This window comes from Phoca vitulina, unplaced genomic scaffold (assembly GCF_004348235.1).
Source record: "Phoca vitulina isolate PV1807 unplaced genomic scaffold, GSC_HSeal_1.0 scaffold36, whole genome shotgun sequence".
Classification (NCBI taxonomy): Eukaryota; Metazoa; Chordata; class Mammalia; order Carnivora; family Phocidae; genus Phoca; species Phoca vitulina.
The window spans coordinates 13481203-13551152 of NW_022589739.1; the positions used below are offsets into that span (position 1 = coordinate 13481203).

Genomic DNA, 69950 nt, shown 5'->3' on the forward strand with positions numbered 1-69950 from the left:
GGCGAGCCCTCTTGCACTGTTGGTGCAAGCCACTCTGGAATACAGTATGGAGGTTCCTCAAAAAGTTAAAAATAGAACTACCCTACAATCTAGCAATCACACTGCTGGATATTTATCCAAAGGGTACAATAACACTAATTCAACACCCCAATGTTTATAGCAGCATTATCAACAATAGCCAAATTATGGAAAGAGCCCAAATGTCCATCAACTGATGAGTGGATAAAGAAGATGTAATATAGGGCGCCTGGGTGGCTCAGTTGGTTGAGCGACTGCCTTCGGCTCAGGTCATGATCCTGGAGTCCCTGGATCGAGTCCCGCATCGGGCTCCCTGCTCAGCGGGGAGTCTGCTTCTCCCTCTGACCCTCCCCCCTCTCATGTACTCGCTCTCTCTCATTCTCTCTCTCTCAAATAAATAAATAAAATCTTTAAAAAAAAAAAAAAAAAGAAGATGTAATATACACACACAATGGAATATTACTCAACCATAAAAAGAAATGAAATCTTGCCATTTGCAACAACGTGGATGGATCTAGAGAGCATAATGCTAAGTGAAATAAGTCAGTCAAAGAAAGACAAATAGCATGATTTCACTCATATGTGGAATTTAAGAAACAAAACAAATGAGCAAAGGGGGTAAAAAACAGAGTAAGAGAGACAAACCAAGAAACAGACTCTTAACTATAGAGAACAAACTGATGGTTGCCGGGGTGGGGGGGGGGGGGGGAGATGGGTGAAACAGGTGATGGGGATTAAGGAAGGCGCTTGTCATGATGAGCACCCGGTGATGTGCGGAAGTGTTGAACCACTATATTCTACACCTGAAACTAATAGTACGCTGTTGGTTAACAAATTTGAATAAAAACTTAAAAAAATAAAGCGCACAATTCACCATTTAAAAAATTCATATCATGGGAATGAGATGGAAAAGTACACTTGCCTGGAGAAAAAGAAAACCATTTCCTGCCAGTAACACATTCAGACTGTAAAAAAACTAAAACAAACAAACAAAAACACTGGTTACTTCCATGTTTAGACATTGTCTACTGATTTGCTCTGTGAAAGATGAGGATTTAGTTTTCTTCCCTCATCCTCCCATTGCAATTTCTGGGTAAAACAATATTCAGTGCTTACATTTTTGTGACCTTGAAAGTATTGTTTGCAGTAACATAGCATTCTATGATTACATTTTCTTTCTTGCATAACTTTTTTGTTTTTCCTAGAATTAATAATTGTGTATCACTGTATACCCTTAAGAGGGACATATGCTAAGGACAAAGAAAATTACAAGGAAATCTTAAACAGTATTTGTAATCATATCATGAGTGGCTATTGAGCACTTGAAATATGACTCATCTGAATTGAGTTGTGTTGCAGGTATAAAACCACACTGGGTTTCAAAGACTTGGGTACAAAAAAGGGTGGTAAAATATTAATTTTTTATATTGGTTGCATATTAAAATGGTAATATTTTGGATATAACGAGTTAAATAAAATATATTGCTGAAAATAATTTCATTCATTTCTGATTACTTCTAATGTGGTTCCTTGAATATTTTAAATTATACCTGTAGCTTGCATTGTATTTCTATCGAAATCTAGGCAGTGATTGTCAATAGCTGCCGGTGGATAGAACAGTCTCCTGAGACCTGGACGCACTGACCAATATAACATCACAAAAAAGAGAGAGAACTAGATGTGATGTCTCGTTGATGTGGTGCAAAAGGAAGTACACACCACCAACTATGAATTTTTGCCAAAAGATTCAACCTGAGTCAGATTAGATCCCTGGATTTAACTACTACTTTTCAGGAGATGCAGGGTACATAGGAACGTGTTAAATGACAACGTGGACAATTGGCTAGGTTCAGAATCTGAGAACTTTTACAGGATAAATGACCCAGTTTCTTCACAAATACGTGGGGGAAAAAATGGCAAAGGAGTAGACAGAGAAATGGAAGTCAAAGCCAAGGTCCGATCTCCCCTCACTGCTACAAAAGTAGAAGGCCCCAACTTCCTAAATGTTCAGAAGCCATTTATCCTGGAGGGTAACAGGGAGAGGAAATCTGAAACAGGGAAAATGCTGGACAACATTTGGGTTTTCTCCACTGTTATAAGCTGCACTGTGTTTCCCCCTCAAACTCAGGTGGTAAAGTCCTAACACCCAGTACCTCAGAATGTGACGTTATTTCGGGAAAGGGTCTTTAAAGAGGTAACTGAGTTAAAGTGAGGTTACTGGGGTTGGCCCTAATCCAGTGTGATTGTAAGAAGAGAAAATTTGAACATAGACACATCCGGAGTAAGGTGATATGAAGATGCAGAGAAAACAGCCATCTACAGGCCGAGGAAAGCCAAGATCCATCTCTCACAGCCCCCAGAAGGAACCAATATTGCCGTCACCGTGATTTTGGACTTCTAGCCTCCAAAACTGTGAGAAAATAAATTTCTGTTGTTTAACCCCCTGGTCTGCAGTCCTTGTTATGGCAGCCCTAGCAGACTAACCCATCCAACTGTCAGTCAGGCAGGCACTCATGAGAATCATCCCCTCTGTTATCGGGGGAAAGGGAGCTGTGTTTTCTTTGCCCATATATCCCCAGATGGGAACGCCTGGTGGAAACTACTTCCCAGAGCCTGAGTTTCTCCTTTCTGGGTTGACAAGTTGTCACCATGGTGGGGGCCCTGGCCCTAAGCACACTAATCAGCCTAAATTCTCCTCTTTACCGCCCCCCATGCTGTATTTCCTCTTCAACCAGTGCTTCACGGACTTCTGTTTTCACCCCCAAAATGTTTATGATCTTTGTATCAAAGGACATCATCTCTTGTAGCAGTTGCATGACTCAGCTGGTTTTCTTCCTCTTTAGTGTCATCTCTAAATACCATGTGTTGACATTAATGGCCTATAATTGCTTTGTGGCTGTCTATAATCCATCATTGTCATAAGGCCACCACGTCTTTTTTTTTTTTTTTTTTAAAGATTTTATTTATTTATTTGACAGAGAGAGACACAGCGAGAGAGGGAACACAAGCAGGGGGAGTGGGAGAGGGAGAAGCAGGCTTCCCGCTGAGCAGGGAGCCCGATGCGGGGCTTGATCCCAGGACCCTGGGATCATGACCTGAGCCGAAGGCAGACGCTTAACGACTGAGCCACCCAGGCGCCCCAAGGCCACCACGTCTTATCAGGTGTATTTGGTGTTGCAGTTTGGTGTGTGTGTGTGTGAGAGAGAGAGAGAGAGAGAGAGAGAGAGAGTATGGGATTTGCTGGAACCACCGCCCATAGACAGCACATGCTTAGGCCAACCTTCTGCAACTGCAATGGCACCAACCATTATCTATGTGATAACTTCTTGGTCCTCCAAACGTCTTGCACCAGCATCTCTGTCAATGAGGAGATCATTTTCATTGTAGTGAGCACTAATATCCAGGACCCAGTCTTCATTTCTTTCATTTTCCTTCAATCTGCCCAAGGCAAATCAAAACCCTTTAGCACCTGCTGCTCTCACATCAATGCCATTTCTCTTTCCTTTTTTTCCTATTTATTTATTTATTTGACAGAGAGAGACACAGCGAGAGAGGGAACACAAGCAGGGGGAGTGGGAGAGGGGGAAGCGGGCTTCCCACTGAGCAGGGAGCCCGATGTGGGGCTTGATCCCAGGACCCCGGGATCATGACCTGAGCCAAAGGCAGATGCCTAACGACTAAGCCCCCCAGGCACCCCTAATTTCTCTTTTCTTTGGGTGAGCAGCATTTATGTGTCTTAAACATTCTTCTCTGGGGTCTGTGAATCAGGGTCTATGAACTGGTGTATTTTCTATTCCAATGTGGGTCCATGCTGAACCCCCTCTGTAGAGCCTAAGGGAAAAGGAAAATCCTGGTTTAAGTCCAGGAAAGCAGTGATAATGTAAGGAGATCTAAATGTTTATTTCATTGGCATTTTCTCATAATGGGCTTTTGTTCCTGACTATGTTCATTCTACATATGGAGGGATGTTTAGTCTTTTCTTAAAATAGACTCTTTTCATCACTTCCCTCATAGGTAATCTTGGCTCGTTCTTTGCATTCTCATCCCCTGCACACCATGTAGACAGGTTTGACTAAGTGTAGCTGCTTATACACTAGACACTTTTTCCTTCTCTTTGGCACCCCTTTGTCTCCTGCTCTCTTCCCAATTCTGCACATATACTACGAGTCCGTAGTGACCTGGAGAAAAGTTGCTTACCTAAACCCAGAAGTGCCAAATATTTTGGAAGGGCTCTCTTTCTTGTCAGTTCTGTTACTGGAAGAGGCAGCAGGATTCCAAAGAAATGCTTCTCTTTCAACCTGTGTAAACAGCTCAAAGTGGACGCAAACCATCTTGATCTTGGTTTATTATTCGTAGTCAACCTTGCTTTGCTATTCTGGCCTTTCTTGTCTGCTTCTAAGAGTGGCAACGTCTCGGGGCTTCTGCCAGCCGTATCTGCAAGTGGTGGCAGGTAGAGGTATTTCCGCTTAAAACCACGCTCCCTGGTGAGTAAGGACATTTGGGGCCCCCTCCACAAAAGAGAAGGAAGTCAGGGCTTTTTCCTTTGAGATGTGAATCACATCCCCCTATTCTCAAACTTTGGAGACAAAAAATAAACTGTAAAGGACAATTATGTTGTTTCTTATCTAATAATTTTCGTTTTTAAACATTTCTTTGTATGAGAGAGAGTGCCCACGCACAGAGGAAAGGGGCAGAGGTGGGGCGCCTGGGTGGCTCATTCGGTTAAGTGTCTGCCTTCAGCTCAGGTCATGATCCCAGGGTCCTGGGATTGAGGGCTCCCTGCTCAGCGGGGAGTCTGCTTCTCCCTCTGCCCCTCCCCCTGCTCATGTTCTCTCTCCCTCAAATAAATAAATAAATAAATAAATAAATAAATAAATAAATAAAATCTTTAAAAAAATAATTGTAAAAACAACTCTTCTGCTTCTTAATTTTACAGTGAGGTTCAGCATGGAAAAATCAGCTGAATGCTGACAATAATAAACTGTCACCCTAGAAAATGTGTGTGGGTCTACCTAAACTTTGTCTCACTAATAAAACCATAGTCATCATTAGGACAAAGGTTGTTTCCTATACTTCCTTCATTCTTCAATGCTTCTCCCCTTCTTAGTTTATATGGCAAGAAATATCAAGTTGAATATCAACTTGAAATATCAAGAAGTATCAGTTGAATTGGAATGTCTTGTTCTATTGCTTAAATAAAGCACTGCAATAGTTAAAGAAAGGTTTTGATTATTTACTCTGGGCTAGGCACAGTGCTAAGAGTTTTACCTACATTACCTCAAACCATACAGGAGCACAGAATTATTATCCCCCTTTTTATGAGGGACTGGCTCTCTGAGAGGTGAAGGCTTTGTTCTGCCTTTTCTGCCTGTTATCAGGACCTTGGGCTCCAGTTCCAGTTCCTTTCCTTACAGATTGGATGACCTTGGACAAGACCATGGGTCTTTCTCCCTTTCCTCCTCTGAAAAATGGGAGTGATCATGTGTTCTATATAAGGCCTAAGAAGATTAATGTGTACATTCATGCAAACAACTTAGAAAATGGTAAATCCCTTAAGGGGCGCCTGGCTGGCTCAGTCGCTGGAGCATGCGACTCATGACCTCAGGGTTGTGAGTTCAAGCCCCACGTTGGGTGCAGAGATTACGTTAAAAAAAAGAAAATGGTAAATCCCTACATAAATTTTTGTTTATATTCATTTTCAATTTTTCTCAGTAATGAGATCAAGCCCCAACATTTGGCGCTACTTTATTAAATGTGACATCTTGATTTAAGAAAGTGAGATGTATTGGGGCACCTGGGTGGCTCAGTCAGTTGTGTCCGACTCTTGGTTTAGGCTCAGTTGTGATCTCAGGGTCCTGAGCTCTGTGCTCAGCTCAACAGGGAGTCTGCTTGGGATTCTCTCCCTCCCTCTGCCTCTGCCCCTCCCTGTGCTTGCACTCCCTCTCTCAAAATAAGTAAATAAATCTGTTTTAAAAAGTGATATGTTTCGGGGCGCCTGGGTGGCTCAGTCGTTAAGTGTTTGCCTTCGGCACAGGTCATGATCCCAGGACCCTGGGAGCCCGCATCGGGCTCCTTGCTCCGCGGGAAGCCTGCTTCTCCTTCTCCCACTGCCCCTGCTTCTCCTTCTCCTACTCCCCCTGCTTGTGGTCCCTCTCTCGCTGTGTCTCTCTGTCAAATAAATAAAATCTTAAAAAATAAATAAATAAATAAATAAAAATAAAAAGTGATATGTTTCTTCTTTATTTAATTTTTAACTAAATAACACATTCACTAGGTACAAACAAAAAAAATATTGAAAGGTAAACAGTGAAAAGTCTCTCATTGATTCTATTAAGTAACCACTGGTCATGGTTTTTTTTATCTTTCCAGATAATTATATGCATTTACAAGTCCTAAAAACTGTGCTTTCTTTCTTCTTCTAACACAAAAGACTACATACTTATACACATATTTCTAGCTTACTTCTGCAGATTTCTTGAAGGTCTTTTTCCACACTAATAACGTAAATAGCTTACCTCGTTTGGCTTACAGCCATAATTTATCTAACCAGTTCCCTGAGAATAGACAGGTAGGTCATTCCCAACCTTTGGATACCCATTTGTTGATTTCTTAAAGACCTGAAATGAATGAAAGTATCAACTCTTTCTTCATTGTGAAGTTTAAATTATGGAACCAAACAATAATGTCCGGCTGCACTTCAGATTCAACAAGTCTGATTTAAGAGGGACAGGGATCTGTTGGCACCAAGTGAAAGATTTGCCTCCTGATCTCAAGGTTCCACTCTCCCGTCATTTGGCTTCTTGGTCCGTGTTGATTTGTCACCCCTGAGTCCCCCCCGCAGCAGCAGGGCTGTAGAGACCAACGAAGCTCTAGAGGCAGTTTGAGCCACAGACCTCTGTGGATTGCCACCTCTTTTGTCAAAGGTACTATGTTCCTTTTATTTATTATTATTAATTTTTAAGATTTTATTTTTAAGTGGGGCTCGAACTTACAACATGGGGCTCAAACTTACAACCCTGAGACCAAGAGTCTTGTGCTCTACCGACTGAGCCAGCCAGGAGCCTCTGTCCCTTTCAAAGCACGTAAACTTCTGAATCAGGAGCAGCTCTGATGGGCATGAAACTGGTAGGAAGGAGCTGAGCTGAAACGAGAAAGGCCTAAATCTCGCCTCAGAAATCTTGAGTTCCAGTTCTGAGCAATACTTCCTAGATGTGAAACCTAACTCAAGTCACATATGTAGTGCCTCTGAGCCTCAGTTTCCTCAACTGTAAAATGGGAATAATCAGAATAGCTACTCAGACTCCGTGTACAAATGAAGCAGGATAATGAATGTAAAACACTTAGCGCAATCCTGGCTCAGAGCACACAAGAAATAAATAGTAGCATGTTTTATTAGTAGAGCTTGGCAGGATAATCAGGACCCACTGAGAAGACAAGGAAAGGAATAACATTCCAAGAGGGGGAGCGGCATGTATAAATAGCAGAATTTATGAAGTATGAACCCTCAGAGCCAGCTGGGGGAGGGAGGCAGGGCAGGGACTGCTAACCCAATTTTGTATCACTGAGGAGACTGAGACCCAGAAAAGGGCAATGATTCACTCACATCCACCATCACTGTACACGGGGAGGCAGGTGAGGGATTCAGAGCCCCGAGGAAGAGCAGGGCAGAAATTCCTGGATCATGAATCTGTGAATCAACACTTGGACAGGCAGCTGGAATAGTGTGGAGATGTGAAAGGGGCTACTTCCATGGCTGCCCATGGTTTCTGGACTGACAAGGAAAACAGAAGCAAACGTGGGGCTCCTGGGCCTCAGGAAAGGGGTTGGGGAGTCCTGGGGCCATGGCTGGGGCTGAAATAGCAGCCCTGGCCTCAAGAGCGGCTGCAAGCGCATCAAGTCTGGCGGCTGACAGGGGCAGGGGAGTCTCAGGAGTCGTTGGAAATGCCAGACATAGCTCATCCTACTCCAGCTCCAGCTGCCAGCTTTTGAGGCCATGGGCCAAGGCTGAGAGGGGGAGGAGAAGGGAGAGGAAGAGGAGGAGGTAAGTTTGCTGCCAGACACAGTTTAATGGAGATTTCTTAACCTCTCCTGGGGCCAGCAGGGGATGGGGCCTGGCTCCTGGGCCAGCTCTGAGCCTGCAACCTTCTCCCACCTTCTCTCAAGCCTGTCTTCCCTCGGCCTCAGTGACACCACACTGGTCTCCTGCTCATCTTACTGCTCTGGCTGCTCCCTCCTCAGTCTCATCCTTGGGCATCTCCTCTTCCCTCCTTTAACTGATGGCTCCATCCTAAATGTTCTTTTCTGTTCTTCCCTCCCCCCTTAAGCAACCTCACCCATCCTATGGCCTAGAGAACCAAACATTAAGCTGGTAAGTCCCAAATCAGTGTCTCCAGTCCACTGCCAGCCCTGGGTGATGGGCCTTGATTTTATTAAAGAGCCACCAAGTTGCTCTGCCTTGATGTGGGGGCAGGGATCAAACCATTTGGCTAAGCTAATTGGAGTAAGCATTTCCAGCAGCTGGAGCAGTCTCCACTGAAATCGGGTGAGGCTCTGCGTACTCAGGAGGGCCTAGGGACAGTGGATGGACCAGACAAGGGAGGCTGAGAGCTGAGGGAAGGACGCTGGGCAACAGTCAGGGCCACCAAGCCGGCCTCCACTCCCCCAACTCCAGCACAGATTCCCCTCCTCTGCCCACCTTGGAGAACCAGGGCTCGGCCTATTGGGAGTAAATGAGACAACTCTCTTCCTGCCCATGACCCTCAGTACCCACTATTCCTCACACCCCTGCAGCTTCCCATTGAAGGTGCCTGGGACTCTGCCCAGGGGGCTTTCTCTGGTTGTTTGGAGCACACTTGGCCAGAAGTGCCAGACAGTTTGGGGACCAGCCTTTAACCAATAACAGCTGGAGTTGGTAGGTAAATGCTCCAGATTCCCTCCCTCAGGTGGGACGTCTCTGAGGCCGGTTCTGTGCTGCCTCCTAGTGGTTCCCAGTGAGATTGACCCCCGGTGATAATCTCACTGACCACCCTGAATCAGCCTCCTTCTCCCTGTCACACTTCCCCACACCCTACTCATGCTTCCTGGGATCACCTCAGAAATTAAGTACTTTTGCACTTAAATCCTCGACTCAGGATCAGTTCCAGGGGAACCCAAACCAGGATACCCCCTCTGTCTCCCTCACATTCATATCCCATCTGCCTAAGTCCTGCTGATTCTACCTCCTAAAAGCCCCACAACCCATCTTCTAATCAGCTCCTCACTTATCACCCCTCCTCCATCCCCACCGCCTGGACTACTGGCCCAGACTTCCCACTGGTCCCCTGCCTCCTCTTCTGCCCCTTGGTCAGCAGCCAGGACATGCAATCTTTCTAAGACAGAGCTCTGATTATATCCCTCCCCTGCTTAAGCCCTTCCATGGCTCCCATCGCCCTCAGGATAAACCAAGCTTCCCAGCCTGGCATTCGAGTCCCTGCAAGACTTGGTCTCCGCCCCCTCTTCAGCCTTGTCCTGTCTACTCCTCCTCGCCACAGCAGGACTGAGCCTCACAAGACCCCCAGAATTCACAATATTCTCTGTCATCTCCAGGGCTCTGCATGCTGCCCCCTCTCCTAGGCACACCTTCCCCGGATTTTACCCAGACAATTCAAGCTGTTCTCGAAACTCAGCCTAGGACACACTTGCACTCTGATACCCCCTGTGCCCCTGCCCCCAGGCTGGGTCGGGGCACCTTGGCATCCTATGCCTCAGTGCCTGTCTCTGTGTCCCAATGCCCAGCACGTCCTGCTTTATCCTCTCTCCACATTGGACACTTCTCGAAGGCACTAGCCACAGACAATTTGTCTTTGGATCCAGTGTCCTGCACATGGTGAGCACATAGCAAGGGTCAGAGAATAAATACATGATAAGGATGAGTCTAAATCCTCAAAGAAATCTATATTCATTCCTTCATTTAGATATTTACAGAGCACTGTGCCAAGCGTGGGGGGACATAGGACTGGTGAGCAACAGACATGGTTCTGCCCTGAAAGACTTCTCTGCTGAGAGGGGAAAGATGTGGAGAGAGACAACATTAGGAGGGAATGATTGGGTGCATCAGAGGCCAACGCTGGGGCCCTGGTAGCCCAGAGGAGGCGCTGGGCCCTGTCTGGTGGGGAAGGGGACAGGGAAGGCTACTGACACGAGGTATGCTCCTCTCTGTGCTGGCCCTGCTCACCCTCTGTCTGGGCAGAGCGTGCAGGGGAGTCGGGGAGTCAGGAAAGAAACAGAATCTATCAGTGTGTCCCTTACAATTGCACTTCCTCCTTCCCCTCAAAGGTGACCTCTAGCCTGTTCATCATTCCCACTCATATCTCCATGCACTTTCTACATGACTTTTACATTATTTTGAATGTTTTAAAACTTTATGTTCATAGTACCATTCTGTGTGCATCCTTCTGTATACTTTTCTCAGTCACGTTATGCTTGTGAGATTTAGCTTTGTTGCTATGTGTTGCTCTGGTTCCCGAATCTTCTCTGCTGTATAATACTCCATTATATGACTACACAGTCATCCCTTATTATCAGGACATAGCTCATCTCTAATAGCAAATTCATGAATAGTGAAAGCTCATAGTACAGAATTTTAGCTGGGAAAACTAATATGTTCCCAGCTCATCCAAAAACTTCAACTGATTTCCCCCAAATATCACTAAAATTCTTTAAAGGTATTAATAATCAGCAAAGATTTCTGCACAATATAAAGCTATACTGTCCAATGTGGTATCTACTAGCCACACGAGGCTATTTACATTTAAATGTAAATTAATTAAAAGATAAAAATTCAGGTCCTCAGTTGCACTAGACACATTTCAAGTGCTCAATAGCCACGTGGGACTAGAGGCTACCACACTGAATGGCACATGTGGGATATTTCCATCACTGAGGAAAGTTCTAAAGCATTTTAAACACTGAATACTCCATTATCTAACACTGAATGAGCTTTTTTTCCTGTTTTCTCACACATAGAACAGTTCCTGTGTGTGATGAAGGAGGATGTAGGCCTGGCCTGGCCTCTCCATGAGCTTTATTACTTCCACATTTTCTTCCAATGTATGGGCTTCTCTAAGCCTCTCAGGCTTACCTACTTTCTTCTCAGACTTTCCACTTCCTTAGAAGACATTTTCACTTAATGAGAGGAAGATGGTGACAATTGTGTATCAAATAAGTTTAAGGGACATGAGCATGGGGCACGATCCTGTCCTCTTGGGAGAACAGCTGAGTTAGGACTGCAGCCCACTCCCCCCCTCTTACCCAGACTCATGCTGGTGAGTACCTGCAACTTCATTTTATCAGGTTTTCTACAAGTAAAATTTTTGCGAGCCATTATAACAAACATTGGGAGAGTGAGAGTTCAGATAGCAAGGGATACCTGAATAAAAATGTATCTTTCCATTCTCCTGTTAATGGATATTTAGATTCTTTCCAGTGTTTTGCTTTAGATACAATGCTGTGCTGTACATTTTAAGCATCTGCAGGTTTCTCCTGCTTAAATATGTTGAGTAGTATGACTCAGTATTAGACCATGTGCATCTTCAACTAGTAGATATTGGCAAATTGTCCTTGGACTTGGTTGTGTTCATTCGAGTCTTACCAGCAGTGCAACAAGTTCCCGTCTCCACGCTCTTAGCAAAGTTGGTATTCTCAAACTCTTCAATTTTTGCTAATTTGATGTCTGTGAAATGGCATTTTACTGCGGTTTTAATTGAAATTTCCCTGGGTGATAGCGAGGTTGTGAGTCCACATATTTTCCTATGTATATTGGCCATACTTGCTTTCTCTTCTTTAAAATGCCTATTTGTGGGACGCCTGGGTGGCTCAGTTGGTTAAGCATCTGCCTTCGGCTCGGGTCATGATCCAGGGTCCTGGGATCGAGTCCCACATCCAGCTCCTTGCTCAGCAGAGTACCTGCTTCTACCTCCGCCTGTTGCTCCCCCTGCTTGTGCTCGTTCTCTCTGTGACAAATAAATAAAAATCTTTTAAAAAATAAAATAAAAATAAAATGCCTATTTGTGGGGCACCTTAAGTGGCTCAGTCGGTTAAGCATCTGCCTTCGGCTCGGGTCATGATCTCAGGGTCCTGGGATCAAGCTTGGCTTGGGGCTCCCTGCTCACTGGAGAGCCTGCTTCTCTCTCTCCTCCCCGCTCATGTGCTCTCTCTCGCTATCTCTGTCTCTCTCTCAAATAAATAAATAAAAATATTTTAAAAAATAAAATGCTTATTTGTGTGTTTTGCTCATTTTTCCATTAGGTTGTTCGGCTTTTTCTTATTGATATGTAGGTGTTATTTGTATATGCTGAATAATAACCCTTTGTTATACATGTTGCAATTATCTTCTGTCAGCTGTGGTCTGTCTTTTCACTAGTGTGTGTGTGTGTGTGTGTGTGTACGTCTGGATTAACGGAACTTTAAAAATTTTATTAGACTTGAGTTCACCAATTTTTTCCTACATGATTTTTTCTTTCTTGTTGTTTTTCTTTAAGAAACCCTTCCTTAATCCTGGCTCACAGCAAGAATTCAGCAAATGTTCGTTGAATACAAGCTGCAAAGGAAGCTGAAAGGGGGGGCTGGCTTCTGAGGGCTACAGGTGTTGGGGTGAGGTGACCGGGGCTGATGTGTCACAGAGATTAGGATATGAGGGAGAGTACAATAGAGAAGAGGATGCTTTGGTCATCGGGGGACATCAAAGATATCCAAGGAGCAACGGGTCTGGGATGCAGGAGATAGGCTGGGCTGGAGGTGGGGACTGAGTGTCCAGGGCACAGGGGTAATTTAGGGATCCCTCCCCCAGGGAGAATGTGCAGAGTGAGCAGAGAAGAGGGTGGGACAGAGTCCTGGGAGGATATGGGAAGCAGGAGGAGAACCAGGAGGGGTATTGTGGGGGCCACCCTGGGAGTTCTTGAGTGTGTCCATGGAGTGACACTCCTTCGGAGACACAGAAGTTCCTAGGTCCTTGGAGGGCCTGTCTTGGAGTGCTGTAGGGGCAGAGACTAAATGGAAAAGGACTGCAGAGGTGGTAATTCATTGGCAGTGAAGGGAAGAGAGGGGGTAATACCTGGAGAGCGTGACCCCAAAGCAGGGCTGGGGGAGATGCTGGAGCACGTTCAGACCGGCAGGAAAGGAGACCAGGAGAGAGTAGGCTGCCTGAGGGTGTGGGGGACCCAGCTGCAAAAACAGAAGAACAGCTCTGGGCTCTGGCTGGGGCCTTCACTGCAGATGAAAGAAGAGCCGCTTCTTGGGTAGGGGGATGCTGAGCTGAGAAGTTGGGGGCAGAAAAGTTAAGTGAGCCCCCTCCAGAAAGCCTGGCTTCAGTTCTAATGTCTGCCTGACACAAGAAATGGCCAGTGAACATTTGTGAGTGAATTTTCTTGGTGAGTCAGGTAGAGGGTGGGTTCAGCAGCTAGGATGGGGGTATCAGTGAGTTAGGGTTTGTGGAGAGGAGGGATTTGCAAGAGCCACTGTGAAGGCAAAGGAGAGAGCTTCCCTAGGTGAGGGTTTCTAGGGGCCCAAGTCCCTTGAATCACAGGGAAACACCTTCTCCATGCAAAGGGATGAACCAGACAAGGCTTTGCCTCAAGATCTGTCCAGTCAGAGAGAGACCCTGACACTAAACACCCTTGGGTCTGTCTTCAGAGCTCCATCCCCCACTCCCTCCTGAGCCAGCCACCATCACCTCTTTCCAGACGATGGAAAGCCCGGTGATAGCCTATGGAAAGCCGGCTATAGCCAGCCTCCTCGCTGGGCTCCTGCTGCCACCTGGCCCCTCCCACCCATTCCTCATTCTCCATCCAGCAGCTGGAGAAATCTATGAAAGTGAAATTGGATTATGTCACTCCACTGCTCTAAACACTTCAGTGACTCCCACGGCCCTTCAGACAAAGGCCAAATTCCCGACCATTGCCACAAGGCCCGTCTGGTATGGTCACTGCTGCTCTTGCAACCCATCTCCCCCCATGCCTCCCAGCTTGTGGGGCACCCCCAACTCTGGCTGCACTTCATTTCCTGGAACTAGAGAAGCCTTTTCCTGCCTTGAGCCGTCTGTGCAGTTTCTCTGCCAGGGATTCTCTTCCCCTCACTGTCAATTGGCTGAGGCCAGCCACTCACTTTGGTCTCGGCTCAAATGGTACTTCCTCTGGGAAGTCTTCCCAAATCTCTTGATTTAAACTGGATGCCTCCCCTGGCCCCCATTCTAATCTCTCATACAGCCCTTCACTTTTCCTTTAACACTCATCACAATGTGTAATTATGTATGAAGTTGTACGACTAATGGCTGTGTTCCCCACTGGCTTATAAACTCCATGAGGCCAGCGCCACCCGGACTGTCTGTGCATTTCCGGTGCTTACCACAGAACCTGACACATAGTAGGAACTCAACTGTTGAATAAAAGCTGCAGTGGTCACCAAGCTGGCTTGTCTGAGGGCTACAGGTCAGGGAGGTTTCAGGGATGAGGGAAGTGGAGGCCACAGTCCAGTAGGAGATAAAAGAAGAGAGGGACAGGGAGTGACAGGAGGAATGTTGACACTGATAAGCACCACCTCTGTGCCGAGTGCTGTCCTGTTACACTATCCTGACACCATCCCCAGCATCACTCCAACTCCCATCTTTAGTGTGATGTCCCACCAGCTGGGTGACCTAGGGTAAGATAATCTCCCCAAACCTCAGTTTCTTAATCTGTAAAGTGGATCTGTAACACCAGGTTCCTGGGATTGTTATGAGGATCAGGGAGCTGTCTATGGTGTGGAAAGTGCCACCAACCCAGCCTGTAGGGGTACTTGGGCTGTAGAGCCAGGCTGCCTGGGTTCAAAATCTCAGGTCTGCCACTTACCAGCTGTGTGACCTTGGGCAAGTCACTTCATCTGTCTGTGCTTGAGTTTCTCCACCTGTAAAATGGGGTTAAGAAGGTCCCTGGAACTGCTATGGTGATTAAATGAGGTAATGTATTAAAATACGTAACACGGTGCCTGACACATAATAGGTACTCAAGATATAACACTTATTACTCCTCCCTCTCCACCACCAGCTCAGAACTGTAGAAAGGCAGAGCCCAAAAGACCTGAGGAATCACCACTTCCCACTGTCCCCAGTACAAAGAGGGAAACTGAGGCCAGGGAAGGGCAGGAGTGCTGGAACCTGGACTAGAGTCCAGGGGTCCTGATTCCCAGCCCAGAGCGCCGCCCCCGACGCCGGTGGCCTTTTCCAGACTCTTATCAGCACCCTTTGGTCCCCCAAGGGGCGGTAGATCCAGCCGGGTCCAGCCTGGGCAGGACTCCAACGTGGGTGCGCTCCGGCCCGGCCCCGCCCCTCCCCGCCCCGCCCCCGCTCGGGCGCTCGCGCGCGGGCTCTGAGGCGCGCGGGCTGTGAGGCACGCGGGCGGCGGGAGACGCTGGGCTGGGAGCTAGGGCCGCCGCCGACGCTGCCCCTCGGTTTGCGGGTTCGCCTCCTATCGCCAGAGCGAGAGGAGTGCGGGTTCGCCTCTCAGCGCCGGAGCGAGCGGCGTTCCCCGCCTGGAGCCGGCTGGCGCTGCGTGGCCCAGGTAAGGGCTGTGCGGGCGGGGGATCTAGGGGCAGGAGGTGCCGGGGCGCGCGGGTCCAGCGTATGCCTGCCCGCTCCAGGCTCGCAGCCCTGGCCAGGTGGGGTTCCCAGGGGTGAGTGCGTGCGTGCGTGTGTGTGTGTGTGATGTTGGCAGTGTGTAAGACATTAGTATGGAGTATGGGCAATGTGTGTGTGCAGAGTGACCAGTGGATTGTGGGGTGTGTCCACACGCACGAAGTGTGTGTGGTACCTATCTACAGCTCTGGATGACTGTGCCACAGTCACCCAGGGGTTCCTTGTGTGCCCATGGCGTGTGCACACTGTGTGGCAGGAGCCACAGCACGAGGGTGCGTACATGTGTGTTGTGCCTGTTTTGAGGTGTATATTCTGTGTGTGGCACATCCGCGGCCCTGTGTGGTGTGCTGAGCTGGGTAATGGAAGGTCAGAAGCGTTTGTGTAGCCGTTACCACCAACAGAACATTCTCCATGACCCCGGGGTGGTTCTTACTAAAGGCTTAGGAGCACCCCTAAAGGCTTAGGAGAATGAAAGCTCACCCCGGACCTGGGTGGAGGAAGTGCAAACAGTCGGGCGCTCACACTCACACACACACACAGCTTCTTTGAAGTCTCACTTTTTAATCTTCAGAATTCATGTGGATTTTGCATTCCTCTCTAATATTTCTGCATTTGTTTTAATATAAAAATATTGTTCTGGTAAGTTATCATCCAGTGAGTTGACTCAAGGCTTGGCAGGGTTTATCCTGTGGTGGGAGCCCTCTGGCACCTGTAGAGTAGGAACCCCCTGCCTGCCCTCCAGACTGGGATGGCAGGACTTAACACATCCTGGGGAGTGTGGCAGTGGGGGTGCTCTGTGGTTGTGCTGTGTGTGCATGTGTGCGGCACGGTTGCATTGTGGGAAGCTGGAGTTGTGTACGGGATGTGAGGGAAGGGGTCACGGTGGTGTGGGCGTGTATCCTGCGTGAGGGGACTGTAGTGGGGTCTGTTGGTTATTTCTAGTTCAGCAGCAGGGGAGCTGAGCTTCTGGAGAGGAGCCCTGACCATCAATGAGATTCTCGCTTTTTCCCCACTGGCTGGACAGGTAAAGGGTGCTGAACCCGCGGGGACTACAGGGAAGGGGGTTCCCATAGCAGGCTACCCCCTGGGACTGTTGAGGTGGTTGTGTTATCCCAGCTCTGGCACTCTCTACATGTAGGACCTTGGTCAAAACCTCTCTGCACCTTAGTTTCTTCCTTCATAAAATGGAGACATTAATATATTTGCCTCCTAGGGTCATTGTAAGGATATAAAATGCTGGTACAATCTCCAGCACATAAAATCCCTTAACTGTTAGTGATAAAACTAACTGCTGGTGATAAAACTATGATGGGTATAATGGAGCCTCTACATGGGGGGGGGGGGGGGGGGGGAGGTTGTCCCTGCCTGCCCCAGGAATCCCGATTCCCGCAGGAACAACAATTTCTCATGAGCTGGGCAGTCGGGAATCTGAGAGCCTTCCATTGAAGTATGTCTAGGGAATCCATTCCTGTCCCTGGTCTCCATCACTCTTGTACTCTTCAGTGACTCTGTGCTCCTGGGAAGATGCAGTCTGAAAGGGGAGAATGCCAAGTTTCTGGCAAGGCCGAGATGGAGTGTGGGAGGGAGACTGGGGTAAAGTGCAGGGGTAGCCATGGGTCTCCAACGGAGGACTCTCTCTCCTGATAAACACTAGAGGAACAGAAAAATGTTGGCGTGTGTGTGTGTGTGTGTGTGTGTGTGTGTGTGTTTGGGGCCTGGTAGGGGCAAGGGTGCCCTTTGCCTGGAATGAGGAAGGTCAAGAAGGGCAAGATCAAGGATGTTTGGTCCCTGGCCCAAGGCATGGAGGAGGTGAGGTCAGAGTTAGAGCAGGTGGGCCTGAATCCAGGCTGAGGTGACCCAGGAGACTCCTCAAGCTGGGCTTTGTTTGAGGGAAGGGGAATGTTTGCATTGGTGAAGCAAGAGCTCTTGTTCCTGATGACTTCATTGGTGCAGTTTAGAGAAGGTGCCCAGAGGCCTCAGAGGAGGAGGGGACATAAAAGGCAGTATTGGGAGCTGTGGAAACATATTTAGGGAGGGCGCCTAAATATATCCTCTGTGGTGGCAGGGTGCTGTGATGGGCTGGCGGTGAGGCTCAGGACAGAGCAGAGGCAGACCAGTGTCCCCACTGTCCCCAAGCAGAGAGTGCTTTGGCCCCAGAGACCCTGTGTGCTGCTCCAGGAGGTCTGGAGGACAGAACCTTGCTGGGTAGCAGGAGACCTGGCCCAGCCCTGACTGGCTGGGTGACAAGGCCAGCTCTCTCTTCTCAGCTGTCGGACTTCCTTTAATCCACAATTCCCACTATAATTGTTCGTGATTCTACAGCCCTAGCCCCAAGAATCTATAATCTCAACTCACACATTCTTAAAGTCTGTAATCTAAACTCTAACTTTCTGTGCTCCTGCTCTACCATTCCCTGATTCCAACTTAAGTGTTCAAGGATTCTGACCCTGGCTCTGGCAGCCTGAGACACTTTAAAGCTTATAAACCACCAGAGGAAATATGCTAGTGGTCACTTCTGCAGAATTGTTTGAGAAGCCCCGGGAAAGGTCCCTCCACAGCCAACCACTGCCATTGGAGCTCCTCCTCTGGGGTAAGGGAAGGTCCCTGGTAAAATGGCCACATGCTCCCTGGGATGGGTGACAGTGAACCCACAGGCCCTTCCTCAACAGGGCAGTGGAGGTACTTGAACTCATGGCTTTCAGGGGAAGGAGTGGCCCAGGAGAGGGAGTGGTTTGGATCTGGAGTTGTCATCGTTCCCCTCAGGATGAGGGAACTGTGGGATCACTGGGTTCCTGGAAGGGACACAAAGAGGATGAAGGGAGAGAAAAAGAAATGGGGCTGAGGAAACCCCAATGGCAAACCTCACTATGTCTGAGACTCTCTAAGTACCTTAGGTTATAGAAAAGACTCTTGTGGTGTTCACAAGAATGGCACCATTAATGCATAGCCGTGTTTGAAGTCAGCGTGGCCTGGGGAGTGGAGGGCGGACGGCCAGGCCCCGCGTCAACAGTGTGACTTTGGACAAGTCACTTTCCCTCTCCAGAACTCACTTTGCTCATCTGGCAAACTGGCACACAGGACTAAAACTCCCTGACCTCTCTCTCCTACCCCTGAGGACCGCAACACTGTTGTGGGATACCTGGACCAGACTATAAACATTAGTCGAATAGGGTGAGGAGAGAAGGAAGAAATGAATGATCAGGTGAAGAGTTATGAAAATACAGCACAAGGCACCATGACTGCGATCTCTCTTCCCCTCCTCCCTGCTCAGCCTCAGTCTCAGCGCACGTGTGAGAAATCGGTCTCAGAACTGAAAGAACTGGGGGGCTTGTCCTCTGGAAGAACCCAGGATTGGCTGAGAGTTTATGAGATTGGGGGTGTTGGGGGGACTCCCTGCGTGTCACCTCTTGCCCTGCAGCATTTCCACCCAGCCCTGCCCTGAGCCCAGAAAGCAGGCCTGCTGAAGCACAATGCTCTCCATGAGTATCTCCCCATGACCACCCCTCAGCCCACAAGCTGATGATTGAAGGAAGGAGCTGTAGCTTTGGGGGCAGTGGTTCTGGAGGCTGGGGTGGTGAGCAGGAGCCTCCCAGAGGTTGGGGGAAGAGCAGATGCCAGAGTCCTGAGCCCCCAGGCTGTATGGAGTGGGGTGAGGATGGGAGTGGCATTAGCATGAATGAAGAGGGGACACGTAGCACACATTTACCCATGCCTACTGTGTGAGGTACTGTGCCCAGTCCTATCCGTGTGCTCTCGGTCCTCCAGCCACCCTAACAGGAGCAAAGGGTTTGGGTACATTCTGGGCTTCTTCCTCCATTTGGTGATCAAGCCACATTGAACCAGCCTCCCAAATATCTCTCCAATGGTCCCCTTGTCGCCATCCCTGTGACTTTGGCTCAGCTCAGGAATCCTCACAGCGTCCTCACTGCCAGTCCCATTCTTCCCTCCCTTTTTATTTTGGCTGCCAGGAAGCTCAGTCACCATCTTAGTCTAGATTTCTCTACTGTTTTTTTCTGCCCTGCCTCTAACAGGATCATGTGGCCTATGTGGCTATTGTCTGCACTGCCTCCAGCCCTTTAAGGACAGAGTTGTAAATTCTAAAGTAAATCATGAGTGAAATCTGATATTTCCTAGATTCTTAGGAGGAGGTCCACTGGCTCCTTGAGTTTTTCACTTTTTTTTATTGCCTGTCTCACCACACTGACTCTTACCCAGACATGGAGACACATGTGCTGAATGGGGCAGTGTATTGGTCCAAAACATTGTGTTCAAATCCTGGCTCTGCTACCACTAGCTCTGTGAATCTTGGGCAAGTTGCCTAACTGCTCGGTCCCTCATTTCCCCATCTGTAATATGGGGATAGTAATGGTACGTAACTTATAGGGCTGTATGAGGGTTGAATGAGATGTTATAAGCACTGTGTGTTTGCCCATATAGTTGTTACCCGAATGGGCCTTTGCCATCCTGGAAAGGCCAGCAGGAAGAAGGACTGGATCTGTATGGAATGTTCTATATCAGTGTTTCTCAAATGTCAAGTTATGCCTGGATCCCTTGGGGATCTGATTCAGTAGGTCAAGGTAGGGCCTCAGGGTGCATTTCTAACATGCTCTCAGATGATGCCAATGCTCCTGAGTGAAGTTCACACTTCAGTCTGTGCCGTGAGGACTTAGATTGGGCTGTGGCTGGAATCCATGGAGGAGAAACAGAGCATGGTAGAGGAGCCTGGGACTGGTACCCCACCCACACCATCCTGGAAGCTCTGAGGAAGCTGGACTCCGAGCTGAGTCTGAGACAAGGACTGAGATGCTCTTCTTCACCACTAGGTCACTGACACTCAGAAGAGCTCGATAAATATAGATTGAATGAGTGAATGAATCACAAATTTGGTGAAGCGAGGGCTCCAGGGGGTAGCTGGGCTCTCTCTGCCCAGGAATGGCCCTGTCCCTTCCACAACTCCTCTTTCTCACATTCTGCTCTTTAAGCTCCCAAATCCAGAGTGATTAATTAGTCCAAGGCCTCACCTTGAGCTGGTAACACACAGGGCTGGGCAGATGGAGGACACTCCTGAAAGGACCTTTGTCTGCTTTCTCTGAGCATTCTGGGCAGGGCTTATGCGGGGTGGCTGGAGAGGATGGGCCAGAGAAACCATCTTGTGTCCTTGGGAACCCCTCAGCCTCTCTGGGAAGAAGCCAAAGAAGGGCCTGGGCATCCAAGGACTCAGCTCTCCCCCCTCCACCTCTTTCCTGGTTCTGAAAGGTCTTTGTATGAAACTGGCTGTGGAACCGAGCAGTAGCCCTGCATATGCTGGGCTGCGTGTAAGTGCACATTTATGCAGCTGCACGGGTGCAGGATTCGGGGTGGTGTGCCCCAGAGTGTGCCAGGTGCCTGGGCGTGTGCGTGTGCGTGGACCTGTGCGGGTTGTACGGAGCTGTGTTGGGGTCCGGGTGTGCTGGCTGTGCACCAGTGAGGGACCGCACCCACAAGCCCGTGCTCCTTCCTCCTCTGCCCGTTCCCTGTGGCCCCTCTGTCCTTTCCTATGATGGGTAACAGCAGACCCCCAACGCGGGACAGAATGAGGTGCCCAGGTTGCAGAGAAGGAAAGCTGAGGTGCAGCAAGAGGGACTAGCCTCCCCCTACCTGAGGAGACCACCAGGCATGCTGCCTGCAAGCCTCAAGTAGGGTCCAGTCCCTTGGTGATCCCTGGGGCCAGGTGGTCTCCTGTTTCAGACAGAGAACTGAGGGCTGTGCTTCCCTCCTGGCTCCGGGGAGCAGCAAGGCGCCAGTGAGCAGTAGCCTTGGGTGGCTGGGATGGGCAGGACACTGTTCCTACTGGCCAGGGGCTCATCCCAGGCCTTCTCAGTGGTCCACTCACGTGGGCAGAAAGAGCTTTATCGGACAGCTGGAGAAGCCCAGGTTCAGAAAGAGGGGACACTTCCCCAGTGGAGTAGCCGGAGCTGCCCTGTGAGCTCAGCCCAGGGTGAGGAAGGGGGGCCCTGAGACCCAGCTGGGAGTGGCTGCCTCGGGGGAGGGGACTCTGGAGGCAGGGTCCTAAGGTCAGCCCGGCCAGTTTGTGGCCAGCAACCATCCAGCGAGGACCATGCGGGTGTAAAATGTAAAGTGCTTGGCTATTGTACAGAGACTGATGGAGGGCAGGAGGGTGACTGTGGAGGGGTCAGCGCCCACATGCAGCGGAGGGTCTGAGGACCCCAGGAGGCGGGGCTTTGGCCTTGGGCACACGCCCACCGTGAGGAGCCTACACCCACGACTGAGCTGGGAGGGCCTGAGCCTGAGCTAATCCTCTAAGCCTTCCTCCTCCTCTTGCATAACTGCTTTTGTTCCTGGGGAAAATCGAGAGCCTGCAGTGACCAGGAACTCCACAAATCTCCTGTGGTATCTGGGCCTGCCTGGCATTGTGGCAAAGATTGCCAAGCCTGGGAGAACAAGGCTTGTGAACTGGGGGTTCACGGGAGTGGGCACATGCGTGCATCACACACAGAGACACAGACACAGGCCGACATGCGTGTGAACAAACATACACACTCCAGGGCCACTCACATGGACACACACGTGTGCCATAGACACACAGGTGCAATTCTAACATGTGTGCCCCTGCGAATACCTGTACAGTTTCTGGGTCAAACCCACACATGGCTGACACCCCTCCCTCGCAGACTGCATGTGCCCGACATCCATCTAGTTACGTCCTCTCCCACCCCCAGGGGCCTGAGGTAGAGGATGCGTGACCCTTATAACTACCTCAAGCTTACACCTTCTTCTCCCAGAATTGGCTTTCCCAGACCTCCTGGCCTTGTCCCTTTCCATGTCTCCTTCCTCATCTTCTGACCACAAGGACAAAGGAGAGGCTTTTCCTGTCATCTGTTGGCCTGCTGGTTGGGAACAGAGGTGGTTTTGTCTTTTTTTGAATTTACACTTAGATCCCATCGAGCATCAAGGGCCTGCTCGGGGGCTACCCCAGGGTCCCACAAGCATGAGGAGGTTGTTTTTCAGACAAGCAGGGATGTTAAGGATAGAACATTCCCTGTTACGTAAGTAGCACCTAGAAGTTTACAAACTGCCCTCTTGCCAGTGTTCTCGCTCATTCTTTACGACAGCCCTGAGGTACAGGTGTCTGCATGTCTTCCGTTGCACAGATTAAGAAACCGAGGCCCACAGAGAAATGGGACCTGCCTGAAGTCACACAGCAGGAGGAGGCAGAGTTAACCAAAACACGTGTCCTGAGCTTGAGCTGGGGAGAAGTGGTCTCAGCCTCCCAGGGCTTAGAGAACGAGATTTTGGCCTGTCCACGCTGGGAGGATGGGGCAGGCTGCGACTACCAGATGGGCCAAATGGAGGAGCACCTCACAGTCCTGTAACCAGGAGTTGGCTGAGGGCAGAGACAGCCCCCGTAGGCCAGCACTCTGCCGTGAGGCTCAGCCCTGAGTCCACCCTTGCGGGCATGCCGGAGGAGAAGGCAGGAGAGGGAACAAGGACACCTTCAGCTTGTTGTGTGATCCAGGCCGGCTCCTACCTGTCTCTGGGCCTCGTGCTCTCTCAACAATGGGATCCTGGAGTTGACTGGAGAATTTGGAGCCTGCAGAAGGCTTCTCCATGGCCATGAGTGGAAGGCAGGCTCAGGATGCTCCATGCCAGAGGCCTGGTGGGCCTGAACTAAGGCCTGTGCCCCGGAGCCCTGCCCCCTTCTGAGATCCCCTGAGGCAGGGCCTGGCACAGAATGGGGACTCGGGGCTTGGGGTCTCCTCTGGGCTGGGCAGGGGGTGGTGTAAGAAGAGGATCCAGCAACTCCAGATGGTGCCTGTCCAGCTTGGCTGAGATTGCAACCTCCTGGCGCGCTGCCCCTTATCCTTCCTTATGTTCCTCCGTAGTTCCACTACCTGACCTGCTCTGTATTTACTAAACTCATTAGCTAAAATATACTAGTCTCCCTGGTAGAATGTCAGTGATATGAGGGCACAGGCTTTGTTTTGTGTTCTCAAGTGCCTTGGACATTACCTGCACAGGTAGGTGCCCAATAAGTACTTGTAAAAACAAAAAAACAAAAAAGAAGAGGAGGACCGATCTTCTGGCGGGGGAGGGGCTGTCCCAGGCCACCATTGGCCTGAGGCAGAGCCACCCTGTCTGCCCTCTCATCAAGCCCGAGCTTAAAGGTGGGTTAGAGCTGTTGAAGAGGGTGGTGGCCCAGGCTCAGCTGTTTTCCCCCCGAATCACCCTCAATCTGAGGAGCCATCCTCGGCCCTTAGGGGGAGCCGCTGGTATCTGGCAGAGCTGTTAACCCTAGGGTCTCAGGCTTTCTTAATGGATCTTCCAGGCACTGTGAAGAAAACCAGATCAGTTGTTCCCAGTGGCAGCAAGAAGCAGGGCCAGGACTCTCTCCAGACCTTTCTGAGAAAGGCCAGGAGACGGCTGAGGGGTAGGGTGGAGAGAAGGAGGAGAAAAATGGTTACTGACAAGTGCCTCCATGTGCAAGCCCCGGTCCTGAAATGCCATCTCAGACTCTTGTCCCGTCGGCACTCTGCAGGTAAGCACACCCAGACGATGAAGGGACAGCTCACAACTGGGTAGTGGCTGAATGAGCTGGAATGTTCTTGGGATGAGCCCTGCCTCTTGCCAGCTTTGTGCTGCGGCAAGTTACTTCCCCTCCTTGATTTCTTGGTTTCTTGCTACCTCCGGGGATTTCTGTGAGACATGCACGTGACAGTTTGTGGCTCAGGAACTGGCTAGCTCTAGGGTTGCTCTGGGAGTCAGAATTTGCTCCAACACTTCATGGACCAACGTGGAGCTCACTAACTCCTGGGTGAGTGTTCTGGATCAGTGCCCTAAGTGTGCCTGAGCCCCCACCTCCTCTCAAAGCTTCACACGCAGTCCCGCTTGCAGCCACTGTGGCTCATCACAGACTGGAGTGGGGGTGGGAGAAGCCTTGGGGGTCCTCCTCTCTCCCCTGTCCTAGTTGTGCCAAGAGCCTGCAGGCTGCACAGGGCAGAGGAGATGAAGACTCGGGGACTGGGTGGGGCCTCTGTGGAGGGTGGAAGAGTGGAAACAGAATTGGGAGCCGTGTTGGTCTGGGTTTGGGTCTCGAGTGGCACAGGACACATTCCCTCTCTAGGCCTCAATTCTCACTCTATAAAATGGGGTTAACAATGACTCCCCCTGAGTATTTGAAAACTGGTAGGTATTGTATGCTAGTGAGGGTGCCCCAGGGAGGAGGCTGGGCTCTGCCCTCAGAACCCTTTGGGAGCCTATGGTGGGAGAGGCTAAGAAGGATCAGGTGACCGGATGGGAGTCCACAGAGAAGGCCCTTGGGAAACTCTTGCCTCTGCCATCCCAGCTAAATCGCAAGACAGCCTAGAGCTGACCCCATGTGACTGGTGAGAAAGTGAGTTCTTGAGTCCAAGTGTGACTTGCTGAAGGAGAGTGAAGTGGGGTGAACAAGGAAATCTGGGGAAGGAAGCTGCGTTAAAACTTTGCTGGGGTTTCTGGTGCCGCTCATCTCCGGCTAACACCTCCGGGGTCGGAGGCTGGGGGGTGGGAACTGAGGCAGCTCGGCCGTGAGATGGGCCCTGGATGTGTCTGGGATTCACATATCTTGTCTGCTCCGGAAAGGGCCCCAAGCCAATTCAGGGACAATCTCTCCGCCCCTCTGTATCAAATGAGATGATAAGTGAGAAGGCTCTTTGCAAACTATAAAGAGCTGCGCCTCTGAGCGTGCATGTGCCTGTGTGGGCCAGCCCTTGGGTGTGTAAGCACAAGTGGGAATGTGCAGCTTGTGAGTGTGTGTGCACGCGTGTGCGATGTGTGTACATGGACGTGTTCCCCTGGCCTGGCGGGGTGGGGTAACAGCACGCTGCCCGAGGCTTCCTGTTTGGCTAGGGCTTTTCTCCTTTACACTTCTTACAATCCTTTGTGTGTGTGTGTGTTTCCTCACTGTTTCTTAGTTTACCAGAAAGGGAGCCGGCCATGGTCCAGGAACCTAGCAATTGTCTCTGAGCCTGCTGAGTCTTCTTGCCTCCTGCCCGCGCTCGCCTCGTCCCGTGGCTGTCCCCGGAGGCCGGGCTGCCTGGTGCTCCCAGCAGGGCCTGGTCTGCGGGGCTGGCACCTTGCCTGGCTCCTCTGTGTGGCTCACCTGCCACCCACTCTTCCTTCCGAGACCCTGTGCTCGCTGCTGTCACGTCGTTATCCCGTTGACTCTAGACACCATCCAACCCCCTCCAGAGGTGCTCTTACTATTCCCGTCTTACAAGTAGGAAATGAAGCCTCAGTGAGGGGAAGTGATTTTCCCAGAGTCACCCAGCCAGCTAGTGGCATTTCGGGAGTTTTAACCCCAACCCAACTCCGGAGACTTTATTTTTTTTATTTTTTATTTTTTTAGGTTTTTATTTATTTGACAGAGAGAGACACAGCGAGAGAGGGAACATAAGCAGGAGAGTGGGAGAGGGAGAAGCAGGCTCCCCGCTGAGCAGGGAGCCCGATGCGGGGCTTGATCCCAGGACCCTGGGATCATGACCTGAGCTGAAGGCAGACACTTAACGACTGAGCTACCCAGGCGCCCCAGGAGACTTTATTCTTAACTGTTGTGACTCACCTAGGGGGCATGCGCTGGCTGGTTGGCTGGATGAATTAGTGAAGGAAAGAGCAAATGAATGAATCACTCGGTCAGTATTGAGCTGAAAGAGCAGGTGAAGTGAGGATAGCAATGGCTGCCGTTTATTGAGCACCTACTATGTGCCGAGTGCTCCAAAGTGCTTGGATTGAGCTGACAAATGCAGCCAAGCTTCTTGTTATCCCCGTTTTGCAGCTGAGGAGGCTGTGGTTCAGAGAAGTTAGAGTGTGGGACCTGGGATTCGAGTTTGTCCTCCCCGGAGGAGGGATGAGTTGGCAGAGTCTAGCAACTAGTGCTCACTGTAGCAGAGGCCAAGACAAGACTTTCAGGAAGCTGTGTCTTCAGGGTTCTCCCCAGTGACACTCCACCCCGCTCCTCTGGTTCTGGGCCCATTTCCCCATTTGTCTCTGAAATGCATTTCTATTTCAGTCTGGGCTGGGTACTGCTGGCCCAGCTCTAACTCTTCCTCTCTGACTGTTGGCATGTCCGGGAAAGGCCAGAGCCCCAGCCTGGGCAAATGGAGGTATCCTCCTGTTCTCCCTGCCCTAGGGCTGGCCTTGTCACTAACAACTCCCATGGGAGGGCAGGCCCGTGCAAGATGCAGCTGTGGGTCTGTGGAGATGGCCTAGGCTAGGTCTGTGGCATCGGTGCCCAGCCCTGTGCCGGACACCAGGGACCCAGGAGTGAGTAGATACAACTTTCTGCTTAGCCAACTTGGGAAGAGTGCTGAGGCCTGGGTGGCTTGAGCCTGTAGTAGTGGGGACAGAAGCCTGGCATCCTGACTCCCAGCGCAGCACTTGTCTGGGGGGCCTGGGACAGAGCGAGGGCTGTTCTGTGGCCCCAGGAGTGAGCTGACCTGTGGTGTCTAGGAGACAGATCTCAGCTCAAAGGGATGACATTGTCTCTGGCAAGCCAGGGGGTTGAGAACCAGCCATTGAGGTCAGCAAAGTTTCCTGAGCACCTCCTATTAAGGGGCAGAGGTGGGGGGAACACTCTGGATGAGGAAAAGAAATCAGATGTTGAAATCTGAGCTGGGTTTTTGAACCTAGGCACCAGCATTTGCTGGCTGTGTGATCTCAGACAAGTTATCTAACTTCTTGAAATTTCAGTTTCCCCACCTGTAAAATGGGATGATAGAGCATACCTGACCAATTCACAGAGTGGTAAATAAGATCAGGCACATAGCATTACTGTAGGTTCTTAGGAAGTTTTAATTCACTTCCTTCCTCACCGTGGAGGGCCCTTCATCTGAGGGAGGAGATAGTCTTTTAGGCAGCAGCTAGTCTGATGGTTGAGGCGAGAGACAAAACTTGTAAGATGTTAGGATGAACCCTACAGATTCGCCAACCTCTGACATCACGGGGCACAGTTTCATTTCTCATGTCACAAAGGGGAAACAGAGACTTGGAGAGACTGATGTGTGAGGCAGCCTGAAATGCCTCTGTTGTAAAAAGTTGCTAGAATAAAGCAGATACTAGGTTAAAATCCAACAGCCCCCATCCTGGGTTTCCTGACCAAGCTGGAAACCTTCCTGTCAGAGTCCCAGGCTTAGTGAGATTCATTGAGGACTTACTTTGTGCCAGTCCTATGCCACAGCTGTATCGTGGATGTATCTTTACAGTAACAACAACAACCATGAAAGTGAAATACTGCAACCTGTTTAATAAGTGGGGAACCTGAGGCTCAGAGTGTTGCATAACTCATTCAAGGTCATACAGCTAATAGAAGCAGAGGGAGAGTCCTGGGAAAGTCTAGCCCTGAAACCCATGACTCTCCTACTCCATGGGGTACTCGCTCCGTAAAAGATGTCAGGCCTCAGATCAGAAACACATAAAATAAAATGGTAAAATGTGAATGACAACATAAAAAAGGAGTAATTAGGAAAATATAAATCAAAATCACAATACACTACCACCTTACACCCATTTGGGTGGCTATAATGGAAAAGACAGATAGTAGCAAGTGTAGGGGAGGATGTAGGGAAATTCGAACCCTCATACATTGCTGCTGGGAATGTGAAATGGTACGGCCACTTTGGAAAACAGTTTGGCAATTTCTCAAAAATTTAAATGTAGAGTTACTATAGGATCCAGCAATTCCTCTCTTGGGTATATACCCAAGAAAATTGGAAACATGTATCCATGCAAAAACTTACGTACAAATGTTCATAGCTGTGTTATCCGTAATAGCCAAAAAGCGGAAACAACCCACATGTTCATCAACTGATGAATGGGTAAACAAAACATGGTGTATCTCTCCGATGGAATATTATTCACCTGTAAAAAGGAAATTCTGATCCATGCTACAACATGTATGAATCTTAAAGACATTATGCTAAGTGAAATAAGCCAGAAACAAAATGGCACGTATATGATTCCCTTTACACAAAGTCTCCAGAATCGGCAAATCCGTAAACTCCGAAAGTAGGTAAGTAATTTCCACAGGATGGAGGGAGAGAGAAATGAGAAGTGCTAACGGGTACAAGATTTCTTTTGTGGTAAGGAAAACAGTCTGAAATTAGATAGTGGGGATGGTTGCACAATCTTGCGAATATACTAAAAGCCACTGAATTGTACATTTTGAAAGTGTGAATTTTATGGTAGGTGAATTACATATTGATTTTTCAGAAAACAGAAGCAGGAACATACAAGTGACACAGAAGGTTGAGGCTAATGTGGACGCTAAGGCAGAAGCACAGGGAAATTCGACTGTGAGCTTCCTAGCAGCTGGAACAAAAACGGAAACGGAGCCTCCCCGAGGAGGAAAGTGCCAGCTTCGTAGGAAAACCAGCCCTCCCAGGGCTTCACTCTAGAGCAAGATTCCTCCAAGCCTGAGTCGGCTGACTATCATAATAAATTGTTAAAAACACAAATTCCCTCCATCTCCCACCTGAGATTCTGATGCAAGTAGCTTCGAGAACTGTGAAGGGCCTGTGATGTTACCACACATCCAAGCTGACAGGTTAGCCTACTGCATTTTAACGGATGCTGGCAGAAGACCTGACTCCTGGTTGCAGGTGGAGAACTTTGTTCCTCAGCAACAGAAGCAGGGAGAATGTCAGGATTAGCACTGGCTCGTCAAGCCCCAGGTCCCACAAGGGCAATAGAACACAAGGCCAAGTAACACCTGCACACGTGGAGGGTTGCATTCCAGGAAAGGAGCCTGGATCTGAGGCAACTGAAATCTTTCACCGTGGGCAGTCAGCCTGCCTGACCTTTGCCCCAGAGGAAGGCATCACCAAATGTGTAGGGTTTTTCCCTCTTGACGCCAGCCAGTTCTGACACCAACTCTGAGGGGGTAGCACAGACCTCATAGGTGAAGGGTTCAGTCCCACAGGACAAGACTGCCACCCCTCCATTCAGATGCCAGTCACAAATCCTGGACCTCTCATGCTTCTGACTGACTGGATGTAACTCAGGAGTTCCTACAACCCCCTTCTCAGGTTTGATAATTTGCTAGAATGGCTCACAGAACTCAAGAAAGCACTTTATTGGACTATTACCAGATTATTATTATTATTTTAAGATTTTATTTAGAGAGAGAGAACACAAGCAGGGGGAGGGGCAGAGGGAGAGGGAGAAGCAGACTCCCCACTGAGCAGGAACCCTGATGTGGGACTCAATCCCAAGACCCTAGGATCATGACCAGAGCCAAAGGCAGACGCTTAACCGACTGAGACACCTGGGCTCAGATTGTTATGAAGCATACAACTCAGGAACAGCCAAATGGAAGAGATTCATAGGGTAAGGTATGAGGGAAGGGGCAGAATCTTCCCAGCACTCTGATGTGTTCACCAGCCTCAAAGCTCTCCAAACCCTGCCAGTTTGGGTTTTTTATGGAGGCACCATTACGTAGGCATGATTGCTTAAATCACTGGCCATTGGCAACTGACCCAATCTCCAGCCCTTTTCCTTTCCCAGGAGATTAGGGAGCAGGGCTGAAAGTTCTAAGTTTCTAATCAAGGTTTGTTCTTTCTGGCAACCAGCCCCCATCCTGAAATGATTCAGGGGCCTGCCAAGAGTCAACTCGATAGAACAAAAGATGCTCCTATTATTCAGGAAATTCCAAGGAATTTAGGAGCTCTATGTCAGGAATCAGGGACAAAGACCAAAAAATAAAAATAAATAAAAAATAAATATATATATATATATATTTATTTATTTATTTATTTATTCTAGAGAAAGCATGCATGAGCGGGGGTAGGGGCAGAGGGAAAGAGAGAATCTCAAGCAGACTCCCCACTGAGCACGGAGCCTGATGCAGGGCTTGATCTCACGACCAACCCTGAGATTATGACCTGAGCCGAAACCAAGAGTCGGCTGTTTAATCAACTGAGCCACCCAGGCGCCCCCCAAAAATATATTTCTTACACCACATGTATAAGTTACCATTTTAACCCTTTTTGAACGCACAGTTCAATGCTATTAAGTACATTGTTGTGTAATCAAAATTGCCGTCCATCTCCAGAACTTTTTTGTCATCCCAAATTGAAACACTGTACCCACTAAATAATAACTCCCCATTTCTCTCTCCCCCAGCCCCAGGTAACTAGTGTTCTTCTTTCCATCTCTATGAATTTGACTGTTTTAGGTACCTCATATAGACGGAATCATATAGTATTTGTCCTTTGTATCTGGTTCAGTTCACTTAGCATAATGTTTTCAAGGTTCATCAATACTATAACATATGTCAGAATTTCCTTCCCTTTTAAGGCTGAATAGTGTTCTATTGTATGTATAGACCACTGTTTGTTTATCCATTCCGCTGCTGATGGACCTTTAGGTTGTTTCTACCTTTTGGCTACTGTGCATAATGCTGCTGTGAACGTTGGTGTATACATATCTGTTTGAGTCTGTTTAAAAATAAGTTTCAATTATTTTTACCTAGAGGTGAAACTGCTGGATCCTATGGCCATTCTATGGGTTGTTTTTTGTTTGTTTGTTTTTGAGGAACTGCCGTACTGTTTCTCACAGCAGCTGCACCGTTTTGCTTTCCCAGCAGCACTGCTCAAGGACTCCAGCATCTCCATGTCCTCACCAGTACTTGCTATTTCCTCGTTTTTTGAAAGTAGCCCTCCTAATAATGAGTGTGAGGTGGTATCTCGTTATGGTTTTGACTTGAATCTCCTTAATGATGAGTGATGTTCAGCATCTTTTCCTGTGCTTATGGGCCATCTGTGTGTCTTCCTAGGAGAAATGTCTATTCAAGTCTTCTGCCATTTTTTGAATTGGGTTATTTGGGGTTTTTTGTTGTTGAGTTGTGGGAGTTCTTTGTGTAGTTTGGATATTCATCTTTTTTTTCAGATACATGATTGGCAAATCTCTCCCATTCTGTGAGTTGCCTTTTCACTCTGTTGGTAATGTCCTTTGATGCACAAAAGTTTTAAATTTTGATGAAATCCAATTTATCTGTTTTTTCTTTTGTTGCCTGTACTTTTGGTGTCCTATTGGTTGGGGCTGCTTTGATCGCAAGTGACAAATGTAACTGGTTTAGGCAAGAAACGTATAATACGTTAATGTACAGGAAAAGTCGGAGGTAGACCTAGATCAGGCGTGGCTAAATCTAGCAGTTACAATGATACCATCACCACTCTTTTTGTATTCTTTCTCCTGACTTTCTACTTGCTTCCTAAGTTCCCCTGCAAGTTCTTTCTAGAAGCACCAGGCTTCTATGGCCCTCACAACTAATAATCCTAGAGGAAAAGGGAGAGAAACTTTCATACTGGTTCCACCAAAATTTCTGGAACAAACTTTGATTGGTTTCCCCTAAACCAATCATTGGTAAGGGGTCTGTATGGATGCCCTAACTGGTCAGCTCTGGGTCAGGTGCCCACTTCGAATGGACAAGATTACCATGCAGTGGGGGAGGGAGCTCCCCATAGCAAGAGATGCTTGACAGGCGAACATTCCTCCCCAGAAGAGGTCTGGGAAAGGGCATCCCTCACCTCAGACTTCCCATGGGGAGCCCTGGGAGAAGTAGAAGGAATCCTTTTAGTTGCTCCCTGAAGACTTCCTTCCCTGGAGGGAGCCCCGTGACTCGTGGGAGGGTGAGCCCCAGGCAAGCTGGGTCCCAGGCAGGTTGGGCAGAGAATGGAGGGGCTGGATTTCCCTGGCACCTGAGAACCTCCCTACTCCAGCCCTAATGTATTGTAGGAGCTTGGAATGTGTGCCTCTGGAGCCAGCCTGCCTGGGCTCCTAGCCCAGTAGCCATTCTTTCTACTTGTGCTACCTTGGGTAAGTCAGCTAATGGCCCCACTTGAGGGATTAAATGGAGATAATACCAGTCTTCTCTCACAGGGCCATTATGAGGATTGAGTGGAGTATGGTACATCTGGCACACAGTAAGGGTTCAATAACTGTATCATTAGTAGTGTTCGTTTCGCCTCTTCTCCAGCCACACTTGCTGGTACACGGGCAGCTCCTGCCATGTTCAGCACCCTTCAACATGCCCCATCTAGCCTCAGCCCTTGCTGTTCCCTCGGCCAGAAATGCCGTTGCCTCCATATACACTTGGCCATTTCGTTGCTGCCTCTTGCACGGAGCCTTCCCTGCCTGCAGAACCATCTCTTCCCCCTGCCTGGGCTCCTGCAGGAGTCTGGAGCATGGATGCCTGCCTCGGATTATGGGTCTTCAGGTTCCTCATCTACACTGAGCGCCTGAGGGCAGGACATGGATCTCCTCTGTCATTGAGCTTGTAGCGGGAGTCGGCCAGGGGCATATGTGAAGAGAGGGTGATCCAGGGGCGGCAGAAAGAGTACTGAGTGAGGAGCAAAGGTCCCAGGAACTGAAAGTAGCTCTGGGCCCTGCATCTTGTGTGTGAGGGACAGGGGTGAGTGCTAAGAACAAAGATGTCAGCAGGGCCTAGATTTGCCTTTATCCCCAGGCCCTGGGGAACCATAAAATGCTTAGGCAGGGGAGTGATGAAGTCAGAGTTTTGCTGAGCAAAGATCCCTCTGGCTACAAAAAGAAGATGGACCTGCTGGGGAGATGGACGACAGAGCATTGGGTGGATGTGGTCTAGGCTGAGGCAGGGACCACAGGATGAGATAAGGGGACAGTTTGACAGATGTGAGGCTTGGTGATTGATTTCAAATGGGAAGTGGCAATGGGCATGCCCTGCCCCCACTGGCCTCTGTGGGTGAGGCTGGAGGCTGGCGGGCACCTGGCGCTAACCACTTTAAACAGTCAGTAACCATATCCCCCATGCAGTCCCACATGCTCCCCCCAGCCTATCCCCGTCCCTGGGTGGGGTCCAAGTCAAGCAGAAGCCCAGACACTGAGGAGGCTTGGTCACTGTCTGTAAGCTCCAGGGAGCAGAGCCAGGCCTCTTCACCCACCCAACCCTGGGAGAGCTGGTGGGGCTGAGAACAAGGGCATGGCCTGGCTGAGCTGTGCTGATGAGATCATCCGACTCCCTTGGGCAGGGTGGGACCTGGCCCAGAGAAGGCACCAGCCCGGGCCCACAGTTCCCTGGAGCAGATACCACATGGTTTCTTCCTGTTTGGTCCTCCTCAGCTGCGCCTTGCCGAAACACAGGCTGGTATGGAAGGGGGGGTGCCCCCCAGGGAACAGTGCTGCGCACAAGGGCCGGCCAGGGCCAGAAGCTTGTGCTGTAGGGGCTCCACCCCTCACCGGCTGAGTCTCCTCAAGAATCATGAATCCAGCTGCCCACTGGCAGGGCCGGGACTAGGACCCAGGTATTCCATCTCCCACACCTGACACCCACCTCAAGGCCCAGAGAGCCGTGTTTTTCAAAGGAGCTGAATGCCTCTCTTCTCTGGGCCTCAATCTCTTCAGCTGCAGAATGGGTGTGAAGTGCAAGAGAGAACTCAGGAAGCTCTAAGGGCTCCCCTCCCCAGGTGGAGAGGAGAGGGCCTACATGGGCCTGGCAGTTGGAGCAAGCTATCCTTCTGGACTCTTCATCTACCCAGGAGAGGAGAGTCAGATTGGAACAGCAGCCTTGAGAACAGGGTACAGGGGCAGAAGCCCACCCCTCCATGGTCTCACCTGAGGGCTGTAGGTCATCCTCTTGCCTGCTCTGGGCCATGGATTCCTGGCTGTGACCTGAGGACTGGACCAGGCATCTCTGAGAACCTGCCCTCCTTCCAATCTGTCTTTTTAGCACTCTGGCTGTCAGGGCTTGTGAAGGGGTGTATAGAAGAGGGCCGTGAGCCTGGCATTCAAGGTCCCTGATTTGGCCCTACTATGCCAGCCCTGGAGCCAGGACCCCACTTGGTGCCCTACTATCTCTGACCTGGACTCTCACCATATCCAATCCCACCCTCCATCCAGCAGCGTAAGGGACCTCCTGATCTCAAATTTGATCACACCTCTAACCTGCTTTACACACAGCCGAGGGCTCCTTGGTTGGCACCCACAATACAGAGGCCAAATTTGTAGCCTGGCATTCGAGGCCTGTGGGGACCTGGCTCAGATGATCTCTCAGCCTCGCCTCCTGCAAACACAAACACTTGCAGTTACCCTGTGCCCTCATATCTCCAGCAGGCCTCTCTGCCAGAAACACCTCCCCTTTCCTGTCTACATTCCACCAAAGAATCGCCTCCTCCAGGGATCCTTCCTTGATACCCCAGGCAAGGATATGGGCCTCCTCTGTCTTCCTGTGACAGATGAAGACCCCTTCATCTGTCTTTTCCACCAGCTGGGGCTCCTCAAGGACAGGGATCAGAGCCCAGTGAAGTCTCTAAGCATTGTAAGGCTTCCTGCAAATACATGTCAAAAGAGTGAATGAATGAATGAATGAATGGGTAAATAAGCAAAGGCGATAAGTGAGGCCATTTCTCAGCTGGGCTGTGATGAAATTACAAGTGGTAATAGAAGCCTCATGGAGTGAATACCTACTTGCTCCAGATACAGGCTAGGTGTTCCAGATCCATTACTTCATTCGAGCCCCAACACTGCCATGAGGTGGGTATGATTATCTCTATTTTATACTGAAGGACCTGAGGCTCAGAGAGGTAAAACCACTGCTTGTGAGCTGTGGAGCCAGGACAGGATCCAGGCCTCAGAGGTGCCAAGCTCTGCAGAGGGAACAGCGATGTGTGGCAGAGGGGTGCAGGTGCCAGGAATGGGCAGTTGGATCTAACTGACCTTGGGTGGAGGATAGAATGGGGGGTGTATGGGACCACATGGAAGAAACCCCATTAACGGGGTTTGAAGAACTCTGGGTTTTCCAGGGAGCTCTGAGCAGAGACCTGTTCTGGAATGAATCCTCATATTTCCTATGACTGGGGTGATGCTGGGGGGTAGCTTGGGGGAACTTTTGCCCCCCACCCTCACCTGTTCCATGATCAACAGCCCCTACTATTTTGCGATGTTTTCTCAAGCCCATGTCATGAGCAGTATCACGGTGTCTGTCCTCTCATGTAGCCCCTCCAGGATCCCCAGCTGCCCCCTAAACAGACGTTCAGGACGTGCCACTGCACAGCCTGAGCCCCACTTCAAATTCCCAGAAGAGTCCAGGCCCATTCCTGGAAGTCACAGAGACAGCTCCCCTCCCCCAGCCCTGTATCATCCTCAGGGGTGGGGGGATGTCAAACCCAAGTGACCTCACAGTGGCCTGTTTTTTCCCATGTCAAGATCACCTCTGAGATTTTCTCGGGATGGAGCTCAGACTGTCACTGGTTCCCTGGGTCCCATCTCACCAGCCTCACCTAGAAAGACAGGGTGCCCACCCCTCTTCTCTGAGCTGGCCCAAAGGCTCCCTGTGTGAGGTGTCCTGGGCAGATTGTAGAGGTGTGAGAAATGAGGGCAGAGAGGGAGGATGGGAGGCAGAGGACTCAAGGACAAGCTGGACTATGAAGGAAGAAGCACAGCTGGTGGCATGAGAGGATGGGGTGTGTTGTGGGCTGAGGGGAAGGATTGGGCAGAGGGCGGGATCAGCACTGCAGGAGGCCGCCTGGGGCCTAGGAGGAATGAGAGACCCAGAACAGATTCAAGTTTATTTAGATGGCCAGGAAGTTGAAGGAGGCCCTTCTGAAATGGCACTCTTTGCTCTGAAGGAGGAATTGAAGCCTGTTGGGGTTGAGGGTAGGGCTGACAAGAAAAATGGGGCAAAGGCTCTTGGAAGAGATGGGAGAGGGACTGTTCCAGGACAGTCAGAAATTTGGGGACTCGGCCAAGTGGGGTGGTGACCCAGTCGGTGGGGCCTCAGGGCTCTCTGCTGAGTCACATCCTCCAGCCACAACTCCACAGTGCAGGACCAAGCAGTCTGTTGGTGCTGGGAATGAGGGATCCACACGGACTGGCTGTGTTCACAGGAACCCCAGGTCCTTAGGTAGAGCTCCAGGCTGGCAAGAGAAGGGAGTGTGGCCAGGAAGATGCTGGCCCAGGGTGCTGGAGGCCTCCACATCAGAGGCTCTGGTGCAGAGGGAGAGATGGTGTAGAGGTTGGGAGACTCTGGGAGGACAGCAGGATGGAACAGGGCCAGTGTCAGGGGAGGGGTGCCAGGGAAGACCTCAGACAGGGCAGGAGGGAGAAGCAGGCAGCCCAGGGCCACCAGGCCATGTCCTCTTCACCCTTTTCAGCTGGGACTATTCACAGCCTGAGTCTCTCACATATACAGCCAGAGAGAGGAGACCCACGGTGGCTTTGAAGTCTCTATCAGCCCCTGATACAGCCAGTAAATCTACTGTAAGTATAAACTGTAGTTTGCGATACAAGCATAATATCACACATAGTCCCCTTTGCCCCCAGTCACATTTCTGCCCCTAAGTCCTTTCTGTGTAGACATTCTTGAGTCACGCCCAGAAATTCATTCATCCATCCGTCCGTCCATCCATCCATCCATCCATCCATCCATCCATCCATCCATCCCACAAATATTTATTGAGTATCTTCTCTGTGTCAGGTACCATCCTAAGCACTGGCCATGTAGTAGTGAATAAAACATAAAAAACTCTGCCCTGGTGGAGTTTATGTTCTGGTGGGAGGAAACAGACAGTAAGCAAACAAATGAACAGAATCATATGTTAAAATATGATAAATGCTATGGAGAAAAATATAGTGGAGACGGGGAGTAGGAAGTGCGCATGTCTAAGGTGGGAAGTTGCCATTTTAGCTAGTGTGTTGGGGGAAGGCCTCATGGAGAATGTATCGTTTGAGGGGCCACGTGAAGGAGGTGACATCTGCCCAGTGGTCCTCATACCCACGCTACACACAGCAACACACTCTGCGGCAGGAACTGCCTGTGTCACTGCTGATCCCTTGAGTCAGGAGGTTGCCCTGCCTTTGACTTCCTCCTCCCAGGTCACCCCTCAGATGCCTACACAGCATGGCTCCTCCCACACCAGGTTGGCCACAAATGGGACCCCAGTCCTACATGCCTGATGTTTGAGGGTGAGGATTTGGGGTTTGGTGGAAGGCACTCTGGCCAATTGGAAGACCACCAACTGATTGGTGGCCTTGGCAAGATACTAAGCTTTGGGGGATTGCTCAGGTTTATCCTCTCAAAATGGTAAGAAGGAGACCATGCCCCCTTTACAAGCCCCAAGCAAAGGGTTTTGTCTTCAGATTTGGAAATGGTCATGGCTCCCTGGCCTCATGTCTGGTTTATGAGCTCTACCACGAGGTTTCCTGGGCCTGGACAAGAGCACTGGATTTAGCCTGTTGGAATGAGGACCAGCTGATGAATCGTGGGACACTCTCTGCAGGGTGTCCTGGGACTTGGGGGCAGCCGAGCTCTGTAACCCCAGAAGCAGGCCAGACTGGGGAGGGGAAACAGTGGCTAGGGGCAGAGATCAGGGCTTTGTGTGATGAGGCACATCTCTCAGAGAGCTTTCTCATGGTGGCGTGTAGCGGCCTGGGAGAGATGGAGTGAGTTCCCTGTCATGGGAAGTATGCAAATAGAGGCCAGACAAGTCCTGTCAAAGAGGCTTCAGGGAGCCTCCTTCTCTGAAGGGCTGGGGAGAGCTCTGGGTCAAATTCTCTTAAGGCCCCTCTGGCCCTAAGAGTCCAGAACTCAGAGCCCTGTCATAGACCCCTAGGCTCTGGGGCCCAGTTGGGTCTCCTCTCTCTGCCAGGTGGACTTAGGTGCTGGGGATGGTCAGAGCAGGAGCAAGGCAAGGGAGCTGCCTTTCATGGGAGGTAAGAGGTTCTCTGAGACTTCCCCCACACCCAGACCTTACCTGTGAGAGCTGTGGACAAAGCTGCCTACCTTTGGGACCTTAGGGTCTGTGTCTGAAATGGGAAGGATGACAATCCACAGTGAACACTCAGGCAGTGGTGGCGGTCTGCCCTTCCTGAGAGCTGGAGTCTAGGGGACCCAGGTAGGTGCAGACGTGCTACTCCTGCAGCCATTACCTTCATTCCCCCTGACAAGTCTTCCCTGTCATCAACCAGACAAAGATTTTTTTTTTTTAATCGAGCCAGCACCAAGGACAGAGCCCTGTGGCTCATTTTTACAGACTAGGCTCACTCCTTCAACATTTCCCAGTGCCACTAGGGAGCTGGAGCCTGTACTGGTCTTTGGGACCCCAAAGGCAAAGCAGACTTTGTCCCCAATTCCTAACAAAGTTAGAGAAGGGAGGGAGTCTGGCTGACATTGACTCTCAGGCTGGTCTTTTCTGCCCTGACTCTTGGCCCCCAATTCTGTGTCCTATCTCAGGCCACTGTGTTCCTGAGTGGCAGGGTGGCATGGTAGGTTTACAGTGCACCTTGGGCAAGTTCCTAATCTCTCTGGCCTCAGTTTTCACACAGAGGAATGTTGCCTCTCTTCCTGAGCACAGACTTTATCAACATTCAGTTCTGTGTCCTAGTCCCGGCTTGCCATGACTCACTGCGTCACCTTAGGCAAGCCACCAGCTTTCTCTAAGCCTGTTTGTTCGTCTGCAAATGGGGATAAGACACTCCACCACGCAGGGCTGTAGTAAAAGCAAATGAGATCTTGCAGCAAAAGCACTTAGCTCGGTGGCCAAGAAACTACACAGCTACCGTGAAGTAGCTCAGGAAAGTGAGGCTTGGGGAGGTGCAGTGAACTTCTCAGGGTCCCACAGCAGGTGCGTGATAAATCCAGGACTAGAAGCTGGATTTCCAGCTTTCCAGGCTCCTTCCCAGGAGCTACTGAGATGACACAGTGGTTACTCTGGTTGCTGCTGGAAGAGGGGCTCCCCTCAGGGGAAATGAATTGGGGGGCCTCCCTCGCAGCCCCATGGGGATCAGGCCTGACCTGAGAGTCCCTCAGTCCCCACCAGCCCCTCTGCTGGTGGCCTCCAGGTACATGGCTAGTTCCAGCCTCCCCTGAAGGGATGTTAGGGTTCCAGGGATGACCCTGTGAACATGTGATGTGGAAGAGGAGAGGAGACACATGGAGGGAGCAGGTGCAGGTCTATAGGCAGGACTCCTGATTTTAAATTACAGAATCCTAGGTCAAATGGACTGCAGCAACAAGGGAATTTTTCAGCTCATGCCATCAGAAAGTCCAGTGGAAGATAAAGCTTTAGGCGTGAGTGGAACCAGGCACTCAGTGGTATTCTTGCAAACCTGTATATTCTCATTTCTCAACTCTGCCATCCCTTGGCTTTATTTTGCACAGTTCCTTCCTGGTGTTAGTATCAACAATGCATAGGACAGTAGCTGGTATATAGTTCACCTGGCTCTAGAAGCTCCAGGCTCACTTCCAACTAGCTTTGCAAACCCCGTGGAAAACCTGCCTCCTCCCCAGTGTTCCAGCAAAATCTCCAAAATGGACTCTGAGGCACCCCGCGAAGGTCACCCATCCACCCCTGAGCCAGTTACAGGGCCTGAGGAGCCCACTGTTCTTTCATGGACAGGCCGAGGTCACAGGGCCACCACTCCCAGATTGTCAAGACTTGAGGAGGGGAAGGAGGGGATCCCCCCAAGGAAAAACAGGAGGCAGGCCATCATCGTGAGAGGCAGTCTGGGAATTGGGTGGAAGGAACTGCGGAGGAGAACAGCGACTGCCTGCAGGGCAGGCCAGATAGCTGGACCTGGGCCCTCTCTTCCCCAGAGAACTGGAGCCTGGTTATCTGGGAGGATGGGTGGGTCCTGAAGTCACCAATAGAGGCTGTCAGCCAACTAGACTTCTTGCAGGTCAACAGCAGGTTCTTGCATGAAGGGGAATCCAAGCGGCGTACCTCTTCAGTGGGGGGAGGGGGGAGTAAAAAAATTCAAAAACGGGGTCCAGGCAAGAAACAGAGACCCTTTCATGAGGGACCACTGCTCCAGCGAAGAGGAAGGTGCTGGGATCTTCCAGAGCCCTGGGCGGGAGGTGCGGCAGCCCATGGGCATGGACTTGGAAAGCCGGCACCATGGACTCTCCTTCTGTCAGGGGCTGCCCCATCCCTGGGACATTCCGGGCCCCTGTTCTCTCCCCCACAATCCCCCAGCCCCGAGGCTGCCCTGGGCCTTCTCAGCCCTGTGCCCACCTGGGGCCACCATGGTCACTGACCTCTTCACTCACCTTCCTAAGAGAGAACCTCTTGCTAACTTTGCCAAGCCTTAGCTTCCTCATCTGTAAAGCAGAGGTGGAAACTGTGAAGAGTGAACGAGGTGGGGCATTTTGCACAGTGATGACGTGAGGTCAGCGCCCAATAAGAACATCTGCCCAGCTTTCGGTGGGATTCCATGAGCTCGGCTGACGGGCCTGGTGCACAGCCGGGGTGCAGGAGATGCAGGCTCCCTCTGTGCTCAGCCTGTAGGGGCCAGAGAGAAATGGAAGGAAGCAGCCTCAACTCCCAAATTCCCCAAAGCTACAGCTTCTCCTTCCTTGCACTCAAAATGGCTGTTTCAGTTCCAGCTTTAATTCCTGTTGAGTAGGAGGTAAGAAGGGGAAGTCGAAAAAGAGAAGAGAAATCAAGTTTTCTGCTCCCCCCCCGCCCCCCGTGCCCGTCTCCTACCAGATTTGCCTGCTTTCGCAGCTGGCCTGATACCACGGAGGGGGGAACCCCAAATTCCTCCAGGAGTGGTGGGCGCGGCCCTCTGCCAACTGTCCTCTCAGCGCCCAGGGGCACTGGCGTCCGGAACCTGGCCTCGGGCTGGCTTGAGGCGGGTTCCAGGGGCACTCCTGCCCCAGGCTGGCTGCTTCTGGGTCGGGACTGGGTTGGTGACTGTAGCAGAGGGCATAATAACCCTAGAAGGCAGGCGCCATGACCTGTTTATCATGTGGAGACCCAGGTTCAGAGAGAGTAGGTGGCTTACCCCGGTCACTCAGTAAGTTGGTGATGGATCCCAGTCTATCTGACTCGCCAGGGGAAGGAAGCTGAGTCTTGACCCCTGTCATCCTGTGCCCTTGATGCTAAGCTCACAAGCCAGAGGCCAAGCAAGGGGGTTTCCAGGCCGTATTTCCCAGCAGGCAGGCAGGCCAAGATTAGGAGCCCTCTTCCCACATCCAGCCTGGTCTGGGCTGGTTCCTGGCTGGCTGGCAGGCAGTGACTCAGGCTTCCAGCTCCTGCCTCTGGCCTCCTCATCCCTTCCAGATAGGAGGGCCTGGGAGCAGGGATGGGGAATCATCTAAAGGGGAGTCATCTAAAGGGGATCCTGAGGCCATAGGATCCAAGCAGCCCAAGGAGCTTCAACCCTTGCCAGTTTTTCCTTACGTCTATCCTGAATTGCATCTGCTGTGGGCACAAACCAATCCCACGTGTTGCCTGAACTGTAAAAAGGAAACTGGCAGAGGTTGTCCCTTCTACGGAGTGAGGGACTTCTGTGTTTCTGCCAAGGGTGTACCCGGAACGGAGGTGGGTGGTGGATGCCTGGTGTTGGGGCAACACTCCCGGGGCCTCTACCTCAGATGGACAGGGCTCACCACTGGCCCTGTCCCCCTGCCAATGTCCCCAGTGGCTCCTGTGAGCCACATGGACCAGGTGAGGCTCTGAGAACTTGAGCTGATATGGGAATAAATAGCAGAAAGGCTGGGGAGTGGGTCAGGAGGAACTGAGGCTGGGAGCCCAGGGCTGAGGTTGCTCAGTGCCAGCCCCAGAGGGGAGGCCTTGGCGATATGCAGACCTGCCGCACAGCCCCCACCCCAGGGCAGCCAGCAAAAGGCTTGAGACTGGCCATCCCAGGCAGTCTGCTGGCACCATCTCATGGCCAGAGGCCCTCAGTGCAGGAAAGACAATCCTCTGGGAATTTCCCGCCTTGAACTTCTAAGCATGGATTTCAGGGAAACCATGGATAAGGAATTTGTATTGAAATGTGCCCTGGCTGGGACACCTTGGGAAACTCACTGACCTTTCCTGAGACTTTCTTCATCTGTAGAATGGAGAGAACACTCTCGCCCACCACCCGCCCGGAACTGCAGAGAAAACCCCCAGCAGAGGGGAGGCTGTTAAGAAATGACACTGGGTGCAGAGGACCCAGAAATTAGCGTGGACTGCCGTGGGCGGAGGGAGTCCAAAGTGGGGGCATTTAGGCTGGGCCTGGAATGGATTCATTCAGTTAACAAGAGTGTATTGCGTCAGTACCATGTGCCAGGACGCCTCCCCTACACAGTCTCATTTATGTCCTACAACCTCCTAGATGGCAGGTACCACTAGTCATTCTCATTTGAGAATGAGACATGAGAACTACAGGAAGGATAAGCAGGGATTATTCGGAGAAAGTGGGGGGAAAGCATCCCAGGCAGAGGAAACAGCACACACAGTGGCCTGGGGGCCAGAAAGGCTGGTGGGGAAGGGCTGAAGCTGGACTCCGGAGCCCTGGCAGGCCTGGGAGCAGGGCCAGCCCCCTCAAGCCGTTTTCTGAAGGTTTTCAACGGGCCAACCCCCTCAGGCCTCCCACCAGGCTCCTTTTCACACGACACATCCCACGCTACGCTGTTCTTCATTTCTCACATAGGGGTCAGCTCCTTCCCCACCTGTGTGCTTCTTGCCTAGGATGCCCTCTTCTCTCTTCATTCACCCAAGCCCCCCTGGCCCTTTAAGGCCCAGCAACAGACATGTCTTCTCCAGGAGCCATTCCGGGTCATTTGTCCTAGGTGTACCCATAACCCCCAAGATCTGAGCTCTCTCATCTGGGCCCCACCCAGATAGCAAGAACTCAGACTCAAGCCCTGGCCTGAGGCTGACACCTCCAGGAAGCCCTCAGAGCTGCTACCATTCTTGGGACAGACACTGTGATAGGGGTGACCACTGGAGGTTGTCCTGGGAACCCAGCAAAGGACTGGTTGCTGGGCTGACAGCCGGGTCTCCTTGCCCTCCGGGGCTCCAGCAGCACTAAAATCAGAACAGGAGGCCACACGTGCAACAGGCACAAGCAAGCCCTTAGCACAGACCTGAATAAACGGTAGGTACTCAATCCTTGCACAACTGACCAAGTGTTTCCCAGCAGCTAAAACCTGAATTTTCTCAGTTGGACCCAAAGTTTTGGCCCCAATTCGGTTCCCCAATCTCCTTGCCTGTAAAATGGGTTTGGGTGGGAGCTCAGTGCTTACACCTTCCAGGGTAAAAAGGGTCCTCCCCACAACATGCTGGTGGCCAGTATGACCACGTTCTACTAAGGAGGCTCAGAGAGGGGAAGGGGCTTGTGAGTAGGGGCCACACCGTGAGTCGGGGCCAAAGTAGAACAAGAACCTGGACCTCAAATGCCCAGGGCAGTGTTCTTTCCCTGTGCGACCCTGTCCCCCCCTCCCCTACTTACCTTAGCTGCTCCCAATCAAAGCCTACCTCCTCCAGGTCACCCCCCTCAAATGCTGCCTCTACTACTGGAGCCGGCCTCCTCGGGAAAAGGAGAAGCCACCTCACTTCCTCTGGCCATCCTAACAGCTGTGAGTCTTGGTTTGGGAGTGAGGAGGGGTGGGAAAAGGGCTTGGCACCGGCAGGGAGACTCTCACTCAGGTGAGTTTTCAGGGGCATCACCTCCATCCCCACAACCCATACCCATCACTCCCAGTAGCTCCAGACCTGCCATGTGGAAGGAGACAGTGAGTGCTAAATGGAGGTATGTGGGAGGATCTGAGGGCATAGAGTAGGTGTTCAATAAATGGTTTTGGAGAAAAGGAAGAGAGGGAAGGTGGGAGGGAGAAGGTGACCAAGTAACTGAGTGCTTAAGTGGATTGCCAGGTGGAGGGATGGACATGTCAGTGAATGAGCTATTGAACGAATGGAGAAAGGGATGGTTGGGGGAGTGAGTGACTGGAAGGTCGCTCTGGGTGTTACAGCTAAAGGGGGAGCCAAAAGCTCTTTAATCACCAACGTGCCCATTTGACAGATGAGAAGACTGAGAGAGGGCTGAGGAGAAAAGAAGCTGCTGGGTCTGTGGGAATGGCTTTTGACCAGCAGCCTCTGGTTCTCCCCCCACCTCTCTACCCGCCTCATCACCGTCTTTCCTCTGCTGGGGTGGGGAGGGTTCCAGGAAGGAGACATTTTCTCCGCCTCTTTGCTCCTCTAGGCCCCAGTTTCCGCCAGGCCTTGGTGTTGGGGATGGTAGGGAGGGGGTGGCCCCCGCAGGGGCTATTTCAGTCAGAGACAGCCCTGCCAGGAAACAGAGGAAGCCACCCGCCCCATCGGAGGTGTTGCAGCCTGGGCTGCGGGCAGGAGAGTGGAGAGCCTCACGTCTGGCCTTCCCTTGCGCTAACGCACTTGAGGCCACCAAGGTGCTTCGGGGACAGGAGGCTGCCTGTGAGTGTTGGTGCGTCTTAGCACCGTGGGCCAGTATGAGGTGGGCACGGGTGCGACACAAGGAACTGTGACTTTGGGCAGGACCTAAAGGAGGTCGCAGTGTTGGGGGGTGGGGGCAGATAAAGGGACTCCACCCAGCTGGAGGACCAGAAAGGAAGAAGCAAGATTGGATCTGGAGCTGGATGGACACTTAGTGTTTTGACAGACAGACAGAGGATGAATGGCACTTTGTGTGGAGGGAACTGCAAAGATGGGGAGGCCAGAGAGGAAGTCTAGATCTCTGGCTTTGAATGGTCGTGTGGCAGTGTCGGGTGTCTCAGGAACGGTGTGGCAGGACAGGAGGGGGCGGAGGGGCGCAACCAGGGGTGCCTTGGATGAGGCTGGAGGGCTCGGCAGGGAGCTTGAACGTCAGGAGCTGGAGCTTCTCCTCAAAGGGCCGAAGGATGCAGGGAAGGATGTCGTCAGAGCCACTTGCTAGAAAGCCCCCCACCATAGTCAGAGTGGCTGGAGCCCAGGAAGACATCAGGGCCTGAGCTGGCCCAGGGCTCAGAGCCCAAGAAAGAGTGACAGCTGCGAGAGCTCGAGGAGCCAATGCCAGCCACGGAGGCAGGGACCAAGGGAGCCCTCCCTCAGGACCAGCCCCCGCCCCGCCTTGGGCCTCAGAAGGCAGAGTGTATTAGGGAGCCAGGAGGACAGCCAGGCCTGCCTTTCTCCTCGCGTAGCCTCTGCCTCCTTCCAAGAGGACTAGTCTTACCAGGGAGTGGAGAGCAGAAAATATCTGGAGCCTCCAATCACCTGAGGCAGACAGCTCTCTCTTGGGGTGGTATCTGAGGACAACGGGCCTCCCAAGAGTTCGGAGAAACAGCACTGTTCCTTCTACCCGCTTCTTCCTCCTCACCATGACCATCTGCCCTAGCAGGCTGCTCTCCTCTCAAGCCCTGCCTGTTCTACCTTCCTCCCCACCCGAGGACACCCCTCTCCACCCAGGGATTTCTTTCTCAACCCCCATACCCTCCCTGGGTCATGCTCCATCCTTCATCCCCCTCTGAAAAGTCTCTTCTATCCTGTGGCTCACACTGGTCTCCCTCTTCAGACTAGCATATGTATATGTATAATTTTTATATCTTTATCTACACCTGCATCTATATACTGTGCCTGCATGCATCCAGCAGGCAGTAAGTATGCATTTAAATGCCTGGCAGGTGAAAACAGCAGAATGGGGGCGCCTGGGTGGCTCAGTCGTTAGGTGTCTGCCTTCGGCTCAGGTCATGATCCCAGGGTCCTGGGATGGAGCCCTGTGTCGGGCTCCCTGCTCAGCAGGAAGCCTGCTTCTCCCTCTCCCATTCCCCCTGCTTGTGTTCCCTCTCTCGCTGTGTCTCTCTCTGTCAAAAAGTGAATAAAATCTCAAAAAAAAAAAAAAGAAAACAAGAGAATGAATACATACATAAAAGAAAGGTCCAGACAAATAAATGAAGAGATGAGTAAATGAACTTTCTCTGCCTGTACTAATCTTGGCTTCCTGGCTACAATGAGGGGCCTGCCCAAAGCTTCTGCCTCTGACTTCCCTCCATGCCTAACTGACTAGCTGAGCACCCAGCACTCCTAGCACATGGGCTGAAGCCCCACAAAGGGTTTTTCATAATTAAAGATAATATGGCATGTGGGATACAGACTAGAGATCCAAACCTCATTTTGCAGGTGCCCAGAATCTGGGAAAAATATTTTCACCAGAATCAAATTTAAAGTTGGAAGAAATTAATTTGGGTAGTTATGTTTTGCTCTAACATAACTTTGAAAAATCTCATAACTTGACTTAGCAGGGTATATTCACATTAAGAACAGCTAACACTTGCCCTGTGCCAGGCACTGATCTTCATAACAACCCTATGAAGCAGGTACTATGTGATCCCATTTTATAGATGGGGAGACCAAGGCACAAAAGTCTAATAATGAGCCTAAGGCCCCACAGTTCACATGTAGCAGAGCTGGGATTTGAACCTGGGCATCTGAACCAGAGCCCATATACTTGGCCTCAACCCTCTATCCTGTTCTGTGTGCATTTGAAGGACTTCATGTTTTTTTCTTCACTTCAGTATTTCCCATCTATTAACAGGGAGGGGGGTGATCTGACTCACTATCTCAAAGGCTTGGTCTTACAGGTCCATTGGATTTAAGTTGTGAATTCTCTCTGGACACCAGTAAATGTGGACATGCCGGTTGGGAAGTAGGTATCAAGAAGTCAGACTTAACTTCACCAGGGAACCCCCTAAGACACTTGTGCTGCTGACTCCCCCAAAACCTGAGGGAAGAGTGGAGGGATGAAATGTAGGATACAACAGCATAGCATGGCATTTATTAAGCACCTACTGTATACGAGGCTTATGACACGTTTTACCGATAAGAACACAGACGCAGAAAAGGCAAGTGACATGCCTTGGGTTGAACAACACAGAAGCAGGGGTGCCAGGATTTGAATGAGGCTTGCCTCGCTCTGAAGTTGGGCTTATAACCTCTACATTCCATGTCCATGGGCTACACTAAGTTGCATCCTCTCAGTCAGGTGGTTGGGTTCTGGTTCTGGCTCTGTTTCTAACTCACTGAGTAAGACTGAGCCACCACAGACTCTCGCTGTGCTGTATTTTCCTCTCTATAAAAAGCAAGCAGTATGGGCGTCTGGGTGGCTCAGTTGGTTAAGCGACTGCCTTCAGCTCAGGCCATGATCCTGGAGTCCTGGGATCGAGTCCCACATCAGGCTCCCTGCTCAGCAGGGAGTCTGCTTCTCCCTCTGACCCTCCCCCTCTCATGCTCTCTCTCTGTCTCATTCTTTCTCTCTCAAATAAATAAATAAAATCTTTAAACAAAACAAAACAAAAGCAAGCAGTAGGGGCACCTGGCTACCTCAGTCGGTGGAATGCATGACTCTTGGTCTTGGCGGGGGGGGGGGGGGGGGGAGGGGGGGTTGGGCCCCCCCCGGGGGGGTAAGGATAATTAAAAAAAAAAACCAAAAAAAAAAAAGCCGTAGATTTGGCTGGTCCTCAGCCATTTGCCTTCAGGAACGCTGTTCTCACTCTAGCCACCAGGGGGTGCTGTGGCCCAGCAGCTAGGCCAGACAGGCATTTGTAGCCTCAAGTCAAGCAGAAGGATGCTTAGGGAACTCCTGAATCACTTTCTCCCCCCATTTTACAGATAAGAAGATTGCAGCCAAAAGAAGGACCATGGTTTTGGAAGGTGGAGTCCAGGCTGAGGAGGTGGGCGCTGTCCTTTGTCAGCTCACAATGTGTGGACGTTCTGTTCATGTTGATTAATTAAGCATTACCAGGGCCTTCTCTGCCCTGGACCCCAGACCAGGCTCTCAGACAAAGAGGGGCATCAGACCTGGCACTTCTCATCAGGAGGTTCCGACCAGTATAGGAGAGAAAGACAGGCAGGCTCACCATGACCATAATCTCCAAACTCCAAAAAGCCCAGGGGAAGCCCTGCATAGCTTGATTTAGTACCTCTAATCTCATGTCATCCTAAGAGATGGGTGTATCATTCCCCCATTTTGCAGATAGGAAAATTGAGACGCAGATAAAGTATATCACTGGCCCAAGGTCACATAGCTAGTAGGTAGCACAGGTAGGATTCAAACTAAAGTCTGTCTGGGGTACCTGGCTGGCTTAGAAGGGTGTGTGACTCTTGATCTCGCGGTCATGAGTTTGAGCCCTATGTTGGGTGTAGAGATTACTTAAATAAATAAAACTTAAAAAAAAAAAAAGGTTTAAAACAAAAAAAACTAAAGTCTGTCAATCTCTATTTCCAGAGGAGACATTTGACTAGGGTTTTTGAAGGATGAGTAGAAGATGACCAGGAAGGTTGGTGGGAAATGAATATTATAAAGTAAACTGGATTTTTCCCAAGCTTGAGCTTTATTGTATTCCAGGTTTCCTTAAAGTGAGGGCTGTGTGGGGTGGTGAGTATCAGAGATGGTTCAGGTGGAGATCAGGGCCCAGAGAGGGACAGGGGCCTACTGGATGGTCACTGAGTGTGGTTACTGACAGATTGTGTGTTGCTTCCCCAGCCTCTCTGGATGTAGGAAGCATAATCGGGCAGCCATGGAGTGGGACAATGGTACAGGCCAGGCCCTGGGCTCCCCGCCCACGACCTGCGTCTACCGAGAGAACTTCAAGAGACTGCTCCTGCCACCTGTGTACTCAGTGGTGCTGGTGGCTGGCCTGCCACTGAATGCCTGCGTCATTGCCCAGATTTGCACGTCCCGCCGGGCCCTGACCCGCACAGCTGTGTACACCCTGAACCTGGCCCTGGCTGACCTGCTCTATGCCTGCTCCCTGCCCCTGCTCATCTACAACTATGCCCAAGGCGACCACTGGCCCTTTGGCGACCTTGCCTGCCGCCTGGTCCGCTTCCTCTTTTACGCCAACCTACACGGCAGCATCCTTTTCCTCACCTGCATCAGTTTCCAGCGCTACCTGGGCATCTGCTACCCACTGGCCCCCTGGCACAAGCGTGGGGGCCGCCGCACCGCCTGGCTGGTGTGCGGGGCCGTGTGGCTGGCCGTGACGACCCAGTGCCTGCCCACAGCCCTCTTTGCTGCCACAGGCATCCAGCGTAACCGCACCGTCTGCTACGACCTGAGCCCACCCGCCCTGGCCACCCGCTATCTGCCCTATGGCATGGCCCTCACCGTCATCGGCTTTCTGCTGCCCTTTATCGCCCTGCTGGCCTGCTACTGCCGCCTGGCCCGTCGTCTCTGTCGCCAGGATGGCCCCGTAGGGCCGGTGGCCCGGGAACGGCGTGGCAAGGCGGCCCGCATGGCTCTGGTGGTGGCAGTCGCCTTTGCCATCAGCTTCCTGCCCTTTCATGTCACCAAGACAGCCTACCTGGCAGTGCGCTCCACAGCCGGTGTCCCCTGCCCTGTGCTGGAGGCCTTTGCGGCTGCCTACAAGGGCACGCGGCCCTTTGCCAGTGCCAACAGCGTGCTGGATCCCATTCTCTTCTACTTCACTCAGAAGAAGTTCCGCCAGCGGCCCCAGGAGCTGCTACAGAAGCTCACGGCCAAGTGGCAGCGACAGGGTCACTGAGTCCACTGGGGCAGGACACCAAACCCCTCCAACCCCAAACCATGCAGAGAATTAGAGCTTAGCTCAGCTGGGCATGGAATGAGGTCCCCCACAGACTCCAGAATCTCACCAATGACTATTTATTGAGCCCTTGCTCTGGACCCGGCCCTGTGGGCACAGAGAGACAGGCTTGGACCTGGCCCTCCAGAAGGTGCCAGTCAGCCCTGGAGTCAGGGAAGCCATGTGAAGCTGCTCACAAAAATATAGTATGGCGTGTACTGTAACTGAGGAGTATACTGTATGCTTTGGAGTCACCAATCCAGGGACTGGGGGAAGATGGGAGGAAGAAGTGAGAGCTTCTGGAAAGGAGCATTTGAGCTGGATTTTGAGGGGATGAATACGAGCTCTCTGGAGGTGTGCGATGTTCCATTCATTCAGCAAACCTTTACCTACACCTTATCCTTGGGCCTGGGTTGATTCTGGGGCCCTGGGAGAACTGGTCCTAGCCCTGCCCCATATAGGCTCCCAACTACTGGACATATAGATGCTTGACACAGTGATATCAAGGCTGTGACAGAGAGAAGCATGGTTCGGGGGGTGGGGGGTGGGGAGGGAGGGGTAAATAGAGGATGCCCATGATCCAGTCCGAGGAGTCAGGAAAGATCTCCTGGGATGGAGATGGGCGGCATCTGAACCAGGTGTTGAAGGCTGAGTGGGAGGTCGGCCAATAGAAGTGGGAGCATGTTCCTACAGCCTGGGCCAGCCCTGTGCTAGGCTCTGCCCTGGGGCAGATGGGTAGAGAGAGCTGGGGTGGGGGGCAGGCATATGGCCTCCTGTGTGTGAAAGTTGAGAAAACAAGAGCTGTCCCATGGCCACCCTCCAGACAATGGCAAGAGTGGCTCAGATGTTCCAGGCTGTGGGGGCTCAGCAGAGGGAGGAATCAAGGAGTGCTTCTTCGAAGAGGTGGAGCTTGAGCTGGGGAGGAATCCAAAAGGCAGAGAGAAGAAGGCTGCTCCTGATGGAAGGCACTGTGTGTGTATAAAACCCAAAGGTAGAGATGTGCTGAATCTGGCGGTAAATCAACAGTGAGTTTCAGTTAAGCCCAGGAGGGGGTGGTGTGGGTGGGACCAGAGCACTGAACTCCAGGAAAAGACCCAGACCCTACCTCTTCTCCACCTACCTCTTCAAATGTGCCTCTTTCAGCCTCAGGGTCTCCTGGGAGTCTGAGGACCCCTCCACCAGGACCCCCAAGTGAGGGGAAATAGCCCTTCAACCCTGCTTCATTCTAGAAGTCAACAGCTTGAAGAGATGCAGGGCCACCAGGACGCTGCAACATGGAGATGCAGAGGTCCCGTGGCCAGGAGCCTGCCAACCAGTCTCAAGACAGACTGTTCCATGGGTTCTGCTCCTGCCCTCCCAGCTCCATCATTCTGGCCTGTGGGTGCCTGGAAGCTGCTGGAGGCCATCTCATGGAGGCATCTCAAACACAGACTTGAGCCTTCAAAAGCTTTGGAAAGGCATCTTCACTGAAGATCTCTGAGGAGGCAGCGAAGGGGATTCCACCACATAAGGCCTCTTTACCTGTTCTTCCCACCCACCCCTCTTTTCAGCCCCACCTGTACAGCTCCTCATCCTCTCTGCAACTTTTCCTCCTATCTCCACCACCCCGCCCACCCCATCCCCCCTCACTTCTCCTCCAGTCCCTGTTCCCTCCTCCCAGATCTCAGCTTTCCTCCTATAGAACAGTCTAGCCTGCCCTTGGCTGCTGGTGTACCACTCAGACCCTGCACACAAACCAGCCATGACAAAAAAATTTACCTTCTCAGAAGGTAGAGGGGAGAGAGAGCAGAGGAAGGACTGCATAACTTAGTATTTTGCTTTTAGCCTTGTCTCATCTCCAAGGCTGTTGGGCCATGGGGCCCTTCAGAGAAGGACTCCGCCGGAGTTAAACTCCATAGTCATGTCAGAGAAGTGCTTGCAGCTGGCTGAGGAAGGGGGCAAACCAGGCCCAACCCACCTTGGGAATCCATCAAAATGCCCTTCTGAAGAGGCTGATAATTTGGACAGAAGGAACTTTGATTCTTTGGGTCACAGTGAAAAGACGTGAGCAAGTGTCAGAAGAGGTCTATTCCCTATACAATGCGATGTCATGCCAAGTAGTACAGATGTTAGCTACCCTGTGTCTTGTTCCGAGTCTGAGACCAGACTGGTCAGCTGCCTGTCACGGGGGAGTAGGGGAATGGGCGAGCAGAAGGCAGAGGGCCTCGCCCACAGTGCTGGCTGAGCCCCGTGGAGAGTCGCAGATGACCATCCTAGCAGACTGCCAAGAACTGTGACCCTTTGGTCACTTTTCCAAGAGTGAAAATTGTGGGCCACAGGTAAATTGCATTCCCAGCTTCCCTTTGTGAGGCAGAATAGCATAAAGGGTAAAGACTCCAGAGCCAGGTCACCTTGGTGTTTATCTTGGCTCTACCACTTAGTAGCTGTCTTACTCTGGGCAAGTTATTAGCCCCTTTGTACCTTAACTTCCCTAGCTGTAAAATGGGAATAGTAAATCTTGTAAAGTAGTTGTGAGGATTAATATGTGCAAAGAACTTAGAATAATGCCTGGAACATAGTAAGCATGCAATGCATGGTACTATCATAATGATTTTGCCTTTTGTGCACCCAAGTTCCTCCAGAGTCTCTTTCTAGGAATTGGCCTAGGAGGTTTCTAAACAAGGGGCTTTGAGCAGAGGATTTTTCCTTTTCCTTCACCTGGGAGGCAGCTGGTCTTTTAAGAAAAAACAAAAAAACAAACTCAGCACACTTTTTTCAGAACAAGGGCCATAATCCATGAGCCCCAGCTGTTCCTGTAAGAAGGAGAAGTCATTTATTACATGCCAGTACGAGGGACTTCAAGTGCCATTTGGGAAGCTTGAATTGCCCCTTCCTTTCCCCTCCTTTTGTCCCCACCCCCCACTCTCTCTCCTCACTTTAACCCAGAGCACACTCTGTGATGGGGGATCACACTGGGGATGCCTGCTTGCTGGGGTGGAGACAGAGAGGTATAGACCGAGGTGTGGAGGTAGAGCGTGGTGAGGGGTCGGGGGAGCACATGGGTTCCCAGGGGTCTAAGGTTATTCTCATGGCTTGGGGAAGACTTCCTGGGGGGTAGAGTGGTGCAGCTGGGGCTTGAAGAGTGGATATAATTAGACTGAAGATGAGAGGGCCATGTTGTTCCTGGTGCGGGGAACAGCACAGCCCAAGGCATGGAGGCTGTTGGAGGATGGATAGGAGGGTTGTGGCCTAAGACCAGGCTGGAGAGTTGGCAGGGCTAGAGAGGCAAAGGCTTGGTGCCAGCCCAGGAAAGCACCAGGGAGCCACGACAATGACAGCAGTGGCCATTTGCTGGGCTCTGCAGGTTCTAGGCATCATACAGTGTGCTGTATACACATTTTCTCATTTAATCCTTACAATACCTCCAATTACAGACGGGGAAACAGGCCCAGATGTGGGAATTGATGTGTCAAGGTCACACAGCCTTTCTCTAACCCAGATAGTAGGTGCCCCCCTCCACCTCTCCCATCCTCCCGCCCTTCCCTTTCCTTTCTTCACTTGCCTTCCAAGTGCCCACCTGCCTCAGCCAGTCCCAGTAACTGGGGACCCCCTAGGAAGTTATGACAGAGACAGCTAAGTGCCAACCACAATATCAACTCTCTTTTAATTGGGCACGTGGTCTCCTAGGATGAAAACTTCATTTCCCAGCCTTACTCGCAGCTAAGTATGACCACGTAACTTAATCTTGGGTAATGGGAGATAAGCAAAGTACCCTAAGGCAATTTAATATGGGGAGGGGGTGAATGTCTGTAAAAGAGAGGTAGTGTCTGTCCTTTGCCTCCCCTCCTTTCTTTCTGCTTACAATGGGGACATGACAGCTGGAGCACCATCTTGGACCGTGAGAAACAGCTTGGGTTTCTGACCATTCCAGTTTGGGACCACCTAAATCTGGACTTTTGCACAAGAGAGAAATAAATGTCTATCTTTTCTTTTTTTTTAAAGATTTATTTGAGAAAGAGAATGAGATAGAGAGAGAGCATGAGATATAGAGAGAGCATGAGAGAGGGGAGGGTCAGAGGGAGAAGCAGACTCCCCGCTGAGCAGGGAGCCTGATGTGGGACTGGGACTCCAGGATCATGACCTGAGCCAAAGGCAGTCACCCAACCAACCGAGCCACTCAGGCGCCCCAAATGTCTATCTTTTCTAAGCCACAAGTTTTTCGGGCTCTTGTTAGCCATAGCCAAATGAATCCCTTTACTCGGGTTCTATCCTAAGGTGGTAGACCTAGGCGGAGGCCAGGCAGTGTCCTGGACTGGGGTGGGGGCCAGGGTCTAGCCTGGTGACAAGCTAGGAGTCAACAGGGTCTGGAGATACCCAGGAAGGCTTAGAAAAGTTGCAAAGCTTGGGGAGTGGTCATGCCGCTTTTGGCTGGAGGCTGAAGGGATGGATGGGTTTCCTGAGGGACAGAGTAAGAAGGAAGGGCCTGGAGAGAACCCTGGGAACTCCATTAAGGGGTTGGGCAGGAGGGGGAGCCAGAGATGTGGCAGGTCAAAGCCTGGGGGTTTCTGAATGATGGTGGCAGGGGAGCTGGGTGAGTGGGGGAGGAAGTGGAGGTGATGGGTGGAGAAGAAAAGAGAGAAGGTTCCCAGGGAGGCCAGGTCCAGGGAAGATGCTTCTATGACAGGAGACCTGTGAGTGTTGGCTGTTGTAGGTTGAGGACAGGGGCAGGGCCAAAGATGGAGGAGCCAGAGAGTTAGGGACCAGGGTTTGTCCTTCTGGAAAAGCCCAGGGGCACTGGATCTGTCCTAGGAATAGATGCAGCTTTCTCCTCCCTCCCTCATTCATTTGTTCGACACACATTCTCTCTGCTCCTCCACGGACCCAGACCCTACCCTCAAAAAGAATCTTGGGGAGGGGTGAGGGTACAGACAAGGAAAGAGTTCAACCACTAAACAACATTTATTGAGCACCTACTGTGTGCCAGGCATCATGCTGAGCAGTGGGTCCCTGTCCTCAGGGAGTTCCTAGTCTGATGGAGGAGAATGGCAGTAATGAAATAAACATAACCCTGGGTCATTACAGCAGGGGAGGAGAGCTTAGAAGAACATAAGGAGGGGTAGGGGGCAGGGCACCTGGGTGGCTCAGTCAGCTGAGCTTCTGACTCTTGGGGTTGAGCATCTGACTCTTGGTTTCGGCTAAAATCGTGATCTCGGGGTCATGGGATCGAGCCCTGCTTCGGGGTCCACGCTCAGTGGGGAGTCTGCTGGAGATTCTCTCCCGCTCTCCCTCTCCCCTTCCCCTTCTCTAAAATAAATAAATAAATCTTAAAAAAGGGAGGGGCTGGGGGCAAGGAAGGCCTCACTAGGGAGACTATAATCTCATGTAATGGTCAGGGGCTGAGAGATGCTGAGGATCAGGGGGGCTGTGACTCAGCTTGAGGGGCAGAGAAGGCTTCTTAGCAGAGGCCCAGTGGTTTCAGAAGGTATTACTAGCTCAGTGCAGAAGGGCTGTTACTGATTTCGTGACTTTGAATAAGCCAGTTTACTTCTCTAAGCCTCTGTTTCCTTACCTGTAAAACAGTGATAATACTACCAGCCCTCTCTAAGCCACCAGGGGTACTGCGCATGGAAAAGTTAGGGCTGAATTATCAAGTACAAAAAAGTATGATAACCCAATAGAAGAGGCAAAAACAGGCATTTCACCTAAAAGGAAACACAGATAATTTAAAACCAACCAACAAACAAAAAACACAGAGGTACTTGATCCTAGCTTGACAATGCCTCTTGAATGCTGAGCGGTCACCTGGCCCGTTACCCCGAGCACTCCTGCGCATGTGCACATGGTGTCCTGCACAGTGCTCCGAGCAGCACCATTCACGAGAGCAAACACCTGCAAACACTCCATTGCCCGTCCGTGAGAGAATGGATGAATACACTGTGCTATATTCACACACTGGAATATTACCTGCAGCCAGGATGCCCTTTACCCATGTGTAACAATATGGATAATCCAAGCAGTATAATATTAAGTACAAAGATGTCTCAAAAAACTTATACACAGCAAGATCCCTTTTGATAAAGTTAAAGACAACTAAAATGAAACTATATACTTTGAAGGAATACACAGATGCAACAAAACTATACAAAAAGGAAAGCAAGGGCATGCTGAACACAGGAGGTAACGGCTATCCTGGGTGGTACAGCAGCAGAATGGGTTAGGGAAACTATGTAATGAGATGTATGACACTGTCAAAGTCCTAGTTGTTTTGTTTTGTGATGGGAGCCAATTAAGTGGTGAGAATGTGTCATGAACAAAAGTTTATAAATAATCCAATTCTATGCATTTGAGTTCTAATCATACAGGAAAGGCGACAATCTCAGGTCATTTCTAATTGACTTGGGAATGGAGTCAGGAGCCCGATTCCCCCTAAGACAGTTCCTTCCTGGAGCTCATTACTTCTTGGGGTCCTCTCACTCCTCATTTTTTTTTTCCCTCTTAAGTACTCAAGGCCCATCACTGGACATGACTAGGACCATCACAACTTGACTATCTTGATTTCTCCAGGGGATTTACAGCCCTGACCTTGCTGGGTCACCATGACTACTGGGTAGGTGGGTTAATGTTTTCATTCCCCTTTCATAGGTGAGGAGCCTGAGAGTGACCTACTGAGGGTCATCTGGCATGTCTCTGAGGGTGCCTGCATTGGGCCCAGCTCTAGACTCCCAGCACAGTGTTCCTCTCTCCACCTTGGTGCCCAGTGTTTCCAGCCACTTCCTAGATGAGTCTTTGAAGGGCTAAACACAATCAGGGTCCCTCTGTACCTGGAAGATGATTTGTCTCATCATGAGTCAGAAGGAGCTGAGGCTGGGAGGACTCATGGGGTGCTGGAAGCAGCCAAGCCACTCTCTGATTGGGTAAGTGTCCCATTGCGTGGGGGCCCAGCCCAGATCCTTAAACACCCTCCTTCCCCACCAAGGGGAATTCCTGATCCAGAGGCCCCAGTCAGCCCACCTCCAGGCCAAGCTGCAGGATGCTGAGGTGACCTGAGTCTCTGCTCCTGTCCATCAGTTTGCCCACCTGTGATACGGGAATAAAAACCTCTATTCCAGAACTGATAAGAAGACAAAATATGACAGGATGTGAAAGAGTTTGGAAAAGTACAAATTTCAGATGGCAGGGACCATTGTTATTGGAGGAAAGCAGTGACTCCCAGGATGAGGGTCCCCCCACCAAAAGAGTAAAAAACACTCCAGAACAAACAAGAGTCTGACTTCAATAGAGGTAGAGAGATACCTTTGGGGAAATCTAGACCCACTCCTCACTTTTCAGATGAGGCAGCTGAAGCCCAGGGAAGTGTAAGGATATACCCAAGGTCACACAGCAAGGCAGAGGTAGAGAGAGGCACTAGGCCAGGCAGGGCTCTCTTCCTTGCCATCAATTCCCCAGTGAAGGAGAGATGTCCTTCTGAGGCAGAGGTGAGGGACTTACAGGAGGCTGGTCTCCACTCAGAGAGGAAGTTTTCTCCCTACAGGGATTTGCCACGACCCAAGGGAAGCAGTAGGGAGGGTGCCAGGTCCTGGCTGAGTCCTCCCTTTCTCATGCAGTAGTCAATCAATCCCTCAGTGTCTACCATCCTGCCCTATGCCCATCCCTGCCCCTCTCATCCGGACCACGGCCTCCTGCTCCCAGGGCCTGCCAGCCTAGTGAGTCCTCTTGGGCCAAGGGGAGTGTGAGTCAGACCAGGTTATCCTCTGTTCCTGGGGAAGGTGAGCCCAGGCCCAAGAAGGAAGAAGAGGATGCTGGGGGCTCAAGGAGAGAGAAGCCCCTTCTTCATCAGGGATCTGGGACCAGTGAAGACTAGAGGAGCATGGTGTTTGAAGCTCCTCAAATCTGAATTTGAGTCATTGAAGGCATTGCCATTTTCTGACTTTGACAGTGGTCAAAGTTAAATCTCCTTCATGACCCATAGAAAAGAGGCAACATTGGGGCACCTGGGTGGCTCAGTTGTTAAGCGTCTGCCTTCGGCTCAGGTCATGATCCCAGGGTCCTGGAATCGAGCCCCACATCGGGCTCCCTGCTCCGCGGGAAGCTTGCTTCTCCCTCTCCCACTCCCCCTGCTTGTGTTCCTGCTCTCGCTGTCTCTCTCTCTGTCAAATAAATAAAATCTTAAAAAAAAAAAAAAAAGAAAAAGAAAAGAGGCAATATTATCTACCTACAGGGTGGTTCTAGGATTAAATAAAATGAATGAAATAATATTACCCATACATCCAAGGCACTCCATAAATTCCCATTGGTTCATTCAGATGTCAAGGAGCTGCCTTGCATTTAAGTTGGGACCCTGAGGATGAATGGGACCTCACAGAAGCAGGTGGGGGTGGGGAAGGCCCCAGTACCCGGGACAATGGGAGCCTTGCCAGACAGGGACAGAGGTGCAAGGCGAGCCCAAGGTTGGATCAGCTTGAAGCCAGAGAGGCGACCCGCTCGCTCTGTTAGAAGGGTGGAGGGCCGCAAGTAGGCGTGTCGGTTTGGCAGTGGCAAGTCAAGGGCGTTTCCGTTGAAGCTCGTGTTGTGTGTGAGGCCAAAGGGGCTTTGCGAAGGGACTAGGTTTGAAATGGCTCTTGAAGAGATTAGGAAAGCACTGAAAGGAAGTAAAGGAGATGAAGTCTTCCCAACACTCCCATTTTTTGGTGTTGGGAACCGCTTTACCTGTCCTGGACTCCACGGGGTGGGCGAATCCGGCCGGTAGAGGGCGTAAGAGCCGCGTATCACGGAGCTCAGGAGGAGGGGCGGGGGGACGCAGGGCGGAGCATCGAGGAGAGGGGCCTCCGAGATGGCGGGGGCAGGTGGGGGGGCGTGACCTAGGGGGGGCGGCGGGAAACGTGAGGGCGGGTAGGGGAGTGGCCACAAAGGGTGGAGCACCTGGAACGATGTGGGAGGGTCAGAGCTGGACAGGCCGCAGAGGTACGAGGGGCGGGGCCTTTGGGGGCGCGGAAGGCTGACCGGGTCTCCGTGACAGTAGGATTCACGGCGGAGGGCCGGGTGGGGGGCGTGGCCTGGGCGGGGTGGAGGGGTGGGGCAGGGAGCCGCAAGCGCCCAGGTCGGCCGGTGGCGCTCACTGCTCCCCCTGGCGGCGAGTCCCGCCCCCTTCCTCCTGGAAGAGTGTTTCTGGGTGTACCTGAATGTCGGTGTGTACCAGTTTATGGGTCGAAGGTTGCCATGTTGGGGTTCCTTGGGCAGAAGGTGTTACCGCGCAGAAGCGTCTGAACCGCAGTCGGTGCGCAGCCCCGGCTGTGTGTCGGCGGAGCTGACCACACTCAGAGGTTTCGTGCGTCGGAGCGAGTCCTTGGGGGGCAGCTTGGCCAATGGGTTCCAGAAGGGGTCCTGTGGAGGGTCGCTTCGGTCTGCATGTGCTCAAGCAGTCTTGTTTCTCCTTCGACTCCTCCCCCATTCCCTCCCCCCGAAATCCCGATTCCCAGCCTTGCGCGCGCCCGGAGCCCACCCCCTCTTTTGGGCGCGAGGCCCCGCCTCCCACCCCCTTTCCTCAGCCACAAAGTTTATTTGCAACAAAAGGGAGCGCGGAGCGAGCAGCCAAGAGGGAGGGAGCGGGAGCCGGAGCGGGAGCGCGAGGGAAGGCTGGCGGGCACGGAGCCGAGGAACAGAGCCCTGGGATCCTGCCCGGACCGGGCCGGGCCGCGATGCTCCGAATCGCCCCGGCCGAAGAGGGGGCCGGCCCCGGGGGTCGGCGCTGAGGCGGGAGGGACCGCGCTGGATGGAGCCGATGCCGCCCGCGGCCTCAGAAACTTGAGCCGCGGCAGATAAAACCTCTGCTTGAGTCTCTGCGCCCTCTCCCCGCAAATCCCCTCACACTGCTGCTGCAGAACCCAGGCCTTCGGACCCCGGCTGCTGCGCTCCTTCGGGGCGAGGGCGCAAGGGGGGGGGGGTTGGCCGCGGCTCCCCGAGGCCAGCCCCCCCAGAGTGAGTGTTGCCACCATGGCGGACGGGGCGCCCCGGTCCCCGCTCTATCGCAGCGTCTCGTTCAAGCTGCTGGAACGCTGGAGCGGCGGGCCCGGGCCGAAGGAGGAGGCCACGGACACCCCCGGGTTGCGGCGCCGCGCCTCGTGCCGGCCTGCCGCGTCGGTCCCGGGCCAGCCCTCCCGGCGCGTGTCCAAACTGGCGTCGGGGCCCCCGACCGCCCCCGCGCAGCCGCGCCCGCTCCGCAGCCTCTCGCCGTCGGTGCGCCAGCTCTCCCGGCGCTTCGACGCGCCGCGCCTGGACGACGACCACGCAGGGGCCCGAGACGGGGGCGTCTCCCCCGGGGCCGCGGAAGAAGCGGCGGAGGGCGCGGCGCGCGGCGCCTGGCCCAGCGTCACCGAGATGCGCAAGCTCTTCGGTGGCCCTGGCTCCAGGCGGCCCAGTGCCGACTCTGAGGCCTCGGGGACGCCCAGCCCCGACGGTGCCGTGTGGGAGCCCCCGGCCCGCGAGCCCCGGCAACCGCCGACGCCACCTCCTCGGACGTGCTTCCCCCTGGCGGGCCTGCGTTCCGCGCGGCCGCTACCCGGCCCAGGGACCGAGGGGAGGAGGCGGCGGCAGCAGCAGCAGCAACAGGAGCGGGCGCAGCGTCCGGCGGATGGTTTACATTCTTGGCATAGCTTCTCCCAACCGCAGGCCGGGGCCCGGGCCTCCTGCTCCTGCTCCTCCTCCATCGCCTCCTCCTATCCTGTCAGCCGCGGTCCGGCTGCCAGCTCCAGCGAGGAGGAAGAGGAGGTCCCGCCGCCGCCGCCGCCCGGGGCGCAGAGTCCGGCCTACCACGGAGGCCACTCCTCGGGCAGTGACGAGGACCAGGACGGTGAGGGCGGCCACCGCTGGGGAGGGAGGCCGGGACCCAGGCCTGGAAGCTCTCTCTTGGATAAGGACTGTAGGCCAGACAGTTATGGGTTAAATCTGGGCAGCATGGATTCAGCTGAAGGAGCCAGGAGTCCTGAGCCCCCCAAATCTCCAAGAGCCTCTAGTGAGGAAGGACCCCGGGAGTGGGGTACTGGCTCGCCTCCCTGTGGACCAGGTCCTCAGGAGGGACTCCGGCCCATGTCTGACACTGTGGGGGGAGCTTTCCGCGTGGCCAAGGTGAGCTTTCCTGCATACCTAGCCAGCCCAGCAGGCTCCCGCGGTAGCAGCCGCTATTCCAGCACGGAGACCCTCAAGGATGAGGACCCATGGGCTAGTCGGGGTTCTGGGGGCTGGGGCATGTACCGCTCCCCTAGCTTTGGAGCTGGAGAGGGGCTCCTCCTAAGGCCCCAGCCTCGAACCCGCACCAAGGGACCTGTGGGCACCACGAGGGCATTGAGAGATGGAGGACTGGAGTTGGACAAGAGCCGGCAGCGGAAGTCCCTGTCGAATCCAGATATTGCCTCAGAGACCCTGACGCTGCTCAGTTTCCTTCGCTCAGACCTTTCAGAGCTCAGGGTCCGAAAGCCCGGTGGGCGCCCCAGTGACCTCGGGAGCGGCCCCAACTTAGATGGCAGAGACTCACCGGCAGCAGGTGGCCCCAGGGCACAACTTGGACCCACGCTTGCCCCAGCCCCAGCGTCACCTGGCACCCGCCCCACACTCAAAGACTTGACGGCCACCCTTCGGAGGGCAAAGTCTTTTACCTGCTCTGAGAAGCCCGTGGCCCGCCGCCTATCCCGCACCAGCGCCCTGAAGCCCAGCTCCTCTGAGCTCCTGCTGGCGGGCCCAAGTGCCGAGGAGGATCCACTGCCCCTGGTTGTCCAGGATCAGTATGTACAAGAGGCCCGTCAGGTTTTTGAGAAGATCCAGCGAATGGGTGCCCAGCAGGATGACGGAAGTGATGTCCCCCCTGGAAGCCCTGTCTGGGCAGGAGACATGACCCAAGGGCAGCGGTCCCAGGAGGAGCTCTCTGGCCCCGAGTCTAGCCTGACAGATGAGGGCATTGGGGCAGACCCTGAGCCTCTTGTTTCAGCCTTTTGCAGCCTGAGTACCACGGGGGTGTGGCGACCCCTTTCCTCGTCCTCAGCCCAGACCAACCACCATGGCCCTGGGGCTGAAGATAGTCTGGGAGGGTGGGCCCTGGTGTCCGCTGATACCCCTCCCACACCAGGTGCCCTCCGACGGAGACGCAAAGTCCCTCCTTCAGGCCCTGGTGGGACTGAACTGAGCAATGGAGAGGCAGGTGAGGCCTACCGGTCTCTGAGTGACCCAATTCCACAGCGCCACCGGGCTGCCACCTCCGAGGAGCCCTCTGGGTTCTCCGTGGATAGCAACCTTTTGGGCTCGCTGAGCCCCAAGACAGGGCTTCCAGCGGCCCCAGCTGTGGACGAGGGCTTGACCAGTGGCCACAGTGACTGGTCTGTGGGCAGTGAAGAGAGCAAGGGTTACCAGGAGGTTATTCAGAGTATTGTTCAGGGGCCTGGTGCTTCGGGGTGTGTGGTGGACGACAGGGTTGCTGGCAAAGCCCCGAAGAAGAAATCTCTGAGTGACCCCAGCCGTCGTGGGGAGCTGGCCGGGCCTGGATTTGAGGGCCCGGGAGGGGAGCCCATCCGAGAAGTCGAGCCCATGCTGCCTCCATCTAGCAGTGAGCCCGTTCTGGCAGAGCGGCGGGCAGAACCAGAAGAACCCAGTCCTGCCAGGGGCCGGGCACAGTCTGAGAGGGCCCTACCCAAGACCCCACCTGCCTCCTCCACTGGCCGCCGCGACTTCCACCTTGACCCTAAACTGGCTGATGTTCTGTCCCCACGGCTCATCCGACGGGGTTCCAAGAAGCGCCCAGCCCGGAGCAGTCACCAGGAACTACAGAGAGAGGAAGGCAGTGAGGACCAGACCAGCAACCTGTCGCGGGCCCGACCATCCTCCAAACACGTTCGCCATGCGAGTGTGCCCGCCACCTTCACGCCTATCGTGGTGCCTGAGCCACCGACTTCTGTTGGCCCCCCTGTGGCTGTGCCGGAGCCCGTGGGCTTCCCGGCCAGGGCCCACTGCACGCTGCAGGCACCGTCACTCGAGGATGTCACCAAGCAGTATATGCTGACCCTCCACGCTGGCGAGGTTCCTGCCCCAGCACCAGTGGATATGCCTTCGGCTGAGGCCAAGCCCCCTGAGGCAGCCCGGGCTCCAGATGAGCCTGCCCCAGCCGGCAAGTGCTGCAGCAAGCCGCAGGTGGTGAGTCCTTGGTGGGGGGGGGGGGGGCTTGGGGGGGGGCAAAGAAGGGCCGTGGGCGCTGACTTCCACAGGAGCCTTTTGAGTGTGCTCATTGGGTAAGTGCCCAGGTCTGAGGGTGCTTCCCTGGTCCTGGGAGTGCCCAGGTAGTTTTAAGAGTGTTAATGACCGAGGGCTTCTGTCTACTCAGGCCCCGAAGGCTTCTGCCGGTGCTGATGTCAAAGGTTCTTGCCTGCTTCGAGGTATTCTGGGTGATAATTACAAAGGGTTCTAATCTAGTCCTTTAGCTGTTTCTCAGGGACTGGTTTTAGAGATTCCTATCTGGTTCTTTTTTATAAACACACAAGGAGGTGATGAGGGTCTTTCCTGAGTCGTGCTGCCCTATCGGCCAGACCCCTTGTAGGACGTTCGGGCTTGGGGCCCACAGTTGACATAGGTTTGTACTTCCTCATGTGGGCCTCCTGTGGCAGATCAAAACGTGGGTCTGTCCCCGAGCCGGGAGAATTAGAGAGGTACAGGCATTACTTTACGGAGGAGCAAAAAAGACTCCATAAAGTACTTTGGTGGCCCTGGCCTTTCTCTGTGCCTCAGCCTCCCCATCTGTGAAAGCAGGGGCTTGTGGACAGGGTCCCTATGTCTCCATCCAGCTGGTGCCGCACAGATTTGGGAGTTCACAGGTTGGAGTTGAGGCGCTCTTGTGCCTGAGGTCTGCCAGCGCTTCTTCTGATTAGAGTGGGGGCTCTCAGGGGAGAGCAGGGACAGAAAAGAGGCTGCCCAGGCTCAGCAGACAGGGGCCTGGAGAGAGTTTGGGAGTGGCTCCAGCCCCCACAGGCAGGGCTGCCGCTGTGCAGCAGGGTGGGGGCACTGGTCCCCCATCCTGCCAGCTTTCATCTCTCCCACCCCACCCCCTTCTTGGTGACTCTGAAGTGCTTCCCCCTTCCTCTGACAGACCCCAAGCCCCAGGGACTCAATCTTTCTTTCTTTCTTTTTTTTTTTAAAGATTTTATTTATTTATTTGACACAGAAAGACACAGCGAGAGAGGGAACACAAGCAGGGAGGAGTGGGAAAGGGAGAAGCAGGCTTCCCGCGGAGCAGGGAGCCTGTGCAGGGCTCAATCCCAGGACCCTGGGATCATGACCTGAGCCGAAGGCAGATGCTTAACAACTGAGCCACCCAGGCACCCCAAGGGACTCAATCTTTCTGAGGCCCCCACTTCTGCCTTCAGATGTCCCTGGAGTTTTGGCTGTGGGTTCCAATAGGTTCTAGGTGCCATGATGCCCCCGCCTCTGAAATGGAAGCTCGGTTTTGGGTTTTGGGTTCTGGGCCTAGTGTGGGGATGGCTCAGGGTTATTTCAACCACGGCCTACACTCCCACTATGTTCCCTGCCTGTGTGAAGAGCCTGGAAGCCCTAAAGCCTGGACTAATTTGGTCACTCCCTGTTCCCAGCACTCTCACGGCCCCTCTGAACTCTTTCTTTGTTTCTCTTTCCTTGTCTCTGTTTCCCCCTTGTCCTGGCTCTGGTGTCTCTCACAGAGGCCACAGAGAGAGCCAGCAGGCAGGGAGTGGGGAGACTGGAAATTTTGGACCTATCCTTCCTTGTGAGAGCCTGGTGGGACAGCTCCGATTGCCCCTAACTCCAATGCCAGTTGTCTTTCGAACATAGGGGTGGGGGAGGGCAAGGGCAGCTCCTGCCAGGGGCCCCTTCCCCGGCTGTCTTTCCCACATAATTATCTCCTCAGGGAGCCTTGAAGGCTAAATTAGGGAAGAAGGCAAGAATGAACCAAGGGACTCAGGAAAACTGTGGGAGGGGGGTGCTCCTAAGAAGAAGCATTGAGACTCAGAGAGGAGGTGGGAGTTTTTGCAGAATTGGCTTTTGGTCTGCCTCCCTTCGTATTGTCCCCCTGCCCCACCAACTTCAGGGAGAGGCTTAGCCCCCTCCACCCCCAGAGGGCTATGAGGTGGGGCATATCTGCCCATAATACAGGCTTCTCCCTGTCCTCAACAGAGCATCTCTCCAGCCTCCAAACCTTAGCCCACTCTAGTCCTCCCACCTTTCTAGACCTAGCTTGATGTTCCCTCTTTCCTCGTAGAGGAAAGAACTAGTAAGTCTATATTTGGAAGAGCAGGGTTTGAGCCGAGGCTCCAGATCCCTGTGTGGCCTAGGATCAGTCACATCCCTGCCCTATAACTCACTTTCCCTTTCTGTAAAATGGGGGTAATGGTTTCTGCCTGGCAGGCTCTTGTAGGGTGAGTGGATGGTGTGATCACTCCCTCCCTGGGGGCAGGAGAGAGGGGGGAAAAAACAGACTCCACTGCCCCAGCTACTTCTCAGTGACCAGCCATGGCCCCTCCTCCCTGTCCCCTACTGGTTTCTGAGCACAGGGCTGGGCACTCTGAGCCTCAGTATTACCTGATGGACTTGAATTGGCTCAGAAGAGAATCACTATCCCCTAATTCCCCAACCCCCTCATAAAGCCTGGAAGTTCTCCCATCTACTAGCCCAAATCCCTTCTGCTACACCCTTCCTTCTGCCTCCAGGAAGATGGGGAGCAGCTGTTCACCCCCTCGTTACGGCCTTCATGGAAGAGACAATGTTCCCTTGTTTCGGGCCTGGGGCTCCAGTCACGCTCCCTGGGCTGTGGGTGGAGATGGTGTGGTGTGAGCTCCAGAATAAGAAGGGAAGAGAAGAGGCTTTCACACTTTGCTGATGAAGCAGAAACCAGGCTGAACCCAGCCAGGGGCAAACAAGAGAGGCCCTGGGGGGTAGAGGTGGCCCCTGACCCAACCCCAGGCTTTGGGGAGTCCCTCAAACTCGGGTCTGTCCCAACCCAGAAGCTGCATTTGCCCTCTGCATGGCATATCCCCATTGTGAGCAGGTGGCCTGGGTACTAGGCCCGGCTCGGCCTCTGACTCGCTCTGAGACCTGGACAGAGTCATCTTGGGCCTCGATTTTCCCATCTGTACAGTGGGATGTTAGACAACCTGGTCTTTGAAGCTCTGAGGGAGGACAGCCTGCAGAGTGGTCAACGGAAACAGGAAGCGTTGGAGTGCTGCTGGAAGAGAAAGGAAAGGCAGCTCTGTGCAACAGCTGTGAGAACCTAGGAGCCCAGGGAATAAGGAATAGCTCGTGGTCATTTTATTCTCTGAACACCTGCTTGTGTTTCCGCTGGGAGCAGGCAGCAGAGCCTCCATGCCCTGCCCCTGCCGCACCCCTTGTCATTTCCACTTAGACCCGCAATAGCCTGGATGATAGACTTCTTTCCAGGGATTCCCCTACCCCGGCCTTAAAGTACAGAGTCTTATAGCCCAACTTTCTTTCCTCAGGTACTGATACTCATTTGACAGCTATGACAATTCTAGCCCAGAAACAGGAAATGACTTGTGTCTCGGAATCACAGATGGATTGACTCACAGAATTTTAGCATACTGGAATAGCAGTAACAGTGGCTAAAATTTATTAAGTGCTTACTGTATGCCAGATATCTGAATGTTTCATTCTTCAAGTATAAAAGCTGTGAGAATCTTCCAGTGCTGAATTCTTAGAATTGCAGGCTGGTAGATTCCCGCTGAGTCCTAGAATGTCAGTGTCTTAGAGGTGAAGGAGCCCAAGCAATCCCTGTTTCTTGGTGGGATTGGCCTGCCATCTAAGTAAGGGGGACAGGGTCAGGGGGGAGTTGGGGGGGTCACCCGCATACCCCTAACAGCCTGAACACCTTCCTGGTGGTTATTTAATTCACTGGGACCTGGGGGTGGGATGGAAAGAACTTTGAGACTCAGAAAGGAGAATGCTGCATCTGAGGTCACACAGCTAGGCAAGGCACAGCCAGACCCAAGCACCAACCCCTTGCCCCAGCAGACATGCCCACCCCCCACCCCCAGCTTGCCCAGCCAGCTCCCTGCCTTGCTGAGGAAGACCTGGGTTGCAGCTCTTCCTCACCTTTCTTCTCTCTGTGTCCCCTTGGCTGTGAACCCATGGGGGTGGGGGTTCTCTCCTTTCCCTCCTTGGCTCTTTGGTATAATTTTTCCATGGAAACTGGTTCTGGGAGGGGAGGCAATCAGGACATTTGGAGTTCTGAGTAGTACCAAATATCTATAATTAAATGTCTTGTCACCCAGTAGGAGAGTGGGATGGGGAGGACAGGCAGAGGGCTGTCCCTTTCTTCTGTTTATTCCCACCGCCCCTACTCCTTCCTAAGGGCCCAGGACTATTGGAGGGAGTACAGTCCAGGAATGGGTCCCCCCCCAAACATGGAAGAGTTGGGGGATGGACCAGAGTTGAGTCTGACATTTTTCAGCCCCACATTTCTGGGACGAGCTAGGTTTGGGATGCTCTGGGCTGCTGCTAATCCTGTCCCCAGCACCCTCTCAGTGTAGGAACTTGCCCCTCCTGCTTCCTTCCCCTCCCCCCCCATCTGTGATCTCAGGCTACACATGCTGCCCTGCAGCGGATGGAGGCACCCCCAGGCCGGGGGAACCAGACACTCAGAGAGTTCAGAATCTAGAAGCAGACCGAAGGGCCTGTAGGATGTTGGGGAATCAGCCTGAGGGCTGGCAGGGGAAACTTCTTGGAGGAGGCTATGCCTGGAGCCTGGCCTTGAAAACTGGAAGAGTTTGTATAGCCAGAGAAGAGAGGGAGGGTTCTAGGAGGAGGGCACAACGTGAGCAAAGGCTAGGAAGTAGGAAAGACATGGCAGGTTGTGTGTGGTAGGAGTTTCAATCGAGACATGGGTGACCCTTGATAGAGCAATGCATTCGTCCCTTTAACAAATACTTACTGAGCTCCTGGATGCGCTGGGCACTCTCCCAGGTCCTGGGGATACAGTAACAAACAAAACAAAGGCCTGGCCTCATGGAGCTTCCAGACTAGTGAGGAGACCTGTGTGTAAATGGATATATTATGTGTCAGGGAGAGGTAGGGGCTAGGGAGCAAAAGAAAGCAGGTTAAGGGAGTAGAGACTGACAGGGAGGGAGTACAATCTTAGATCAAGAGGTCTGGGAAAGCCTCTCTCAGGAAGTGAGATCTGAGCAGAGGCCTGGAAAAAGTGAGAGAGCAAGCCAGGTAGCCATCTCAGGGAAAGAGCATTCTGGGCAGAGAAGAACAGCAAGTGCAAAAGCCCTGAGGTAGAAGTGTGTTGGAGAAATTATCCAGAGGACTGTGTGGATGGAGCAAAGTGGGAATGAGGTCAGAGAGGTAAGGGAGGGTGGGAATGGATCAGGGAGGAAGCAGATCTCATAGGCCAATAGGAGGACTCCAGCATTGACTTGAAGTGAGATGGGGTAGGCCCACAGTGACCTGAGCTGACTTAGGCTTTACTAGGTCTGCTGTGTCTGCTCTGTCAGGGTAGATCGCAGGGGCCCAGGGTGGAAGCAGGGAGGCCGGTAAGGAGGCCACTGGAATAATCTGGATAAGAGCTGATGGTGGCTTAGGCTGGGACCGAGGTGGTGGAGTAGTGGGTTTCTGCTGCAGCCCAGAGCATTTTGTGAGGGCCTGGACCCCAGCGTTCCAGGTGAACACAGAGCTACTGCGGCTCTCAGAGCTGGGCAGTGTGTGAGGGGTTGATTAGTGTGGGGAGGGGGAAGTTGATAAAGGCCCCAGGGTGTCCTGGGGCTGTAGGCTACACTGACTGCCCCTTGCAGACCCACACTGGCTGGGCTCAAAGAGTAGGAGGGTGGAACCACCACAGGGCCCTAGTGAGGAAAGCAGCAGCGCCATGTCCCACTGCTATCTCCTCTACAGCCACCACAACACCGATCAGCTCCAGCTGGCATATCTCCTGGGACAGGGAGCTCACACCACCCTAAGGTAACTCTGTCCCTCCCATCTGGTCCTCTAGCCAGGTGGGCATTGCCATGGTCCCAATATATGGATGAAGAAGCAGGTCCAGAGTAGACAGAGGTTTGCCTCATGCCCTGTGACTCAAATATGGGATTTGGCCCCAGGTGTCCTGGCTCCCAGGCCATACATTGGTCCCACAGAGTTCCCACTGAGCAGAGTTGGCTAGAATGGCGGTGGTAGGGTGGGGGAAGGGGGAGCCCATGTTTCCCAGAAAGGCTTGAAGCCCTGGCGTACTTATTGGGAAATGTGCCCAGGCAGCCTGGCGCCTTGCTGGCACGCCCTAAAATGGGGGCTCTGGGTCCCCTGGGAAGCGAGAGCCTATTGGAGCCAATGCCCCTGCCTTGGGAGTTGATCCTCTCCTCCCATTTCCACCCCAATCCTCTGGGGCATTCCAGGGGTGGATCCAGGCAGAGGACAACTGCCAGGCTGCCAGGCCCTGGGCAGTGAGTGAGCCCCAGCTGATGACATGCAGGGGCCTGGGGCCCCAGCCAGGGTATCTGAGCTCCCAGAGGGGTGTCCACGACCACCCCCTCCAGTAGCCAGGGTCACCAGGGATGACTTGGTGTAGCACATGAAGGTCTGCACTAGAGATCAGGAGATGGGGTCCAGCCTTAGCTCTCCACTTTCCTGGTGTGTGGCATTCAGTAAGTCCCTTCCCCTCAGAGCCACAGATTCCTCCATGCTCTTGGGCACCAGGATAGACGCTCCCCCCCCCCCCCCCCCCGGGGCTGGTGGGAGAGGCAATAGCTTTCCCGAGTAGGTCTCAATTTGTAGACTGAAGAGCTGGCAGGTGGAGCCCCATTCGGCGGTTGAGGAGACTGAGGCTGAGTGGGGCTGGGCCTCACCAGGTCTGGCCCCCGAGGCCTTGCCCTTGCCACCAGCTGCTGTTCTGGCCTCCACCGCGCACACACAGATGAGGCCTCTGCCCACCCGGGTGGCAGGCTGTGAGGCTCAGGCTGGGGCCTAGCCCCAGAA

The 69950-nt window shown here is 52.4% G+C and overlaps 2 protein-coding genes across 7 annotated transcripts in view; both read left to right on the top strand.

The window, feature by feature from the left end:
* The first annotated feature begins 24389 nt into the window (after positions 1-24389).
* On the top strand, positions 24390-50460 carry P2RY6 (pyrimidinergic receptor P2Y6). 6 transcript variants are annotated; one of them, XM_032427219.1, is made up of 4 exons: positions 24390-24473; positions 43924-44015; positions 48055-48116; positions 48929-50460. In XM_032427219.1, the coding sequence occupies exons 2-4, from the start codon at positions 43938-43940 to the stop codon at positions 49947-49949; spliced, it is 1161 nt and encodes a 386-aa protein (XP_032283110.1). In that variant the 5' UTR covers positions 24390-24473; positions 43924-43937; the 3' UTR covers positions 49950-50460. The 6 variants fall into 6 exon arrangements, with proteins under 6 accessions (XP_032283110.1, XP_032283114.1, XP_032283111.1 ...); XM_032427220.1 differs by lacking the exons at positions 24390-24473; positions 43924-44015 and adding exons at positions 44748-44878; positions 47028-47092; XM_032427221.1 differs by lacking the exons at positions 24390-24473; positions 43924-44015 and adding exons at positions 44748-44868; positions 47028-47092.
* An 8762-nt stretch (positions 50461-59222) lies between these two features.
* ARHGEF17 (Rho guanine nucleotide exchange factor 17) overlaps positions 59223-69950 on the top strand; it is a 58448-nt gene continuing 47720 nt past the window's right edge. The window contains exon 1 of the mRNA XM_032427041.1: positions 59223-63140. Coding sequence (XP_032282932.1) covers positions 59958-63140 — 3183 coding nt within the window. The 5' untranslated portion in view covers positions 59223-59957. The remainder of the gene's footprint in view (positions 63141-69950) is intronic.

Bases quoted from the DNA above. Each gene is read 5' to 3' on its own strand.
- P2RY6 (XM_032427219.1), top strand. From the start codon at position 43,938: ATGCTGCCTCTACTACTGGAGCCGGCCTCCTCGGGAAAAGGAGAAGCC. The intron at 44,016-48,054 runs GTGAGTCTTGGT...CCCATTTTACAG, and splicing joins CTCTGGCCATCCTAACAGCT to ATAAGAAGATTGCAGCCAAA. The intron at 48,117-48,928 runs GTGGGCGCTGTC...TTGCTTCCCCAG, and splicing joins GTGGAGTCCAGGCTGAGGAG to CCTCTCTGGATGTAGGAAGC.